This window comes from Balaenoptera physalus, assembly GCF_965194825.1.
Source record: "Balaenoptera physalus genome assembly, chromosome: 6".
Classification (NCBI taxonomy): domain Eukaryota; kingdom Metazoa; phylum Chordata; class Mammalia; order Artiodactyla; family Balaenopteridae; genus Balaenoptera; species Balaenoptera physalus.
Window position 1 is genome coordinate 105,617,082 of NC_138885.1, and position 72,089 is coordinate 105,689,170.

The 72,089-nt window shown below is 38.7% G+C and overlaps 2 long non-coding RNA genes across 2 annotated transcripts; both read right to left on the minus strand.

The window, feature by feature from the left end:
• Window positions 1-11,421: 11,421 nt before the first annotated feature.
• On the minus strand, window positions 11,422-16,925 carry LOC309663511. Its single transcript, XR_014265331.1, has 2 exons — window positions 12,713-16,925; window positions 11,422-12,506 (listed from the first exon to the last, which is right to left on the minus strand). It is a non-coding gene; the product is annotated as an uncharacterized lncRNA (long non-coding RNA).
• A 7,991-nt stretch (window positions 16,926-24,916) lies between these two features.
• On the minus strand, window positions 24,917-42,150 carry LOC309663510. Its single transcript, XR_014265330.1, has 2 exons — window positions 26,009-42,150; window positions 24,917-25,530 (listed from the first exon to the last, which is right to left on the minus strand). It is a non-coding gene; the product is annotated as an uncharacterized lncRNA (long non-coding RNA).
• Window positions 42,151-72,089: the final 29,939 nt, after the last annotated feature.

The window sequence follows — 72,089 nt, forward strand, 5'->3', positions numbered from 1 at the left end:
GAGCTGGATTATTCAAGGAAAAAATCTCTAAGCCAATTTTTAAAAAGTAGACAGTAACTGAGGAGATTGATTTCTGGTTAATAATGTCAGAGGTTGTTCTCAAAGTTTCTGTGGATCAACTGAATAGTATCTTTAAAAACACTTAAGCGTGAGACTGGCACAGCAGGCATTTTGATGACCAACACTAAATTTGTTCTTTTGCTGAGAGAACAGATACTGTAATTGTTGTATCCTTGGCATAGCTAAAGTGGTCTCTGGTCTCTTTCAATTTAGTATGGTGACCTTATTTTAAAAGTTACCTGAATTGCTTCAATCATCAAGCCCAACCTCAGAAATAGACTCAATTGGTAATTAGCAATGTCACGTAATTCTAGGATTGTCCAAAAGGATTCCAGTTTGCCACTGCTTCTTACTGCCCAATTCCTGATGCCTGAAATTCCATCATCTAAGCTTCATCCTGTTGGCTTAAAACTTTGATCTTTGTCAACATTCAAATAACCATTGAAAGACTAACACAAATCTGTCATCAAACGCATATACTGCTGTTTCTCAAACAGAGGTCCCTTGACCCATAGGAATTCTCATGTATATTCTTCACATACTGCATTTGTACTTCCAAAATCATATAATAGTTTTACTAGTTATAAAGTCAAAACTCTTTTGCTCTGGTAACTGGCATTTCTTTGGAAGTGACAATTGTTTTCTTTTAAAGAGGTTTTATGTTTTTATGTTTATAAAGTTTAGAAACACAGAGTTGTGTGCCAGTATTCATGGATGGTCTGATGGCAGGTTTTGTTAGAAGGGAGAGGAAAGTCCCAGGGAGAAAAACAGTGGTGCAAGGATGAGAAGATAGTGTAAGGCAAATGTCCTTTCTTTAGTGCTGCACGCAGGCTGGCCTTGTGAAGGAGAGCTAGGTTCTCTAACAGCTGCAGGCAGTGAGCTGGCAGCAAATGGAAAGCTGAGCTAAGAGTGAAATCAAGAATAAATGCAGGACACAGGGTGGGGATTAAAGCCAGGAGTGGAGCCATCATCGAAGGCTTGGAAGCAGATCCTTGGCATTGTCTTTCCTTTAAGAAAATGATCCATGCTGTCTCTCAGCAAAATGTTTATCTTGGGACCTCTGCACAGCCAGCTGAATGGAAAGCAGGGCCAAGAAAAGGAAAAGCTGAATCGCCAAGAGTCAGGTCACTTGCCCAGGATCACACAAGAAGTTTCGGTAACGGCAGAGTCGATAGGCCACAGGGTTGTCCCGGCTTCCTACTCACCGCTTCGGTCCTCAAAGGATTCTTTGTCTTTGCTTCCATCTCAGACATGCACTCCATGACCCAGGATTATCCGATCTGACCTCAAAGGAAAGGTTTCACACTTTTAAGTGGTCTTCCGATTCTTCCTCCCCATCACTTCCTTGGGAATTTAGGTTCTTAATGTTTTTACTTATTTCTCTTTTTCTTCCCCTTAAGGGTGGAAGTATTGTATAAATCACCTTTGTCTTCAAACTTTAAATGAGATTATAACTGAATATGGGGGTGGTCGGACCCTCCATTTTTTTCCTTCTGACACATAGGAAGGATGGCCTTCAGGAAAGACTTATTGCCCCTGTGACTCTACCTCTGCCTCCATTGGTTCTTTTTTTAAAAATTAATTTATTTAATTTATTTATTTTTTGGCTGTGTTGGGTCTTTGTTGCTTCATGTGGGCTTTCTCTAGTTGCGGTGAGCGGGGGCTGCTCTTAGTTGTGGTGCGCGGGCTTCTCATTGCAGTGGCTTCTCTTGTTGCGGAGCATGGGCTCTAGGCACGCGGACTTCAGTAGTTGCAACACATGGGCTCAGTAGTTGTGGCTCGCGGGCTTAGTTGCTCCGCGGCATGTGGGATCTTCCCGGACCAGGGATCGAACCGTGTCCCCTGCATTGGCAGGTGGATTCTTAACCACTCTGCCACCAGGGAAGCCCATGCCTCCACTGGTTCTTAACCTCTTCTGTGCCACTGACACCTTGGACCTTCTGATGGAGCCTGTGGACTCCTTCTCTGGATAATGTTTTGAAACACTTAAAATAAAAGACCTAGAGTTACAAAGAATCACAAAAGAAACCAATCACACTGAAGTACAGCTTTCAACACATTAAAACACCAAGAAAGAAAAAAATCCCACTAAAACACCAAATTTTTGATGTAGCAATATATGTGTTTCTTTATTAATTCTTAAATAACAAGACGGAGCGGCAAGTTTAACAACTTTCGTAATTTCAAAATGGTGATGGGAGTAAGTGGCTTGTAAAGATATCTACAACTACTGCACTGTGATAGAAAAGTATCTGTGATTTCTATTACTAATGAATCATAGTAACAGTCACTGTGACTTGTTGCTTACCTTCATAATTGAAGGAAATCATAAATTTCAATTTGAGGTTAGTAAAAATAAAGATGTCTTTTTTTAAAGTCCAAGTTCACAGACTCTCTGAATTCTATCCAAGGAGCCTAGATTGAGAACCCCTGCTCTAGATGATTTGATGGATTATTGGATCTGATAAATTTTCTTGTTGACTAATTATGAGGACAGGTTTTGGCATGGAAGATGCAACTGAACTTCCAAATCCTTCCTCCCAGATTTTCCCCCCAAATTAACTTTTTTATATGCAAAGGTAGACCCAAGCAAGCTTTGATAGAATGCCAGGAAACTGGCAAGGTCGATGCCAGTTATAATCTTGTTTCCCTCCATTCTCTTGATGTGTTAAACATCAGAGAGGCTGGAATTAGCACTGCTGCCTCAGCCAAGGTAACTGAATGGCCTCTGTCTTCGGGGCTTGATTCCCTACTTCTTCTGGCGACTCCTTAAACAAGGGAGTGTATGTACCATGCCGTTCCCACAGGTTTATATGGTTTGTCTTCAAAGGACTTCTTCAAACAGATGTTGCCTTTCCATGAGCGAGGCCTCTGGATGCTGTTCCACAGAGAGCAGATCATGCTGTTTCTGATACTGCATTTGGGGGGAACAAAATCCAATTTTTCTTTTTTTTTTTTTTTTTTTTTTTTTTAAAGTTTTTTTTTTTTTTTTTAATTTTTTTTTTTTTTTTAAATTTTTTAATTTTTTATTTTTTTTTAATGCTATTCTTCTCTGCTTACATTCTTTTTATTTATGTAAGTATGTATGTATGGCTTTGTTGGGTCTTCGTTTCTGTGCGAGGGCTTTCTCTAGTTGTGGCAAGCGGGGGCCACTCTTCATCGTGGTGCGGGGGCCACTCTTCATCGCGGTGCGCGGGCCTCTCACTATCGCGGCCTCTTGTTGCCGAGCACAGGCTCCAGACGCGCAGGCTCAGTAATTGTGGCTCACGGGCCGAGTTGCTCCGCGGCATGTGGGATCTTCCCAGACCAGGGCTCGAACCCGCGTCCCCTGCATTGGCAGGCAGACTCTCCACCACTGCGCCACCAGGGAAGCCCAAAATCCAATTTTTCTGATGTTGGTTTGTCCACTGGAATTTTGGCCACAGTGTACATAGGCATATACCCACCTAATTCCATTTTCAGTCTTCCCAAGAGTCTATTTTGAATATACTTACTTTACATTTCTTTTCTAACCATTCCTATTAATCTGAAGTTGTTTCACTTATTCACTCATGGTTTATAAGGACAGTTCTCTTGTTTGCTAGATATCATCCTTGATGCCTGCTGTTGCGAGTCAGAGACGAAGGAAAATACAGGCAAATGAATTCGTGAATTTTATGACTATGTACAGTTGTTCCTAAGGGATCAAGGAATGGTTACTGTAATTGTATACCAAGAAGCAGACCAGTCTATCAAAATATATACCTTTTTATGGCTGAGTAGTATTCCACTGTATATGTGTGCCACATCTTCTTTATCCATTAATCTGTCGATGGACACTTAGGTTGCTTCCATGTCCTGGCTATTGTAAGCAGTGCTGCAGTGAACATTGTGGTACATGACTCTTCTTGAATTACGGTTTTCTCAGGGTATATGCCCAGTAGTGGGATTGCTGTGTTGTATGGTAGTTCTATTTTTAGTTTTTTAAAGAACCTCCATACTGTTCTCCATAGTGGCTGTATCAATTTACATTCCCACAAAACTGAGTTATTTGTAGTGAGGTGGATGGACCTAGAGTCTGTCATACAGAGTGAAGTAAGTCAGAAAGAGGAAAACAAATACTGTATGCTAACACATATATATGAAATCTAAAAAAAAAAAAAAAAAAATGGTCCTGACGAACCTAGGGGCAGGACAGGAATAAAGATGCAGGCATAGAGAATGGACTTGAGGATGTGGGGAGGGGGAAGGGTAAGCTGGGATGAAGTGAGAGAGTAGCATCGACATATATACACTACCAAATGTAAAATACATAGCTAGTGGGAAGCAGCTGCATCGCACAGGGAGATCAGCTCAGTGCTTTGTGACCACCTAGAGGGGTGGGATAGGGAGAGTGGGAGGGAGATGCTAGAGGGAGGGGATATGAGGATATATGTAAACATATAGCTGATTGTTATACAGCAGAAACTAATACAGCATTGTAAAGCAATTATACTCCAATAAAGATATTAAGAAAATATATATATATACCTGTGTGTAAATTGGATGTTGTTATTGTTCAATTTAAAGTACTAGCACATTTTCTTTTAACTTTGACTCTAAGTCAGTGTTGTTCTTCACTGTGGACCTGGGTGTTGCTTCACATAGTGTGTATAATTACAGCTCCCATCTTGGCGTCTTTGTGCCAAGACTTGCATGCTGTTGACATTCAGAGATATGTCCTCTTGCACTGTGCTGCTTTAGCTGCCCAGCACTGAGAGACTTGCCAGGGGTGTGCTGGTAAATGCTTAACAACTGGCTCTCCAGGGGAAATAAAGTCCAGGTTTGTAGCATTTGCCAGTTTTCCTGGTGTAAACCCTCCCACCATGAATGATTTCAGGCTACTCAAATGACTCCACTGAGCACAGAGTTGGAAAAAGATGAGCATATATGGCTCTTGTCAGCCAGCAGCTCACTCTAGACTCACTATTCCCAGTGGCTGGGAGCTGTAATTGTCTATATCTGGGTTGTTTTTTGCTCTTTTTGTTCATACTTAATTATACAGCAGTATCAGCTATAGAGACAGAGAGAGAGAGAGAGAGAGAGAGCAGCACACACGTCCAGATAAAAACTGTTCCTCTGACACTCTTCCTCTTCAAGCTGATCCCTGGGACTTCAGTTTTGGTAACAGTCAGCATTATATGGCCTCATTATAGGCAAATTTATGTTCTGTTTTAATGCTGTTCATTACTACTGAAGTCACCTATTAAATGACTCCAGAAGCTAAATGTAACATCTGTTAGAGATTCAAGTCTTACACCTACCACAATCCAAGTCTCACACCAGCTCTTTGCAGGCCACACATATTCCAGTTAACTAGGGAAGCCATAAAAAATTTCTTCTGATGAAGCAGGATCTATATTCAAGTAAGTATTATCTAGAATGAGATATTCTTGAAGCAGAAACATTTCATCTTTAAAATACTTTTAGTATACCAGAATCCTCTTAGTTGAAATCAGGGTGCATTAGGTCTACAGAACTTCCCCAACCTACCAAGACTGTCAAAAGGGAAATGGTGTTGATATAGCATGGAGTTACATTAGGTCTTAATGCTCACCACGTCCTTTCCTAAATGTTTGTAAACTCTCTGCTCTGGAAGTTATAAAAAGGATGCTGACCAGTGGCTTCTAGAATCAAACTCTTTTTACTTCTTCTTTGATAATTGGGACAGTTAGGGGCTACATGGTTAAGTTGTTCAATCTTTCCTCTGTTTTTCATCATTGACAAAACTCTGCCCCAGACTCTAAGAGAGTAATTGTATATTGTATATTGAGATATAATTTATATACCATACAATTCACCTATTTAAAGTGTGCAATTCAGTGTTTTTTAATATATTCACAGAGTTGTACAACCATCAGCACCATCAATTTTAGAACATTTTTATCACAGAAAAGAAACCCTGTATTTATTAATAGTAATTTCCCATTCTCCCCACCCCATGGGCCAAGGTAACCACTAATCTACTTCTGTCTCTGTAATTTGGCTATACTAGATGTTTCATAGAAATGGAATAATACAATGCATCGTCTTTTGTGACTGGCTTCTTTCACTTAGCATAACATTTTCAAAGTTCACCTAAGTAGTACCATGTATCAGTACTTCATTCCTTTTTGCAGTATGATTTGTAAAAATTTTCTTCCATGCTGTAGCTTGTTTTACCTCTTCCTTGATGGTGTCCTTTGCAGAACAAATGTTTTTAATTTTAATGAAGTCCAATTTATAAAAAGTATTTTCTTTTTTGCTTATGCTTTTGTGTCACTTCTAAGAATCCATTACCTAATCCAAGGTCATGAAGACTTATGCCTATGTTTTCTTCTAATAGTTTTATAGATTTAGCTCTTACATTTAGGTCTCTGATTCATTTTGTATTAATTTTTTTTATATGGTGTGAGTGTGGTCCAACTTCATTCTTTTGTGTATAAATATCCAGTTGTCTCAGCACTATTTGTTGAAAAGTCTATTCTTTCCCCATTGAATTACCTTGGCACTCTTGCTGGAAATCAATTTAACACTGAGCCAATCTTGATTTAACTAGGTGGAAGACTTAAGAAACTCTAGGTCTACACTTAGGTGACTAATAGAAATTCAACTTGATTGTCAGTGCTCCAAATATCCTTAGGTTAATTTGAATCCACATACCACAAGTGAGGAACTGTGTGTCCATGTCAGCCAGAGACAAAGCTCTAATGAAGTGCCCCGGATATTGCTCTTGACTTTGTTCTGTTTAGCATTTTACTGATGATTTGAAGGGGAAACATGTTTACTAAGCTTTCAGAGAACTCAAAGCTTAAAAGAGAGTTATTTAATACTACATGTAATAGAATCAAAATTCAAAATACTCTTCATAGGTCAGAAAACTAGATTAAAATGAACAAAAAGAAGGCAACCTGAGATAAATAGGAACGCTTAATTTCAAAAACTAATTACATAAGTATTGGGTATTAGAGGCTTGCCTGAAGGCTTTAGTTAATAGGATTATAGTTCCTAGATTTGGGGATTGATAGTCCCATGGTACTCTGCATTAGTTCCACCATATGTTCAAGTAGACCTTTATGCAGGCCCTGGAATCCACTTGATACCGTGTAATAACTTGCCAAGAAGCTTATGTAGCTCATAGGTTTTTGACTATTATTTCTGGGCAAGGTACACTAAGGTCTAAGTGCTCCTAATAAGAAACAAGATACACACACACACACATTTCTGTAGACACACAATACACACACACATAAACACACACATACATGTACACTATACACACATATGCACATTTATGTACACATATACTTATGCAGATAGATGGATAGATGGGTTATACAGTTTCTGAAGACACTTTGTTCAACGTTTTCTTTTTGTTCAATAATTATATGTCTAGGATTTCCCTGGTGGTGCAGTGGTTAAGAATCCGCCTGCCAATGCAGGGGACATGAGTTCGATCCCTGGTCCGGGAAGATCCCACATGCCGCAGAACAACTAAGCCCATGCGCCACAACTACTGAGCCTGTGCTCTGGAGCCCGTGAGCCACAACTACTGAGCCCACATGCCACAACTACTGAAGCCCGCACGCCTAGAGCCTATGCTCTGCAACAAGAAAAGCCACTGCAGTGAGAAGCCCATGCACCACAACGAAGAGTAGCTCCCACTCGCCGCAACTAGAGAAAGCCCGTATGCAACAATGAAGACCCAAAATAAATAAATAAATTGCAGACAAAAATAAATAAATAAATTTATTAATTTATTTAAAAAAATTACATGTCTAAAAGTTTTTGGCAAATAGTAGTCCCTCTCTATATATTTCATTTGCTTACTCTTTCTATATATGTACGTGTACAGATTAGGGACAAATATTTTAACCCATATAAAGTTGAAAAAAAGATAAAATAAAAGGCTGTAATTAGAAGTTACTATGAGCCTTAAATTTGTACTCTAAATAAGATTCTGAAAGTAACCAGAGTGTTCTTTCTACCTCTTTCTAATACCACCATTATCCTAATCCTAGGGTAGTTGCTTGGTGGTCCTTTAAGAGTCCTGGAATGAGACCTTGGGCATCCCCTCTGTCGTGTGTCCGTGCCAGTAGCCTCAGCGATCTAAAACTTGGAATAGTTGAAGACCCTACAACTTTAGACAAAGGGTCCAGATTTAGTGTGGTTAAATCTAGCTTTATGTCCCTAATAGGATGTGAAGGGAAAATGCCACCCTGAGCAGCCCTGCTTCTTGTATACTTTGACTTAACTGGAATTCAAGGCTCAATTCTTAGTGTGAAAACATCAGAATAATACTAACAAACTAGAGAACGTTTGCAGAACAGCAAAAGGGTCTGTGAGAGATATGGAAGCATGTCAGATGGGGAACATTTGAAAAAAAAATGAAATGGTCTAGCCTGGAGAAGAAAAGATTAAAGAAGATATGATAGGTATATTCAAACATTAAAGCAGCTTCATGTTTCATAGAGGAATATGTAATTTTTAAAACTTTCTGTTTCTGGACATCAGTACTGGGCACAATGGCTATATTATATTTTTACTCAGACTAATAAAGAACTTTCTAACAACTGCAACCGTATGGCCAAAGAAAGGTCTGCTTGTGAGGGATGAATACAATCTCTGTGTCCTCTAAAGCAAAAATCGGAAGTTAACCTATTGGGGATACTCTGAAAGAGATGGGGAAAAATGATAAGGTAAGATCCCTTTCAAATAGTAATGTTTATGATTCTCGCCATCCATTATTGCCATAAAGCTGTAGGCACTTGACTCTAAACATAGATTTTCTTCTTCGAAATAACTCAAGGGACACAATGATAGCATTACATTCTGCTCTGCCCTAGGATATAGAGATGAGCATTCCTTTTCTCATTCAGCCACAGCCCGTACATATATGGCTTCTCTCCACAATGATATCAAAGCTTATTCATCTTCCCCCAACCCATTTTTTAAAATCAGTTGAACATCTGGTCTTAGTTTTGCATTACGTTCATTGAAGAAAGCACATTCCATTTCATAAAAAATTGAGCAGCCTGGATTAGGTTCACATTTAGTGAAACTTTGTCCTTTTTTTTCCCTTCCATTTATAAGGTGCCTTCTGGTGACCACTTCTTGGAAGCCCGGTGGTCAGTCTACAAACACTGAGTCATGGTGTTAAGTTCTCCACCTCTGCTCCCCCTTCAAAGGAACAAATCAAGCCTATACTTGGGAATATGGGGCCCAAGAGGCTGATGGTAGAAATTGTGTGAGCCAAATACCTGCTTCTTCTTGAAATGTGTTACTGGATGAGAGCAAAATGCCACGGTAGAACATCTATTTTTGAATTATGCCTCAACTGATCTAGACCAACAATGCCATATCTAGTAGTAATGCTTACATCAAAACATTCATATTCTGATATGACCTGTCTCATGTATATCCTGATGGTGAACAGAGTATAAAGAAGAATACATCCATTCTTTCTGGTTCCTAGGCTTATTTCCATTTTAAATAATGAAATCTGTGATTCTAGAGTAATCGAGTACAAATGGTAGTCTACAGGCACACACACACACACACACACACACACACACACACACACCCCTAGCAATTCAGTAAGAGTGTGGCTTTTTTGTTATTATTTTTTAAAATTTGAGATGTCAGGCAGCATGTATCAATAAATTTTAAAATAACTCTTCTAATGTTTTCCTTTCTTTCGTGTACCCTAAACCCTTCTCTCTTAAACATGCTACACAAAATACTAGTTACAAATTAACAGTGGGAAAGCAGAAAATCTACCTATTTTCCAGTGCTGTCATCATGAAAATATAATGAACTGTGTTGTATTGGAGGAACCAATATTGGCACATGCCCTTCAAATGATTTGGTTGAAAGGGGAATGGCCATTTGTCACCCGTCTCCCTCCTTCTACTATCACAAACAAAGCATTGAGTAAGAGACATTTCTACATCTTTCAGTGGATGAAAGGAGGAAAGTTGGCTTGTTCTAGGCAATTAATCGCAAAAATAAGTAAAAGTTTAGATAAAAGGCCCAAATGATTTCCTCTTTCAATCTGAAAACAACCTCTACAGAAATAAGTATTTCCGTAATCCCTAAGGCATGAACCAGAAAGGAGATAATGCTTTGAAATATGGGAGTGTAAATACGCATCATCAGTTTAATGGTTTCTCTTAAAAAAGAAAAATTTTTGAAAATTCTTGGTGAAGTGCAAAGAGACTTGAATTCTCAGCCCAGCACTGGTGATTCCTAGCTCTGTGATATAGAACAGGTTACTTAACCTCACAGAATCTTAGTTTTTTCACCTGTAAAATAGACATTCTAAATGTCACAGCATCGGAATATTGAAAAGGTTCAATAAAATTAACATGTATAAAGTGTTGAGCATAATATTGGACTCTGTAGGTATTTGCCTATCTTCAGCATAGAAATAAGTCTGATAATTTTTTAAAAAGTAAATTGGAATTAATCTCTTATTTTTAAAACATTTTTATGATTGAATTTATCATTTTAAAGGTAGTGTATGCACTTGTGATTCAAAGCAAAAATAATATTGTGTGGTTTTGTGAGTGTATGTATTTATGGGCATATTCACATATTCATACGCACACACATAATTCATTTAATAAGCAGAAAAATAGTGGCACTCAATAATTATTGAAGACCTTCCCTTGAATGTCTTTTAATTTCCTCAAATTATCACATCACAAACTCGACGAGTTGGGACTGTGAAGTGTAAAATTTCATTCCATAAGCTCTCCAGTCTCACTGGAGGCACAGAAAACTCGCATCCTGCTCCTTATGGTGGAGAGCCTTTCCAGGCACCTCCCTCGATAGGATGCATTGGCACTGCTGCAAAGTGGCCATTAGGAAGCTTTCACTTTGCTGACAGGGAGCACATCTGAGTGAGTTTCAGTTTTAATTGATCTCAAACTAGTACATACAATCTAGAAAGCTGGTGAGCTTTCAGCAGGTAACTAGGTGTAGCTTTGTAGAAAGAATGTTGGAATTGGACAGAGCTGGTTTGGGAGACTGGGGGTCTTACTAGTTGTTCAATATTGAAGGTATTGCTTACTTTCTCTGAATTTCCATTCTCTTATCTATCAACAAATGCCAGCCCATTTACCTAAAATAAAAACAATAACTTATCTTTGAACACTTCTCTCCTTGCTGTTTCTGCTTCAACTCCACTGGTCTTCTTTAAGCTCTTTAAATATACTGAGCTCATTTTCCACCTCAGGACCTTTGCACAAGCTTCCCATCAAGTTAAGGACTTCTTGTTTTGGATCAGCTTCAATTTTACCTCTTCATAGAGGCCTTCCCTGACCTTCTCTATGATTTTCTGTCTCATACCACTTGTCATCATTTACAAGTGTTTCATTTATTTGGTTTAGTTGTAATTTGCTCAGCTGCTTTACTGAAATATAGATTCATTGAGGGATCTGTCTTGCTCACCACCATATTCTGAGGGTCCAGTAAAGTGCCTGATAGGGTTCAGCAAAAGGTGTTGCACGAATAAATTAGCATTTGCAGAGTTGTTGAACAAATTAAATAATTTATAACATAGTCTACCTTCTCAATAAAGTAAATCTTTAAAAAAAATAATCTTCAGAGGCACAGTTGGCACAAGATGCATCTAGTTCAAATGTTAAAGTAGCTTTACTTGGGCTGTAAAAGCAAAGTACGCCAGGGCCACTGTCTGTGTGGAGTCCAAGTCTTTGCTGACCCCCTGAAGGGCCAACTTCTAGAGGAAAATCCCCCTTACACAGACATGATGTCTCCCACTAAAGATATTCCTAGCTTTAGAAGCATCAGCAGCAATTTTCAAAGCTTTCATTTCCTAGATACCAGTAAAAACTTGAGCATTTACTCAAAGATAACATTTTCTTCACCCCACTTAGAGCACGGCAAAGTTGTCATTACAAATCTGGTCATGCATTCCTTACACAAGTTCGAAATACGCGGGCTTTTCTTTTCACTTTCTTCTTAGAGCAAAAGAAATCCATTTCAATGAGCCTTGTCTGTATTTTAAATAAAAAAAAATGACTGTAATTTAAAACCCATTGGAAAACGTTAGCTAAGCTATTGAAGGATGCTTCTACTCTATTTTTCCAATTGATGACTTCAGTCCAGGTGTCTTTAAATGAATCCAAGCTGATTATTGGAGAAAGGAGGGTTTCCTTCTTAAAATCGGAAAAAAAAGCCAGTGAAAACTAATGATCTAACAACAAACAACTGCCAATTCTGTGTCACTGAGTCCTCTTCTGTTGGGAAGTGTTTGGATTTCATTAAGCTTCTAAGTACCACAGGCTGATTTATTATTTTCATTTTTATTTTCTTAGTGGGTTGTCATGAAACTTCACATCATTAATATGAAGAATAAAGTGCCAAATAAGCCATAATTTCCTAGATGAGTATAGTAATGATGATAATAATAATCACTGAAGGCTCTCACATTTATTTATACCAACAGAACTCCAAGATGGTACAAAAATCATCCTTCAGAATATTTAATCACCTCCTTCCTACTTCATCTTCCCATCTTTGCTCGTCTGATCTCTTGCAGCTTTTTTTTTTTTTTTTCTCGTGATACCCAACCCACATCTAATATCTAGGCTTGGCCTTCTTTCTAACATTGTTCACATCCTTACATTACTTTCCATTTTTTTTGATGGGAGTTTTCTGTGCAGTATTTATTATGCCATCTCTAAGGATACCATCATAAAAATCACAAATAACTTCTGAGAGGGCATTAAATAAAGTTACACAGAGAAAATAAAATAAATTTCCTTATTTCAGGATGCTGGTCAAAATGGAAAGTTTTAAATAGTACTTGAGTTTTTGTATGTTTTCTCTAATTAAGAAAGTTATTCCCTCCTATGTGTCTTCAATTAATATGTGCTACTAGTTCTTCAAATGTCCATACCCTGATGTTAGTATATGCCTACTTTCTTAGTGATGAAAGATGTTAAATTAAATTATTACATGGTTTGGGGGAAATCCTGTGTAAAGTCGTTTTACCCAATGAATAAAGACCCCAAGGGAAATGTGCTGTGCCCAGTAATCTGAACAGCCTAGCTAATTAGAACCTCAAGTCTCAGGAGTTGAAACACTTAGATTATGTTTTTGGGGTTCTGTTTTAGGTATGCAACAAGATTACAAATATTAGATAGACTACTGCAGAGAATATTGAAACATAAATTCACGGAGTTTTCAATCCTTCATCAGGAAGGGCTATCTGATTCAGGTGAATGTCTAAGCAAGTATTTTTCTAAATTTTTTTGAAACTATGGCCCAAAGTAAGAAATCGATATTATATAGACCCCAATATACACAAGCACATACATCATGGCTAAAACTAAGTTTTCATGAAATAATACCCTCATTGTATATGAGAGGTGAGTGTGCTTGTCGTGTTCAAGGTGTAATAAAGGGTCAATGTTGTTGAAGCAGAGTGAAGGAAGGGGGTAGAAGATGAGCTCAGTGGTCACAGAAGGTAGGCCATTCTAAGCGTGTGATGGGAAGCTTCTGAGGGATTTCGGTGGAGGAGGGACATAGTATGACTTAGTTTCAACAGGATCATCCTGACTGCTGGGTTATGAATAGATTGTAAGGGACCAAGTATGGAAGCTGAAGACCAGCTACGAGGCTATTCTGATAATGCAGGTGAAGAACGATGGAGGTGGGACCAGGGCAGTAGTGATGAAATAGGTAAAAACAAAACTGAACAAAACAGTTCATTTCTGGATATACTGTGAAGGTAGAGGTGCCTTGTGAAACTGGATATGTGATGTGAGAGAAAAGCATAACAATGAGGATGACTCCCAAGTTTAACCTGAGCAACTTGAAAGGTGGGGGTGCTATTTACAGAGGTTGGAAAGATAAAAGATGAGCATATTGAGAGGAAGAACACATTTGAGGTTAAGTTCGAGCTTCTTACTGGATATCCAAGTAAAGACATCTGATTGGAGGCTGGAAATAGCAGTCCCAGATTCATGAGATAGGACCTGGCTGGGTGTATATTTTCGGGGGTTGTCAAAGTATGTTGATATTTATAGAACTGGGACTAAGAATCCCCAGTAGCCAAAGGAGTAAACATTGACTAAAAAAAAAAAGAGATCTTAGTTTGAGTTCTCCTGAAAGCAACCCTAAGACAAGGACTGTAATGAATACAATTTACCTGGGAGGTCAGAGCCCAGAAAGCACAGGCAAGGAGGTGGGGAAAGTGAAACAAAGAAAGGAGAAAAACCAATTAAAGGAACAAAGGGAGTGTTTATAAGGTGGAGTTCAATTCCACAGGGGATCCTCTGAGGGACACATTTCAGAATTGTCCTACCAAGAAATGGGAATCTGTAATATTTATCTCTCAATTCCTGTCTTCATTAGTTGAGGACTGCTTCTGAGGGTGTTGAGTCCTTGGCTCTTTGAGGCCCAAGGAGCTGGAGAAAGTCCTTAGGCAAAGAAGCAGAGAGATGGACCCAAGGACATGGGAATGGTACCAAGCACTGGTTATTAGATTTTGCATCATAGAATTTGAGAACCCTTTCATTGCAGTAGGCCAGGATGGAAGCTTAATAGAATTAGGTTCAAGAGGAAGAGAAAAGTTGGAAGCAACTAATTTGGAGAAGTGTTGCTCTAAAGAGGGGCAAGGGAGAAGGAGGCTGGAGAGGTACCAGGATGTTCTTACTGTGAAATTCATAATAGGGTGGAATGAAAAGGTGATATCTGATAGATGTGTTTGAGATTACTGGCATCATTCAGAGGAAGGACCCATTGGTTTGGCAGTGTCAAAGTTGAGTGAGTCTACATTTAGGGTCTATGGCTATTGGCCTTGCATGAGTCCCATTGATGACCTTGTCTCTCCCTAAACCTAGAGGATGAATAGGTTCAGAATCATATTTAAAACTACTCTTAAAGGGACTTCCCTGGGGGGCCAGTAGTTAAGACTTTGCCTTCCAATGCAGGGGGTGTGGGTTCGATCCCTGGTTGGGGAGCTAAGATCCCACATGCCTTGCAGCCAAAAAACCAAAACATAAAATAGAAGCAGTATTGTAACAAATTCAATAAGGACTTTAAAAATGGTCCACATCAAAAAGATCTTTAAAAATAAATACAAAAAACTACTCTTAAAGATTTTATTTTCCAAAAAATGTCATGTTAAGGTGTAGTAACTCAAGAGTTTGAATAACAGTGGTTGTGTTTATAAACTAACTTAGCAAAGATTTTTCAGGATATATTAAAAAGAACACAGAGCATTTCATATGAACTTAAAAATAAAACCACTGTGGTATGTGTACATGTGTACATATGTGTGTGCATGTCTGTGTGTGAAAGCACAATTTCAAATAGAGTTAAATAAATTCTGAAAGGCATTTAGTATGATTAACCTTTGTATTCCCCCATCATCTCTGTTTTCCATGTCTGTTAATTGACTTTACAGGTTAACTGTCTCTGTTGACTCTGAAGTTCCTTGACAACAATTTGAGATACCAGAAATAAATTCTGCTCACCAGCCCTTGATGAGAAGGCGGCATTGACACGTGGTTGTTTATGTTGTAGAACAAATGGGAAGTGGTGGCATTACAAATCTTATAGATTGGAACAGAATTGTTATGAGCTGGTGCAAAACGTAAAAGGAGAAAAAATGGTTCAGAAGAAAAGCAAAGCCAAGACACTCTTCATTTAAAACCTATGCTCCATGTAGTTTTCCCTTTTATACTGTATTTGAATGAGGAACTGTTATAATAAGTTTGTTTCATAAACACCTAGGTGTTTATGAAAGACAATAGCTATGTCCTACTTTCAAATGCCATTTACAGAGAATTTTCAGATATACATACAGATAGTGTTTAACACCAAGCATAGTCTAACAAGGTGATTCGAGTTCTCCTTTGGAACATAATCACAAAGATGCGTCGATTCGCTGTTTAGTTTGAGATCTAATGGAACTAGTTATGCAGAAAAAATACAACAACAAAATCGAAGCTATGGGCACGCCACAAATGAGTGCCTTCCCGTATAATGTTTATATTAAAACTTAAACATTAGCCAGATCCAGATGTTAGACACCAGCCTCTGTGTACGTCTGTGTAAAACGAGTTGGAATGGCGTAAGAAAAATAGCAGCCATTTTCAGAAATCAAATCACTGTGAGGGGTTATAAGAAACAGTGTATTCATTTAAAAGCCAATTCCGTTTTCCTTTAAAAATATTTTGGTAGTACAGAAGCTAATTGTTCCCTCTGGGTGGTTGAAGGGTCCCCTTTTAAAAGTCTAACTTGCATTTACCATCTTGTCTAGTTGTACCTGCTCCAAGGACCATGCAGGTGATGCGCATGCGTGAGGTCAGCTGGCGGGAGCGCACACGCTGAGCTTATATAAGTCTGGGGACACGCTGAGCTTATATAAGTCTGGGGACAGGCGGCTCCCCTTTCCTCTGCTGGTGTCAAGAGGGCAGCCACTACCCAGCTCCAGGTGATTTCTTCCAAGAGGGGATACACAATTTCTCATTTTTTAAAGAGACACTCCTCTCCCCCTGTTCATATTTGGATTTTCATGTGAAATACCTTCATTTTAAATATGGTTCAATTCTTAAAAGACATTTTGCAGTCCACACAAACCAAGTTTGAAGAGCAGATTTCAGCCACAGGCAGCCAGCCAGTTTGCAAACTGCACTATGCGGGCAACATAGAGGCAACACAACAAGCTCTGGGCAGGATTTCTGTGAACTGCAATAGATTTTTTTTTTTTTTTTGGCAGCACCCCACCACATGTAGGGTCTTAGTTCCCCGCCCAGGGATTGAATCCGCGCCCGCTGCAGTGGAAGCGCGGAGTCTTAACCACTGGACTGCCAGGGAAGTCCCTGCCATAGATTCTTAAATGTTCAGAAGGCATTCTTTGTCAGCAGGGTTAGGAAAAAATAATTAGAGGTTAATTAAAAATCGCACATGTAAAGGCCTGGGGAAGAACACAAGGGAATCTTCTGGGGGTGCTGGTAATATTCCGGATCTTGGTGATCTGGGCAGGGACATGAGTGTATCCATCAAGCTACACATTTAAGATTCATGCACTTCATACATGACTGTATATATAGATGTGTGTGCGTGTGTGTATATATATCTCAACCAACAAACTACTAAATTTAGAAATTTAAAATAATGAAATGGATTATTATTTATTTACTCTGTGTAGGAGTAGACAGGGCAATGACCTCTTCCTTGGGGTGTGCAGCTGAGACAAAGCAAGTTAAAGCCCACTGTGTTATATTTAGTGGAAAAAAGACTTCATAAAACAAAAAGGTGAAAACTAGTCCTATCTACTCCCCACCTCCATCCCCACCAGTATCTTTCCATCCCAGGCTAGTAGGCTTCTCCTAAGTAGAGGCTCATTTGGGACAGGCTTCATTAAATTTTTCTCATGAGTCACAGTGGACCGGCGATATGATTGAGTGAAAGGTCCACTCAGGCAAAGGCTACAGATTCCTTTAATGAAGGTAAAATGTACATCTGATTCCACACACTTGTCTGCAAGAACTGAGGGGGGTAAGCTTCCCAAGCCTGAGTGTCCTTATGAAACTGGTATAGATGCTTCAGCCCCATCAAATAAGCATCCCATCTGGTCCATTAAGACACTTCTTTGTCGTCCTCTTTCAGAGTGGAGGTGGACTGTGGAATCAGTAGATGCTCTGACCACATGCTTGTCTTTTCATCAGGTGCAAGCACCTGGTGTCAGCCCCAGCACATTCCCAAGGGCATATCTCAAGACTAGGAGGAAATTTTGCTAGGTCCCATTTCCAGGCATCTCATTGCCCTACCTGGCTCAAGCTTCAGGTCCACTGGGGTCTATGATTGCAACTTTAGCTCAGCCAACATTCATGAGTCCCTGTGGGGCACACAAACACGAGGGAACCATAATCCTCGCTGTATTAGTTGCTTAGGGCTGTCATAACAAAGTGCCACAAACCAGATGGTAGCTTAGAACAACAGGAATTTATTGCCTCACAGTTCTGGAGGCCAGAAGTCTGAAATCAAGGTTTCTGTAGGCCCATGCTCCCTCTGAAGATGCTAGGGGAAACAATCTCTTCCAGGTTTCTCTCCCAGCTTCTGGTAGTTCATTGGCTTGTGGTAGCATAACTCCAGTCTACACATGGCATCCTTGCTGAATGCATGTCTATATTCAAATTTCTCCCTTTTTTTTAAGAACACCTGTCATATCGGATTAAAGGCCCACCCTAACCCAGAATGACCTCATCTGAACTAGTTACATCTGCAATGACCGTATTTTCAAATAAGGTCACATTCTGAGGGGTTAGGACTTCAATATGAATATGAATTTGGGTTGGGTGATGCAATTCAACCTATAACACTTGCCCTCCAAGGGTTTATGGTCCAGTTATGGAGAGAGGCATATACGTTACTAGTTACTAGGATGAAATCATACTGGAATTTGTTCCCATAGCAAGGATTTTTCTACTGATATCTACCTATCAACTGTTTCACAATTTGTCAGCATGGTAATAAAGTTGGTTTATAGACATGTCAGTATTGTACACATATTTCAACCATGACAAAAAGGTGAATAACAATACTACTCTAGAGAAATATTATGTGATTTTAGTACGAGGCAAAAAGTCAAAAGGCTCAATAATGGATTCCATTAAAGTAAGGCAGAGGGAAATAAAAGTGATATTGATGAAGGCATTGCATTTCATTTTATCACAGCCAAGAGAGCAGAACATTTAACCACTTAAACTGTGTCTACATGACAGGGCAGAATGGGACTTTGGTGATTATCTGGTTAATCTAATCAGCTTGGACATCCATTTGGATAATTCAAGCTCCAAGTGAACAGGGCAGGCAGAAAGAATTATGTAGAACATTAATCTAAAAATGGGGTTCAAAGAAGGGGGCTTAGAAAGTAGAGGTCAGTAAAGATGGTTTTGAGACTTTTCTCCTGGATTTTTCAAGCTGATAATGATCATCACAGACATGTAAACATCAAAAAAAGATTTAGATAAAGTTCAAAAGGTAAAATAGAGAATTCCAGCTACGGTGGAGGAGCCTTACCAGGGCCATTGCAGTGAATCCTGCATCTGCAGCTGTGAACGTTGGGCACATTATTTAACTTGCTCCATTACTGACGGCTTTCTACTAAGATGGAATCAAGTAGTGCCTCATCCAAATGCTACTTTGTGTTCTATAGACATATTTCCTCCGGTATATTTTGTTGTACACTTTCTTGCCACTTGTGCTCAAATAATAAAATATCATGAAATTTGTACCTGGTGAGGGGGGTGTCACCTCAGGTTTTTTTATCTCATACAAAAGTATCAAAGCAAAGTTGTTTTTCAAACACTTTTTCCTTCCATACTGTTATTTTCTCTTATATGTACTACTTTAAAACACATACCAGTCTGATGATGTCAGTCCTTTGCTGAAAAAGCTTTCATGGCTTCCCATTGCCCTTGGAGCCAAGTCCAAACTCTGAAACACAATCTGCAAAGTCCCGTAGGATCTGACCCCAGTTCACTTGTCTAGTCATCAGGAATGTTTTGTTTTTATTCTTTCAGGTCCCCAAATATCTAAAGCTCTTTTTTAACTCTGAGCATTTGTCCCCGCTGTTCCCTCTACTTCTGTATTTCCTCATCGCTGTCTGGTTAGCCCTTACTCATCCGGCAGTCTCAGTATAGATGTCACTTGTTCCAGGAGACAGCTCCAATCCCCAAGTCCACATGCCTCTCCCTTTCTTCTTGGCATCTGGCACGTCCTCATTTTGTAGCATTTACCACACTGTGACGTAATTGCCTGCTAACGTGTGTGTATTCACCCATACGCTATAATTTTTCCTAAGGACAGCCACTGATTTTTTCTTGTTCAATATTGTATTCTCAATGCCTTGTAGACTAAGTTGGTACTAGATAGTGTTTTGAACAAATGAATAAACAAATGAAGGAAAAAACAAATATACTGTCTCTAATATCTCTGGAAGATGAGTAACTACTAACAATTATGTTAAATACTCTTTCTGTTCAAAAACAAGTAAAAATTATTGATAGTAATGAAGGTCAGAAGAGTGGTTACCTTTGGGAGCACTAACTGGGAAGAGGCACAAGAGGAAGTCCAGAGGAACAGAAAATTTTCCCTATCTTGATCTTGATATTAGTTTCATGGGCTTCTGCATATGTACAAATTCACTGAGCTGTGCACTTAGGATCTACACACTTCGTTGCATAAGTTAATAAAAAGAAAAAAATTTTTTTAACTATTTTTATCTCACTCTAATGCCAAGGATATATTTTAACTTATATTAGCTCAAGAAAGTCTGGGTTCTGGTTCCAAAGGTAGTCTTGTAATTCTGTTTAAGACTGCAACTGTTTGATAAGATTGCCCCAAACTTCTGAACACAGGTAGGGTGGGCCAATGAAGATTTTTACTTCTACCTCTGGAGCCCAGAGCAATTTCAAACCAGCTAAGGGGCTAGGGTTGGTCTTGTCTAAGCATCATTTGGGAATCAGCTCTCTTCCAGGCCTTCCAATCACATGAAATCCACTCTATCCTGGTTCTCACCCCATAAGCACCAACCTTATTGCACTTCCAAAACCTCTTTTCAAATGGTTCTCAGCAAATGCAGAAATCGTTCTTGTCATTAGTCACCCCAAACTGAAGCCACCTCCAACAGTAATGGAAGATCCCCTCTGACCCATCATGGAATTCCCCAGTTCTCAAACTGACTTCCTCAAGGGGACTTCCAATGAACTCAGCAGAATTCTTGCATAATTAAGCCATCATTCCAGCATATCATCATTCAAGAAATTATTCCATACTTTGAGGGGAATGGAATTAATTTTCCTCTTTTAAACTGATTTAAATTTGTATGCATGTTCATAGAATTCTCGAATTACCTTCATTTATGGTTACATTTGCTCCACATATAACCATTAAAATTTTTGCAGATATACTCTTTATTCATTCTGGTGCCATGTTTGAGACCAATTATAACATTTCTAAATCAACTATATTCTAACCTTTCTCCCTCATCAAACTAATCTTTATTTTCTGTACTTCAACCTTGCAGTGCTTAAAATCCTGTCTGTGTCTTCAGCCTTTTGGAGGGTTAAATAGGCTATGCAAATTGAGTGCAAATTGCCTTTGCATATTGGTCTACATCGTTTTTCTGGCTTTGTTGCATCCAGCAGTTATTCAGTCTGGAATAATGGTCAGAATCAAGTGCAAACTTGTAGTTGTCTTTGACTGAGGAATATTTATTATTGTTATTAGATGATGTACAAGCTATTGGTGCACTATTTATGGAGTCAGGAGCCCACTTCTCTCTGAAGATTTTATCTTTTAAAGGGCACATACAATTTTTAGACTTGCATTTCAGCCTCATAAATACACATATAGTTGCATACAGTTAACACAGATCATCCATCTTGAGTTTCTTTTGGTTCAAGAAGCCATGGAACTAAATCCCATACAACCTACATAAGCCTGTGTATTTAAATCAACTTTAATGGGGGAAAAAATGTTCAACTACTTACTAATTTAGGACAAGAAAATATTGTAACTTGAATTTAAAAATATTTTCAACAAAGTTATATACCCTCAGAAAAGTGAGCTAGCTGTAGCCTTTTTCAGCTCTACGTGTATTAAATATATTAAACATTTTTCAGAAGTTTCTAAAGTCTAATTTGAAGCCATGTCAATGAAGATTTTTAATTCTAACGTTTGCAAACCAGGACATAAAAGAATACTTACTGCAAGCTCTCTATTTACAGAAATATGAACATAACATACATTCACAATATAAGATCAGCATTGGACAATGTAGGTACATAAGAAACTACTCCAGAATTTAATAACGTTTTTGCTGTAGTAATGATTTTCTCTCTCTCTTTTTTTTTTTTTTTCCATTGCTCTGTCCCCCCTTCACTATTCAAGCACATAGCCCAGTTCTGTATTCATAAGGCCAGGGAAAAGCAAGACTGGGTGGGAAATAGAAACAGCCTAAAAATCTCTAGCTTTTATGTTTTCAACTGGTTGAATCCTTTAAGGAGCTCCTGCCACATGTTTGGGACACAAACATCACTTAAAGAGGGATTCCCTCTGAGGGAAAAACATCAAGATTATGTGAAAAAGGAATCCTTCCCCCAGATATCAGTCAGCGTCCTGTGAGGAACACCTAAATCTCACCGGCATTTCAACAGAGTGGGTTTAATTTCGGAAGTTGACTCTCCAAGTGCCAAAGGGCTAAGAGACCAAGAGGGAGCCTCTGAGGTAAGGCTCTGGAGGCAATAACAATATGGAACGGGGACCACTGGGCTGCTTTAGGGGAGGGCCTCCCTGAGGAGGGGCTCAGACCTGGGAAGATGGGGCACCGCCCAGCTACTGTTGGCTATCATGAGGGGCCCGAGGGGCAGGTTCTGGAAGTGCTGACAGAGGCTGGGGCTGAGGCCTGAGCCAACTGCCGCTGGTGGGACACAACCCCTGTCCTGGGCAGCATTGACAGGACCGGCCGTGCACAGGGATGAAGCCACTTCTCCTTTCCCGCCCCCTGCCTTCTCCTCTGCTGCTGCCAACTGGCAGGATGAGCAGAAGGGCTGCTGCCAAAGGAGTCTGGGAAATACAGTGTCCAGAATCCCAGTCCCAGCATCTCAGAGCAGGGTGTAAACACGGTGAATATGGAGCTGAGAGGCAATAGGTAAATGACCAGCATATTCCTGGACCTGAAAAAAAAGGTACCACTGGATTTAAAAGAGAAGAAATTGGGAGTTGATAAGAGCTAGAATTTGGTGGGTCTTGGGATGGTGTTTCCTAGGCAGAAGCATAGAAACTGAAGAGGAAGAAAGCTAACAGGGACAAGAAATGTCTTAGCAGAGACATACGTAGATGATTACTTGATGATCACTTGCCCTCTCGCATACCCGATGCAGCGTCACCCTTAACCCCTGTCAAATTAGATACACCCCCAGAAAGAGGAGGTGTGCTCGAGTGGATCAAGCTGAAATTTTGCTTCCCAGGCAGAGCAGGACTTGATATAGAAATTAATTTGAGCCTTAGAAAAATGAAGAAAGTGAGTATTTTAAGTATGTCTGAATTTGTGGACTAATAGTTATACCCTCTATAATATATTTTCAATTGTGTAAAAACCGCAGACACGGGAAAAATGTTGGAAGGTTAACACCAATTATTTTTGCAATTATTGTTTGCAGTTATTATTTTTCGAGTCTAGCATTACAGCTGTTTTTTTTTTTCTTCTTTATATCTCATTATTTTCCTAATTGCTTTCCACAATAAACTTGTATCACTTTTCCAATACAAACTATTTTTTAAAAGCTTGTTGATATAAATGTTATATTGTGACATTATATCATGCCTCAACTACATTTCTGAATTGTCCTGATAAAAAGTCTAAATTTCCCTTTTATTCTCACATTTTGTGTTAGGAAGATTAGAAACTAGCAGATTTTGTGAGTTCCATTCCTTGATGTGTCCTTCTAAACCTCATGCATCTTCTGAATAAAAAGAGGAGTGTAGTCTTCATTTTCTATTTCATTTTGACAAGAAAATATTAATTCCAATCATTTTCTGGTTTGAAATTTTTATAGACCCTTTCTTCTGCCTGTTGGCACCGAAGTCTGGCTCTATTACAGTAGCATATGATTGATCTTGAAGATATGGCAGAAATGACTTGCCGAAAATTTTGGAGAACGCTTCCAAAAGTTCAGACAGAGTTCTGTTTTTGTCAGTAAAACGTGGGCAATGGAACAAGCTCTGGGAGATAAATATGATTAAAGGAAAGAAAGGTCAGGCACTTTATTGTCTACAAAAGCCCTTTTCACCATAATACTTACAATATGAAAAACTCTTTTCCATTGAAAAGAGAAGAAGGGAGAGAAAGACAGAGATTCTTTAACTTTTGGAGAGGCTTGACTCCCAGGACAAACAATGACCTGGGAATTTAAAATTTGCATCTGCCTTTAGGCATTGTGCCTTGAAATCTGTTGTAAATTCCCTGTGTTATTAGTTCAGGAGATTTCCACCAAGGGGAAGATTCTTGAGTTTCCGAAGAAAGAAAATACACTTGTTTAGAGATGCATTCCAGTCAGCATCTGTAAACAAGCCAGCACCTGAAAGTGTATTTTAGGAGAAAATAAAAACAGGTAAAGAAGGATGAATGCACATGTGTGATTATCATTAGAATCAGATATCAATATTGTCAATTCCAGGAAAAATTTATCTTTCTCCACTGCAGCCCTTGTTGGACGGCTCTATCTTACCTGCTCTGGGGTTAGGCTTGGCCAGGTGACATGCACTGGCTAAGGAAATGTGAATGGAACTGGTCTGTGTCACTTCTGGCTTCTAAGAAGATTGTGACCCAATACATAACCCCCCAGTTCTCTCCTCCTAGCCCGTAATTGGCATCAGTCTGGGTTCTAAGCAGACCCCCAATGAACAAAGTAGCCCTGTGGATCCTTGATGGACATATAGAATGAGAAAAAAAAAAAAGGAACTTTGTTGTTTTAAGTCACTAAGACCTAAGACTTTGAGGTTGTTTGTTTTTACATCATAAACTGAACCATCGAATGTTACAATATTCATCCTCAAAAGCATTTTAAAGAATCTCTGTTTTTATTTCCCATTGAGTGGGAAAGCGTTGCTGTGGGTTATCATTTCAGTGATTCGGAGCAGGGATTTAGATATTTTATAACTTTCCCTTTTTAAAATATATAACATTATATTATGCCTCCATTTAGTATAGACACTTTACTTCTGCCATGCCTTTTGAAAAACACCTTTAAATCTTGTGTTCTCGTATGTTCCTTTACTCCTATAGTTATTTCTTAAAATCCTTTTTTTAAAAAAATTAATTAATTAATTTATTTTTGGCTGTGTTGGGTCTTCGTTTCTGTGCGAGGGCTTTCTCTAGTTGCGGCAAGCAGGGGCCACTCTTCATCGCAGTGCGCGGGCCTCTCATTGTCGCCGCCTCTCTTGTTGGGGAGCACAAACCCCAGACGCGCAGTCTCAGTAGTTGTGGCTCACGGGCCTAGTTGCTCCGCGGCATGTGGGATCTTCCCAGACCAGGGCTCGAACCCGTGTCCCCTGCATTAGCAGGCAGATTCTCAACCACTGCGCCACCAGGGAAGCCCCTTAAAATCCTTTTGATGAACGTCTAATGTATATTGCCATGAATAATGAATAGATGTCTGCTTCTTCAACTATTACATTTTAAAACATAGGTGTCTGTGTCTATGTAATAAATCTAAACAAATTTTTCATTTTGATGTTTAGGTACTTTATCTGGCAACCATATAATAAGTAGAAGATTATATTCTTCTTCCCTTTAATAAATCTCACAAGAAACAGAGCTAGTAACAGGAAATTAGTGTTTGAAAAATCAGTCATTGCATGGCTGTGAAAAAAAAGCTCTCTAAGGATAAGATTATTATGGCTATGAATTAATGAAAAAATATTCACCTATTTTCTTTTTTTTTTTTTTAATGTCTGAAACATTTATATTAACATATTTCCATACATATTTCCATACAAATACAAATATAAGATTTTTAGAAATTTCATGTAATGTCTGAAACATTTATATTAACATATTTCCATACAAATAACCCAATGAAAGTTTAGTATTAGTTGTTTTGTTTGCTTTTTTATACTGCACGTTCTTATTAGGCATCAATTTTATACACATCAGTGTATACATGTCAATCCCAATCGCCCAATTCAGCACCCCACCATCCCCACCTCACCACAGTTTTCCCCCCTTGGTGTCCATATGGCAATTTACATCCCACCCATCAGCGTAGCCAGGCTCCCGTTTCCCCATGGCCTGTCCTGCATTTCTGGTTTTGACACATTATTCAGCATGGCCCCTTTGACCGATGGGAAGCGAGACTTCTTTGTAGCGCTGATTTGCTTTTCCAGGTGCTTGGTTGGCCATCACCTATTTTCTTTAAGTCAATCTTTCCTCAAAATCTTGTGAGGCATTCTTCTGGGCTACTAATGGTCTCCTTTATTTAAACTTGATATTGGGCTCTTTTTTTTAATCATTCCGTTTTTTCAGGTGCTCTCATCAGTAGGGTGAATTTGAAATTATTTATGCTGGGTGTGGATCTTTTTGAGAGAACATGGTGAGACAGGCACCTTTGAAGCTGCTGTTTTTTTCATCAGCTGGGGGCAGGAACCTAATCCCTGCATTGTGACCAGATCTGACATAAGTGAACGCAGCTTGCCTCTAGGATCAGATTGGAGGGAAGAGCTAGGCTGCAGGTCCCCAGCTGACAAAAGGGGAAGGCGGGGAAAGATAAGAACTGTGGTTTCAGATATCCTTAATGGGAATTCTCTACAGTCATTTGTCATCAGGGCTGGGTGCTGTCAGAGCTTTGATTACTGCCTCCTCTTCCCTGGGAACCCTTTTATTTGGTCCCTCTAGTGTTTGGACTTGGGCCAGAACTTTTTTGTGTGTTTTCTAGGTAACTCTGGGTCTGTCTCAGTACCACCCTGGAGTGATTCATACATCTGTAACCGATAGACCATGATCTGACTTTTAGCAGTCCACGTTTTCCTCACATATCCACGCCCTGAAAGGTGATGGTGAGATTTTGTTCTTTTCTTTTGTTTTCCTGCCTATTATCTTGTTGGCTCAGAAAGCCTAAAATGTGTGCAAGCCATGGAACTGGGCATTTTTTTTCTCATTTGACATTTATTTATTTTTTATAATTTATTTTTTTATTGAAGTTTAGTTGATTTACAATCCTGTGTTAATTTCTGCTGCACAGCAAAGTGACTCAGTTATACACATATATGCATTCTTTTCTATATTCTTTTCCATTAAGGTTTATCCCAGGATATTGAATATAGTTCCATGTGCTATACAGTAGGACCTTGTTGTTTATCTGTTCTATATGTAATTGTTTGCAATATCAGTATTTTTATGGATTTGGATTTTTTAGGTTATGCATGCTGAAACTCAATCAACACGTTAAAAAAAGAGTAGGCAATCAGCAGAGGAATGAGAACTGCTAGTGGTTTCCGATGAATGAGTCTCAAGGACCTGTCACGTGGAGCCTGGAATGACTTCAATTAGCTGCAAGACTGAAGTGCCCTGTAGGCGTGTCCCATTAAAGCCCTGCCATCCTACCCTCTGCGGCTGGCTGGCGCCAGGAGCCGTGAAAAGATGCGCTGAGTCCGGCTGCGAAGACAAGCCATGGCGCTCACTTTTGCCTGCACCTCCACACGGCTAATAAAAGGTAGTTCACCTGGACACATTTTCCAATTCTTGGTTTGTAAAAGCAGCTGTGAATATTAATGAAGCCCCAGTCAATTTTGGCCTGTTCCTAACGCAGCACCGGAAAGGGAGAAATAGGAGAAAAAGAACCAGTTTTTTCTGTCAACAATGAAGGGGATTCCTTGAGGAATTTCAAGTCGTGTGCAAGCAGACTTGTCCTGGCCAGGCCTCAGACCCACTCAGGGCCTGCAACCCCTTTATGGGGATGGAGCCTAACATGTTGTGCAATGGGACTGAGAGCTCATGGTCAAAAGAAGTCCAGAACTTTCAGGGATGCTCATGACCCAGTCTGTACGGGGGGCCACGAGCTGAGTGCATTGTCTATAGCTCCATTTCTTCTGTGACATAGTGATCTTCTCCGTTATGAGTCTCAGGAGTGACCTTATGCTGTCACCAAAAAGCTCAAACAATGCAGGGTGTTGTCAGGAAGGCTACTGAAAACCTAAGAGAAGCAGGCTTATGTATGTATTGGGTTGGCCAAAAGTTTCATTTGTTTTTTTCCATAAGATGGCTCTAGTAGCACTTAGTTGTCTTTAACTTCATTCAAAACAATTTTGTTAGATTGTACGTGACAGCTGTCATATCGGCGTGCATTTAGAAAAGACATCAAAATTGGTGAATTTTTGTGTAGCCATTTTAATATTGAAGATGGAAGAAAAAAAGCAACATTTTCGGCATATTATGCTTTATTATTTCAAGAAAGGTAAAAATGCAACTGAAATGCAAAAAAAGATTTGTGCAGTGTATGGAGAAGGTGCTGTGACTGATCGAACTTGTCAAAAGTGGTTTGCGAAGCTCCGTGCTGGAGATTTCTCGCTGGTTGAGGCTCCACGGTCGGGTAGACCAGTTGAAGTTGATAGCGATCAAATCGAGATATTGATTGAGAACCATCAACGTTATACCACGCGGGAGATAGCCGACATACTCAAAATATCCAAATCAAGCGCTGAAAATCATTTGCACCAGCTTGGTTATGTGAATTGCTTTGATGTTTGGGTTCCACATAAGTTAAGAGAAAAAAACCTTGTTGACCATATTTCCACATGAGATTCTCTACTGAAACAAATTGTCCTGTTTTTAAAACAAATTGTGACGGGCGATGAAAAGTGGATACTGTACAACAATGTGGAATGGAGGAGATGGTGGGGCAAGGGAAATGAACCACCACCAACCACACCAAAGGCCGGTCTTTATCCAAAGGAGGTGATGTTGTGTATATGGTGGGATTGGAAGGGAGTCCTCTATTATGAGCTTCTTCCAGAAAACCAAACAATTAATTCCAACAACTACTGCTCCCAAATAGACCAACTGAAAGCTGCACTCAACGAAAAGTGTCCAGAATTAGTCAACAGAAAACACATAATCTTCCATCAGGATAACGCAAGACCGCATGTTTCTTTGATGACCAGGCAAAAACTGTTAGAGCTTGGCTGGGAAATTCTGATTCATCCGCCATATTCACCAGACATTGCACCTTCGTATTTCCATTTATTTTGGTCTTTACAAAATTCTCTTAATGGAAAAAATATCAATTCCCTGGAAGACTGTAAAAGGCACCTGGAACAGTTCTTTGCTCAAAAAGATAAAAAGTTTTGGGAAGATGGAATTATGAAGTTGTCTGAAAAATGGCAGAAGGTAGTGGAACAAAAGGGTGAGTATGTTGTTCAATAAAGTTCTTGGCGAAAATGAAAAATGTGTCCTTTATTTTTACTTAAAAACCAAAGGCACTTTTTGGCCAACCCAATATGTATGTATGTATCTCTTTTTTAAAATTAAAAAAATTTTTTTATACAATTTTTAAAGGTTACTTTCCATTTAAAGATATTACCAAATTATTGGCTATATTCCTCGTGTTGTGTAATACATCCTTGAGCCTATCTTACACCCAATAGTTTGTACCTCTCACTCCCGTATCCCTATATTGCCCCTCTGCACCTCCCCACTGGTAACCACTAGTTTGTTCTCTATGTCTGTGAGTCAAAGCAGACTTATTCTTATTCCAACCCTGGGAGTACCGTGGGTTGCTCCAAGTGCCAAGATCCAGGTGCCCTTCTGGGCAAGGGCGCCTTCAGGAATGGGGGTGGGATGGGAGATGGCTTGTGAAAGCAAATCAGGAAAAGACCACAGCTTTTCAATCTGAGGAGGCAAAAGCTGAGAAAAGACATGCTGGATGTCCCTAAAACAACACAGTCTAGCACAAATAAGAGAAAATCGTGTCTTTCTGTTAGAGATGGCCTGGGAATTTTGCCGGCTGTACCTCCCACTCCTTTGCAACTCAAAAACTCCCCTCAAGTCAAGAAAGTTTGCTTACTGTTTCACAAACATGGCCTGACCTCTCCTGTGGCCACGTTCACACCCTCACTCATGTCATTCCCCCCACATAGACGTCCCTGTTCTCTGCTGCTAAGTTTAAATCTGACTGTGTATACAAAAGACACGCTGTATGGTTTGCAGGAATTAGATGGCTTCACACAGCAAAAATCTTAGGAAAACAGTTTAACAAGATAACTTTCTCTCTTAAGTAATAGAAGTTTCAAGATAGGGAGAGAGTCTGCGGTCATAAAAAATAGACACCTTCTCTCTTTCTGTTCCACCATCCTGCTCCATGGCTTCTGTCCTGAAGGTTACTTAATGAGGCAAGATGGCTGCCCAAGTTTCAGTCATCTTGTCTGCAGTCAAAGCTCAGGAACTGAAAGAGAAGAGGAATAAGAGAGTCCTCCCAGCTAAGTCAGCAACCTCTTAAGATGCCTTCTCAGTAGTCCCTCAGGACCCTTTCCTTGTATCTCATTGGCCAATTCATTGCCACTTGTCTACCCTTGGCAATAAGAAAACAGTCTTAGCTTGGGTCATTGCCACCATGTATAAAATACTGGTTTTGATACAAAGGAAGAAAGGAAGACTAGATATTGGGTGTCAGCTAGCAGTCCCTGCCACATGATCTGACAGATAATTTTGCATCCAGGACTCATGTAAGTACTTAGGCTATCAAAAAAATTGGAAATTCTAGGACAATTTTAAATGAGTTATAGAGAGGAAATGAACTGGTGGTTTACAGACCAAATTTTGCCTGAAGATACATTTTCTTCAGCCAATATAATGTTTAAAATTTTGTTGACCCAATATTTAAAATTGGGAGAATAGACATAATTTCCAATGCAGAAGGAATAGAATAAAGAGCTCTTCAAAGGGACCCTAGTTATTCCTCAAAATTCCCCAAAAGGCTCCCATGTGTGCTCACAAACTGACACATCAATTGCACTTGCGGCCACCGAGTCCCCACAGTGTTCCAATCCCACGTGTGCACAGACCACAAAGGCTCCTCACAGCTGCCTCTCCAAGAATCCACCTGGAAATCACCAATGCTGCCAAGGCTGCGCCCAAGGAAGCCAGTCCTCAAGGTGCTGGGAAGGTTCTCTGAGGTATTGCTCAAGTTCTGCAGCTCCAAGTTCTGCCTGTGATTCTAACTTCCACCCCACCACAATTCCCAAGTATCTAATTAAACAGGTGCATCCGCTTTTGGTCCCCAGACACCTTAACTGCCAAGGTATCGACTCAGTATACGATGCCCAGAAGAGAGCAGCTGTTCTGCCCTCCTCCCCGTCCTCTACTTCCTCTCTCCTCTGAGACTGTGCCTCCAAGCCAACCTTTCCCTCCTTCTCTTGTAAATAAACCCAACCCAGCCCATCAGTGGATGGAAACAGATAACTGCTGTGGTCTTGAGGAGGCTGCACGAAGCCATATCAGAGCTTTCTCTCAGCAAGTTCAAATGTCCTGTTACTCAATGAACGGTCACCAAATCTTTAGGAAGCCTGGGCAGGAAGAGTCCACTTGAATAATGAAGAAACTGAATCAGAGATTACAGTGTTTATTAGGGAGTCAGAAAGCCAAAGACAGAGAGGTAGAAAAGCAGAGAGAGCTCTTTAATTGCTTGTTCAGTGTGGTCTCCACTGAACCATTCTCCCCTAACCATGAGCAAGATACATTCCGCAAAAGCTCAGAAAAAATCAGACATGGAGAACATCCATCACAACCATGGGACCGAGTGTGGGACAAAAATTTTATTGTTCCCCAACGGCTCATGAAAACCCAGAGGGGTGTTTAATTTGATAATGCAAAGGAGACATGATAACTTTTGCTTTCTCTGCTTCTTCCAGGCATCTGATAAGCCAGGATTAATGTTTATGTTTAGCTATGTGAGACCACAGCAACTTCTCATGGTTACCATGGGATACCTTCTAAATATGCGCCTGATATGATTTCCTCAAGTTATTATGCAATGAAAATGTCATAGACGCTAAGTATGGAGTTTTCTCAATTGCATACCCAGAGAAATGTGATATTTCCCCCTAGGGTTGTATTATATCAGGCTTGGCTATGTGTTAGTAGATCTCAGTGTTGCAGGAAGGAGGACCCTTTCCAGGGCCCGAGAGTGGGCTCTTGTCTAACACTTGGAAAAGAACTGTCCGAGGAGACACACATGCTGACAAAGCAAGAGACCTTATTGGGAAGGGTGCCCGGGCAGAGAGCAGCAGGATTACGGAACCCAGGAGGACGGCTCTGCCACGTGGCTCACAGCCTCTGGTTTTATGGTGATGGGGTTAGTTTCAGGGTTGTCTCTGGCCAATCATTCTGACTCAGGGTCCTTCCTAGTGGTGAGCCACTCAGCCAAGATGGATTCCAGCAAGGAGGATTCTGGGAGGTTGATAGGACATATGGACTGGCGTCTTCTCGCCTTTTGACCTTTCCCGAATTCTTCCGGTTGGCGGTAGCTTGTTAGTTCTGCATTCCTTACCAGGACCTCCTGTTTAAGATAACTCATGCAAGTAGTCACTATTGTGCCTGGCCAGGGTGGGCGGTTTCAGTCAGTGGTCCCCCTAACATCAGTACTGACTGGAGAATTAAAGCTTTTCTAGCTACAGGACACCAACAACTAGGGACTGATTAATTTGGGGTTAATAATTTGAATGACACCAACATGTTTTTTTTTTAACACGGGAAATTTCCTTTCTAACAGAAAATGTAAGAAATGTTCTCTCCCTTGGAGACATTTATTTGTGCCAGATGTGCTCATCATACCTTGTACAGCCTTTGACTATGGAACTTTCATACAGTGATTATTTGTTTAGTTGTCTCTCTTCTCTACTAAACATGAGCTCCTTGAGGCCATGGACTGTGTTGTTTGTTTTTATATCCCCAACATCTGATGCATTAGAGATGTCCCATAAATGGTGGTTAGTGAATTAGTGAGTGATGCAATGCAGTGGTCTGCATATATTAGCGGTACTTAGTGGAAAAGAGGCCTTGGAGGAAGGACACCAACCAGGAATAAAATTTGTGGCAAATAAAAGTCTTTGCCACACCCACAGTTTTTGCTACAGGATGAGAGTAACAGAGATTTAACTGGTACTTCATTTCCCCACAAATATATACAAACCCAGAAAACAGACTTAGGACTGAGAGCGGTGAGACAAAATCCTAAGAGTCTACTGAATCAGTCTGGCCATCTTGTCATCCTGAAGGTAATTTTATTTGCAGTTGAGAAGGGATGATGCATCACTTTGTGTTCGCCTGTTCCTCTGTGCTTCCACCATTTTCTCTGCTTCCTTCTGCCACCCCCTTGAATCATACAGTTTCTTTCCAATGAGAGTGATTATTGTGGGGTTGCTAATAGGAAAGAGATGGTAATTTTTAAAACAAGATATTCAGCGCTGTCTATGTAAAATTTTAGGTTGATACTTTAAAAAAGTATTAGTCATTTCTCATCTCCCTTTTCCATGTTGGGTGTGTTTCCTTTGAACTCTCCTTTGTTTAAATATGGTATGAATGTCCTTGCACACAGATTCCTCTTCCTTTCCTCTCTTCCTTACCTTCCTAGTCATCCTCAAAGACTCTTTCCTGTCCGGTGGGAAGCACAGACCCTCAAAGCTTATTGGTTTGCAGCAGCTGCCACAGAGAAAGCTTGTATGAAGTTCAAGTTTGCTTATTTATTGAAGGGGGAGGAGTGAGGAAGTTCTGCCCCACCAGTAGTTGCTAGGTAGGGGACTCCTACCGATTCTTCACTGCTTTCTTTGAAATTTCTTGGGTCCTACCTGGGCCTTGTCTTCCAGGCTGTGGTTGCCATGTCTTTAAAGGTTTTTGCAAATTCAGCTCTCAGAAAGTTGTTTTCTCCATAATGCTTGCCTGTGATTATGGCCTGCAGCCATAACCAAGGTTCTCTGCTTACCTGATTGCAGCCAAAAAGACTTAGCACAATATAGGTAAGGAACAACCTCATGGGCTCTACACAACCAGACAGCACTGGGCTCAAATACTGGCCGTAACTCTGTGACTGACTTTGAACAAGTTACTTACTCTCTTAGCCCTTTTGTTTTCCTATCTGTAAAATGGGAACAATAATATCTGCTTTGCTAAATTGTCATGGAGTTAAGTAAGATGATGCATGCAAAGTGCCGGGGAAGGAGCAGGTGCTTGATAGACAGTGAAAATTAAATCCACTTTGGGTTACTTCCTTCCTCTCCCCCAGTAACAGGAGCTGAAAGATGGAGGAGAAGATGGGAGCAGTGCCTTTGTTGGAACATCATTTTCACTCATTCTGGCCCACTTCTTCTATGTTCTCTTGATATAGGAGTTCTGAAGGCCTCAGACAGGATGCGTGAGGGAAAAAGAAAGTGAAAACATGGTAAGTGACAACTTTTAAGAGTTGCAACAATACTTGGCCTAGAAAATTCCCTTCCACCCACATTTAAAAATTACAAATAACCACTGTATATTCTTATCCTTAATATTAGAATGATGTCCAAAAAAGTCCTAGATAAAACAGCTAATTCCAAACTTTGGAAACGTGTTTCTGTGGCCATGTATATTTAAAGAAAACAAGTGGGTAGGGGAGGAGCAAGGGAAGCGATTTCTCCGAATCCAAAGGTTAGGTCAGTTTTAATCCTCAAGTTGATAACACCTGCTTGTCTGGTCACAGCATTTTCTCTGTCTCACCAGCAAGGTCTCTGAGTTCATGGCATTACATGCAGAGTGTCAGGATCTACAGAGCAGTTTAGACATGAGCCTCTACCTTCAAATATCTTTAGTGAAAGACACAAGAGAAACACAGGTGAAGTCAATAGAAATGCCTCTCAATTAACCTATTTCCAAAATTGTGTGGGGCTGGAGCCATGTGTTAGGGCCTCCGGTTCTGCATTACTTAAGAGGGTAAAATGTGCGGAGGAAATATCTTTGGCCACGGAGTCAGACATTTGCTAGATCCAGCTGTAGTTCCTAAACGCTGAACATATTGTTCCGGCTGTTGATATTCTTGGCATCCAGCACCGCTGTGCATTCCCAAGCGCCAAGAGCACGCAACGCAGCAGTAGCTTTCCCTAAAAGGCCTGTAAAGCCATGACTAGTTTATTCTCCCAAAGATCCAACGTACTTGTTAAAGCACAAGATCTGTTTCAACTGACACGGCTCTGAGTTCAGAGTGTCGCTACACATTCTCAGGGAGACAGAGCTCCTTTGACTAACAGTCTCCGTATTTGTCAAAACTACTGTTGGCCAGAGGTTAGCAGCAGCGTCTGGCAGCACAAAACCAAACCTAAAAAGCTAAAATAAGAGCTGGGCCAGTGAGCCCAGTTCCTGCTGCAGCTTCCTCTCCCTGCTACTCAAAAGTCTGGGTCCACACTGCTGCAGAGTAGGAGTTTATAGGCAACATTTGATGTGCACAAACAAAGAAGAAACCTCAGTGATTCTTTCACTTCCAGAGAGGGCTGCACAAGCCTGCTTTGTCACAGCTCTTGGGGATGTTATAATATCTCCCAAAACATCTGTTTCTATTGGCTGTATCTTTAAAATACAAAAAATAAGATTTTTAAGTAGTTCAGTTTAAGACATTCAAAATCTCAGAGAGAGGCAGAAACATTAAAAAAAAACTACATGCTAAGATTGAATGTCATGGGAACACAATGAAGGGACATTAACCCAGCTTGAGAAAGGATGGAAAGCAATGTTGAGACAAAGGGGCCACGACTGGTCCCCCAAGGGACCCTGAATCACTCTACAATCTAAGTAACTGGAGAAACATACACCATCCAGATTGCATGCACCGTCACTGAACACCTTCACCTTGAGCCATCACTGACACAGGAGAATAAATAGGCAGGTTTCCTAGAGGACATGAGGCCTTAATTAAGGTTTTGAATGCAAACTGAAACAAAAGAGAGGGTATCACTCTAGTAAAGTCTAGGATGAAGCTCTCATCTGAGGCTGAATACTTCTGACATTTCAGATCTATGTATTTTACTAATTATCGAACATGATACATCAAAACGCACTGTGTCCTACCTCTGACCCTGACCTAAAGAGGGAATGAAATGCTGCATAAGCATGGAAGATCAAGAAAAAAGAGGATTTGTCACAGCAAAAGTCTTTAACGTTTTTTAAAAGTCTTGGTACCTTTAGATATACAATTTTAACTTAAAGCAATTTATTCTGAGTAAATATTTAGAGAATATTTAGTTACAAGAATATCCATCACTGTTTCTTTGGTGGTATAGGAATGAAAAGCTGGAAGCCATCTAAATATTTGTCCAACAATAATACATTGTATGGTACATTTATTATAATGGAATAATTTGTAACTTTTAAAAAGCGATGTTATGAAAGAATAATATAGCAAAAAGTTAATGATGTATTGTTGAATGAAAAAAAAGGCAGATTAAAGGAGTATATACTACAAAAGACACTGTTAAGAGGGTAAAAGGACAAAATATTTGCAAATCATACATTGGATAAAGGACCTGTATGCAAAACATACCCAAAACTCATAAAACTAAACAATAAGGAAACAATCCGATTAAAGACAACAAGCATTGGTGAGGCAATGGAGAAATTGGAACCCTTGCAAACTGTTGGCAGGAATGCAAAATGGTGTAGCTGCTATGGAAAACGGTATGGAGGTTCCTGAAAAATTGAAAATACAACTACCATGTGATCCAGCAATCCTACTTCTGGGTATTTTTCCAAAAGAATTGAAGTCAGGGGCTCCAAGAGATATTAGCACTACCATATTCATTACAGCACTATTGACAGTAGCCAAGATGTGGAAACAATCTGAAAGTCCATTGACAAATAAATAGATAAAGACAATGTGATACATTCATTCAAAGGAATACTATTCAGGCTTAAAAAAGAAGGAAACTGTGCAATATCCAATAACATGGATGAACCTTGAGGACATAGGTGAAAGTCACAGAAAGACAAACACTGCCTGATTCTACTTATATGAAGTATCAAAACTAGTAAAATTCATAAAATCAAAGAGTGGATTCGTGGTTTCCAGGGGCTGGTGGGGGAGTTTCCAGGGGGAAATGGGGAGTTACTAATCAATGGGCATAAAGTTTCAGTTAAGCAAATGAGTAAGTTCTAGGGGTCTGCTGTATATCTTTGTACTTATAGTCAACCATACAGTATGGTGCACTTAAAATTTTGTTGAGAGAGTAGATCTCGTGCTGTTATTACAGTAAAATTATAAAAAAAATTTTAAAAATGAGCAAAGATCTGAATAGTTACAACCCAAAAGAAGAGATACAGATGGAAATAAGCATATGAAAGGATGCTCAACATTATTTGCCATTAGGGAAATGCAAATTAAAACAACAAGATGCCCCTACATATTTGTTAGAATAGCTTAAATCCAAAAACCTAACAGTACCAATAATTGCTGGCAAGGATGCTGAGCAGGAGGAACTCTCATTCGTTGCTGGTGGGAATACAAAATGGTGCACTTTGAAAGACATCGCATCAATTTCTCTCAAAGCCAAACATAGTCTTACATATGATCCAACAGTCAGGTTCCTAGGTGTTTACTCCCTTGACTTGAAAATATGTGTTCACACAAACCCCACATGCAAATATTTATTACAGCTTTATTCGTAATTTTCCAAAACTGGAAGTCATCAATATATCTTTCGATAGGTGAATGGATAAATAAACTGTGCAACATCCATACAATGGAATACTATTTAGTGATAAAAAGAATGAGCTATCAAGCCATGAAAAAACATGGATAAATCTTAAACATGATAAGTGAAATAAGCCTGTCTGAAAAGTCTGCATATTGTGTGTCTCTATTTATATGATGCTATGGAAAAAACAAAACTATAGAGACATCAAACAGATCAGTGGTTGCCAGAGGTTTGGACGAGGGGAGTATTGAATAAATGAAGCACAGGGAGGTTTTTTTGAAACTATCCTGTATGATACTGCGATGGGATACAGCACTATGCGTTTGTCAAAACCTATAGAACTTTACGACGAAAAGAGTGAAGCAACGTACACAAATTAAAAAATTATTTACGAGATCAGGGAATCCCAGAATGGATTGCAGACTATGACAAAGGAATCTGTCTATATTACAAATGTGTGAAATGACCTAACTGAAGGGGATGGGGATAAAAGTGCTGACCTAAATAACTTTGGAAATGAGTGACAACTAAATTGAAAGGCAAAAAGAAATGTGTATAAGCACTGAATCATAGTTGGTAAAGTTGTGTCCCATGAGGGCAGGCGTTAACAGTTCTGAAACCACTCTATATGTATACTAGAATTGAACAATTAAGTAAATGGATAACAAATGGCAGAAATCAGGATTCTCACTCTTGGAGAGGGAGTTTACAGGCAAGCAAAAGAAGTTTGGAATGAGCCATGTGGTACGGGATTAGGGCTGAAGACATCAGTATGAACTTATGTTTTATTTAATATAGATGCAGATAAATATATGGGAATAAATAATTACAATATGTGTGTATATACCAGTTAATATACATATATATATATATATATTTCCTTGCTCTGTCAGTTAAGAAAGCCTACAAGCAACAGTATCCAAATAGCAGTGAGCACACTTAGTGCCCAGATCTTGTTTCGAATACCATTCTCCAGTAAAAAGGAACCAGGGCTCCTTGGAGTAATGACTGATTCCAGGTCTAGAGCAGGGTAAATACAAGATGATTCTAGAGCATCTTGTAGGGCCACAAAGTAAGGGAGTGCTCAAGAAAACCCACAATAATGGGGGTGTGTCAAAGGGTCATATGAAGAGTTTCCAGTGGTCAAGGCTGGAACAATTTGAGCAACAAAGTAAATAACATAATATTGGATTAAAATCCAAAGTATAAAACAAACATACATGAGCCCATACTCATATAAATAAATGATTAAATAAATAAATAACAGAGAACAGATTGTCCATGCAGAAGAATTTCTAATAATTTATGTAGGGTTCCCTGGTGGTACAGTGGTTAAGAATCTGCCTGCCAGTGCAGGGGACATGGGTTCGAGCCCTGGTCCAGGAAGATCCCACATGCCGCGGAGCAGCTAAGCCTGTGTGCCACAACTAATGAGCCTGTGCTCTAGAGCCCACAAGTCACAACTACTGAGCCCACGTGCCACAACTACTGAAGCCCGCACGCCTAGAACCCATGCACCACAACAAGAGAAGCCACTGCAATGAGAAGCCCGTGCACCACAATGAAGAGTAGCCTCCGCTCGCCACAACTAGAGAAAGCCCGTGTGCAGCAACAAAGACCCAACGCAGCCAAAAATAAATAAATAAATAATTTATTTTTTTTAAAAAAATAATAATTTAGGTAGGTCCTCCCCCCTCCAATGAGTGACATATAACTCCCTACCCCTTTAGTGTGGACTCCACATAGTGACTTCCTTCCAAAGGGCACAGTATGGAAGGAAGGGCAGAAGGACACAAAAAGAGTAAATTTACTCTGAAGAAAACTGAAAAACATGACATCAGCTAGATGACCGCATCAGCAGTGCAAAATCATGTTGATAGTATGTATCCTTGATATGATGTGATAAGAATGGCACTTTGCTTCTGTGGTTCCCTTCCCACAAATCCATGACCCTAATATTATCATGAGGAAAATCATCAGACAAATCCAAGTGAAAGACACTCTACAAAACACCTGAGCAATACTCCTCAAAATTGTCAAGGTCACCAAAAAAGGGGAAGTCTGAAAAAATGTTCTAGTCTGAGGAGTCTAAGGAGACATGACGACTACATGTAATGTGATATCCTGGATGGGATCACCAGAAGAAGAATATTAGGTAAAAACTAAAGAAATCTGAATAAAGCATAGATTTCAGTTAGTAATAGTGTATCAATATTGGCATTGATGATAACAATGAATTGATATTGGTTCATAGATGTGACATTAGTACAATGCTAATGTAAGATATTAACAATAGGGGAAGTTGGGTGTGGGCTATATGGGAACTCTGCACTGTCTTCACAAATTTTCTGTGCATCTACCAACTATTATTTATAATTTATAAAACTATTATAAATTAAGCAAAGAGTGTATGGTATAATTTTCCTAACTTTGTAGATAGATGGATGATAGATAGATAGGTAGGCAGATAAATGATAGACAGACAGATAGATAGATAGATGATAGATATAGACATATGTATGCATAGAAAAAAGATGAAAGGTTATATATATCGAAACATTAACATTAGTTGTTGCTGGTGATAAAATTAGAGAGTAGTATTTTCTTATTTTGCTCATCTGTACATATAATTTTATAATACAATAAGAAAAAAGAAAATTGTAAGCCTTCATTTGGACCAGACTATTTCCCTGACTTAAGTACCAAAAAAAGAATTATATCTAATATTTTAAATTTCTTAAAAGGCATACAGTATGGAACAATTCTGTCAGGAAGGAAATGTAAAAATTACTTTTTGATTCAATACTTTCTTCCCAGTATGTTCTTTGATAGTACCTGAGGATAAAGGTGAAGAGGAATGATTATATCTGAACTAAGAGTTTGATAAAACATAGTCAAGAAAGAGTCTTAAATTAACCTTCAAGGGGAATTCCAGCTCCTCATTTTAATCCATTCATTTCCCTCATTCTAATTTCTTATGTAATTTAAGATGTTTAAAACCTCTAGAGAGGCTGGTATGAGGCTGTCAGAAGATGCTGATAGATGTCCCTTGAGTTCCATTCCAAGCACACCTGCTAACAGCCTCTCACACTGGAGAGTAGAAGATGGTGGTCGTGATAATATCAGTGTGCTGGTGATATTACTTCCTCCTCTAGTGACAAGCAATTAGCTACTTTAAATAGAAATATATTCTTCATTCCCATGATGGCTTGGCTTATTCTGCTTTAAATTATTAGATCCCTCTTTGCTACCTACCTTTTTTTTTCATGGATCATTTCATTGACTTATTTTTTCATTATATCAATACTTATTCAGGGCTTTACCATTTGTCAGTTACTGTGTTAATAATTGAAGAATATGAAAGCATGAATAATAATAAATAAATAATAAATAATAATTTTAAGGAGATTCTAGGAAAGAGGAGAGGTCACAGTGAAATAGATCAATTACAGGATAGAATAAATGCTATAAAGAAAAGTTCAGATAAGGTGAAAGTAGCATTCACAGCAAGGAGAGATCCTCTATGCCTTCTTCTATGTAGAAGGGCATAGGGAAGGATGGGCAAAAAAGGTGACTGAGGATTGGTCCTGCTTAATACTTGGAAGGTGAAAGGGTGAGGAAGATATTTATTCTCCTTTCTACATTTCCCCATGTAGAGGAACTTCAGCTGCAGTAACATCCTTGGCCTCTCTTCCCACTCATTACTCCTCCCACAGAAGGTTAAGTAGTGAGTTTGAGAGCAGAAACTGAACATTCTCTGCTTAGCTCCATCTGGTTTCTCTTTAGTTGGAACCTGTCTGCATGACCCCTGTGTTGTGGTCTATTTTCTGACATGCAGTGAGAGATCCTTAAAGCCTCTTTCTTCCAGTACTTTATCAATAATAAAGGTGACCATTTAATCTCTGCCTGACTCCTGAGTCCATCACAGAGGAAGAAGAAGGGTGTTATTAGCTCATAAGAATTCTAATAATAGACTTTGGACATGTTAAGATAGAAGTGAGGGGACAAGAGGTACAGATACAAAGTTTAAAGAACATTATGCCAAATTGACAGGAATTGAGCATGAATAAAGGGGAGAAGTGAAAAATGAAGTAAAAAGGGAGGTTGATGCTATAAACTGGATATTTGTGTTTCCCCAAAATGCACGTATTGAAACTGTACTCTCCAATGTGATGGTATTTGGCAATGGGGTCTTTGGGAGGTAATAAGGTCATAAGGGTAGAGCCCTCATGATGGAACTAGTGCCCTTATAATGAGAGACAGGAGAGAGCTTGCTTCTCCACCCCCTCCACCCCCAGTGTGAGAAAACAGCTGCCTACAAGTCAGGAAGCAGGGTCTCAGCAGAACCCGACCATGCTGGCACACTGATCTTGGACTTCTAGGCTCCAGAACTGTGAGAAATAAATATTTGTCATTTAAACCTCGCAGTTTATGGTATATTTGTTATGGCAGCGTGAGCTAACTAAGACAGTTGGAGACTATTCATAAAGGATCTTAAAAGCCAGATATGGGGTTTAGAATTCTTTCATGGTCAATAGAGAAATTCTGGTTTCATGTAATTGCAGAGTATCTTATATTGGACTGACACTCCCAAAGAAAACAATTATAAACTGTGACCAAAAAATTAAAAACAACTGAAGACACTGGAGAGTAATCAAAAGTAGGCAGAAACTGGAGGAGATATGATCCTTGAAAAAAAAGAATTGATGCTGAGTAAGATCCACCCATGGCTTTCCCACTGGAGGCAGTCCCCTCCCCCATTGAACTGGAAGTAAAGCCATACTCTTATTATAGGAGTCAGAAGATAAGAGAGTCTGGGATTGACAGAATGGCTGGAAATTGAGGAGTGAAATCTCCTCAATTGAGGAGTGAAGGGAGTCATAGAGAGGGAACCCCAAAGTCTGCATATGAACTTCTTTTAATCCTTGGTTGACTGCTGAACTATGCATGTGAGAGGTGAGACTCCAAGGAACTCAAAAGGAAAACAAACAAACAAACACCTAGAATGCTAAAAGAGCTAAGAACATATTTTAGCAGCTACCCAGTGCAGGAGAGGCAGTTTGAAATTAGAGGGGCTTAGTAAAAATGTCAAGCTCTCAATAAACCCCAAAAGAGCCATGGCTTAGGAGTAAAGACTATATTCCTAGGATTGAGGAATTCACCCTAGGACTGAGGAGCAAACCAACACCTGTTCAAGATGATATGCCAGTAATTTAATTCCTGGCTGGGATAAAACTCAACACTTTCCAGAAAAAAGATGACAGAATTCGTATCTCTACAATATTTAAACCATACTGTTCAGTATACAATAAAAAAATTACTAGTCATGTAAATAAACAAGAAAATGTGATATAGAGTCAAGAGAAAAATTAGTCAAAATAAACAGACTCATAGATGATGCAGATTTTAAAATTAGATGACAAGGATTTGAAATTAACTGTGAAAAATATACAAAGGGACCTACCTACATGAAAAAAATGATTATAATGGGTGAAAAGATGGGAATTTCTGGAGATGTGAAAACCATCAAAAAGGTCAAAATGAAAAGCCTAGAACTGAAAAAAATCTTGAATAAAAAAAATGTGTCAGATGTGATTGACAGTAGAGTGGACACAACAGAAGCAGAGTCACTGAAATTGAAACAAGTCAATAAAATCATTCAAACTGAAGTACAGAGAGGAAAAATTGCAATAATGAGCAAAGCTTCAGCAACCTGTGGGTTAGTATCAAGTGGTCTATAATTATGTATTTGGTGTACAAGAAAGAAATAAAGTTGGGGGACAGACAGAAATAGAGCAAAACAATATGAAGAAATATGGGACAAATTTTTTCCAAATTTGATCTAAAACAGCAACCCATAGATCCAGGAAGCTCACTATAGCAGGATATACAACTAAGAACAATAAAGTTAAAGAAAAAATCTTAAAAGAAGTGAGGGAGAGAGAGAGAGAGGAAGACATGACATACAACGGGACAAAGATAAGAATATTAGCTGACTTTTCATCAGAAAACAACAGAGACCAGAAGACAGTGTAAAGTTACTTTTAAAGTCTATTATCAGTGAAATATCTCTCAGAAATTCAAGTTAAATAAAGACATTTTCAGATGAACAAAAACTGAGACCATTTTTCACAAGCAAACCAATACTATAAGAAATGCTAAAGGAAAATATTCAGATTGAAGGAGGATGATACTAGGTAGAAATTTGGATCTACAGAAAGGAATGAAGACACAGAAAATAGGTAAACATATAGGTATATATGAAAGAATATTTTTCTTTTTAAGATTAAATTCGTCAAAAGTCAATTAAATGTTTAAAGAAAAATGACAATATATTTTGAGGTTTGTAATATTTGTAGAAGTAAAATATATGTCAACAACAGGATGTAAGGATAATGAGGGAGTGTAAATGGACTCATAGTCAATGGTGAGCGTTGCAAGTTTTGAACAGGGCAGTGGACAGAGAATTGACATAATTTAAACTGTGCCTTTAGAAGAATCCATCCAGCAGCAGGACACAGCGCGGATGAGAAGACGCAGCATAATAGATGTATCAAGGAAGAACCAATAGGACTTGGAAATTGATTGGAAGTGGTTCAAGGAAGATAATAGTGATGTTAAATAGCACTTCCATTTTTGGAAGTTCAGTGATAAAGAAATTGTTGGTATCATTAGCGAAGCAAAGAACCTTGTGTGAAGAACTACCATGGGAAGAAAATAATGAAGTTACTTATAACCTTACCAAGTCTGAGGTGTAGGTGAGATCATACAGGTGGAGATGGTTGACAAGCAATTCAAAATTCTCCTATTATAAAAATTTCCGAAATGCCAGTCCTAAAAAATGTATGGTCTTTATTGACTTGTTTTCACTCTATGCTACATGATTTATTGTAAACGTTTTAATATATCCAAGCTCTGAGCAAGAGAAACAAATGTGAAACCATGGCAGAGTGGGGAATTTGTAGGATAGTTTGTCAAGAGGTCTTTTGGTCCAGCCTCCCCTCTCTTAGAAAAGATCCAAGGCCAAAAGCCAACAGACCCTGAGCTTTCGGCCAGAGGTATACTTGCTTTGCTCTGTAGACTGGCATGCAGGTTTCTGATTACTCCTTAGCTCCTGCCCACATTTCCACTTGCCCTTCCTTCTCTACATACTTCCATTTTTTGATGCTCTAATCCAGCACTGTGAATCTAGAAAAATAAGATTAATAACAAAAACCAAGAAGCCAACCTTGTTTTGTTACCCATCCCCTTCTCCCTTTACCCCTCCCCTAGCAGTTATCCTGATGAGGGACCATTTATGCACTTAGCTGTGACAGATATCACTGGAATGGTCTGCCTTATGCCTACCTCATAGTCAAGTTCTCATTCATTAATCCTTCTAAGTGTCCTGGAATCAGTCCTACTCTAAACCAAATTGTGAAGTAGATAGATATTTGTCTCTCCCATGCCCCATTCTGCAATACTTTCCCACATTTGGTACCTATATATTACCAAAGGTGACCAGTGCCATCTTACTGCCCTCTGACTGCCCAATGTCCTGCTCTGATGCCCTGCCCACCCTTCCCTCTCCATTGTTTTCTCCCCCTTTTATATACTCTAACTTTTGAAAACTTCAGACTCCTTAGTATTACTGACTTCTGTAAAGAGTTAGAAGAAAAACAGGCCGATTGACCTAATTCAAATAATGGTGTTATTACTGGAATCTAAGCCTGATCTAGAGCACTTGTTTTTTTCCCCCTTTTTAAAGAAAGCTCTTACATACTTAAGTGACTCTCTAGACCATGTGACAAAGGGGTGAGAAAAATTCCCTCTTTATTTTATTCTGTAATTTTATAATACTTAAAAAATTAGTGCTAACCTACACTATTCATTTGAGTATATTCTGTTTCATAAAATCATGTTTAACATTCCAGGGTAAAACCCAAACATAAAACATAAAACAATGAAATAGTGGTATCCTTCTACATATGGAAAAACTACTAGACAGGGCTGCTTCCCTTCCTCATCCTCTGATGTCCTTACCTTCTCTTCTTTGGTGCAGCATTACTGATAAACGTGTGGAAATCCACATTTTCTCCATCTACTTCACATACTCATGTTATTTTAATGACTTGGCTGCCTTACTCCATTTTCTATTTATTCAGGGATGTTTTCATCCTATTTTCACTCTCTTGACCACTCATAGGAAACAAATAACTACAAGTCAAAAGGACCTACGCTTTCTCCCCTATTCTGGTCCAGTTTAAGACTTAAATCTATATAATTCTGCAAGAGTTAAACGAAAGTTGAGAGTGGAATGACTGGGTTATTTCCTTACCCTGAGAGTAAACTCTTCACCATGTAGATTGTTTCTGACCAGTGGAATGTCTCTGCCCTCCTCCCTGTTTACTAAAATCTCTTCCATCCTGCAAAGCCTATCTCCATCCTCATTTACTCTTCCAGGAAGCCAACACCAAAATCCTCACCTCGTCTTTCATAGAACTTCTTCTTGCCAATATCACACACTTAATACTCTACATTTCAGCATTCTCAGCTTACTCCACTGGTGTAAATACTGCTTCTCCAATGAGACCAGTAATTCTCAGAGATAAGAGCATTGCCCTATGAATCTTGATACATCATGTGGTTCAAGGTGTGTAGTAAAAACTCAGTGACCTGAAGTGTTGAATTCTTTACATTAACAGAGACCCAATGCTTAGAGTAACTTAGAGGTTTGTCTCTTTGCCTGCAATTTTCCAACTGGTTTTCTAAAATGAAAATCCCCAAATATCCATGGAGTATAAAGCATGACAGAATCAATGAACATATTTAAAGTATCAAACCCCAAATCTAATCAGTGAAGGAATTCTACATTCATTCAGCTGATGTTTGCCAAACATTTCCTGTGTTCAGGTACATGATTGCTAGGGGAGAGAGTTGGAAGAAGACACAGTTCCTGGGCTCCAAGAATGCAAATAAGACACTAACAAATGTAGAATAAAGAAGTGACTAGATTTGAGTGTTTTCAGGAATGAAGAGAATAGTAAATAAAAGGAAAATTTAGAGACGGCTAACGAGGATTTACCCATTTCATCTTAATCATTATCTTTAGTTCATACTTAATTTTGTGGCCAAACTATGCAAAAACATTGAGTTTACCACAGTGAGTTAAAGTGTACATAACAGAACCCCCAAAACATGTACCTTTGTGTGTTAAAATAAGAAAAAAATCAGAATTTAGTTTATTATGTACTGAATAACTGGGTGGCACTGATGGGTAGGGAAATAAAGGGTGCCTATTCATGATATCATTTAAACATTGGTACAACACATTGAGAGAAAAAGTAATTGCATATAGCCAAGACATGGCTGAAGAACACATTCTATTGTCTTTATCTTTAAGCTGATATGCTTTACATGTTTCTCTAAAATAGAATCATAACAGGCCAGTGGAAACAAAATAGAATAGAGCATGTTATTCTGCATTTTGTTCCTTTGGGAATAAGCTCAGTTCTGAATACATTGATGAAAGCCGTCTGGCCCTATTGCTGAGAATCAACCTGAATGTGCTGATGGAGTCTGCAGTCTGTGACCATGGGCTGAAATCAGATGGAAAGTAGGCAACCATGATCCCAAAATTCTAGGTGGGGAACAAAATGCCAGAAATACTAATTATTCACTATTCCACTAACTTTTAATATGTTCATTTTATTAAAACCTTGGAGGAGAGCAGTAAAACGTGAAACCCATTGAGTGTTCAAGTCCACATTATAAGAACACACACATGAGCTGCTTGTAAATTTTGGAGATTAATCCTTTGTCAGTTGCTTCATTTGTAAATATTTTCTCCCATTCTGAGGGTTGTCTTTTGGTCTTGTTTATGGTTTCCTTTGCTGTGCAAAAACTTTTAAGTTTCATTAGGTCCCATTTGTTTATTTTTGTTTTTCTTTCCATTTCTCTAGGAGCTGGGTCAAAAAGGATCTTGCTGTGATTTATGTCATAGAGTGTTCTGCCTATGTTTTCCTCTAGACCTACTAGAGAACGGACTTGAGGATATGGGGAGGGGGAAGGGTAAGATGTGACAAAGTGAGAGAGTGGCATGGACATACATACACTACCAAACGTAAAATAGATAGCTAGTGGGAAGCAACCGCATAGCACAGGGAGATCAGCTCTGTGCTTTGTGACCACCTAGAGGGGTGGGATAGGGAGGGTGGGAGGGAGGGAGATACAAGAGGGAAGAGATATGGGAACATATGTATATGTATAACTGATTCACTTTGTTATAAAGCAGAAACTAACACACCATTGTAAAGCAATTATACTCCAATAAAGATGTTAAAAAAAAAAAAACACACACACACACACACACAGCTCTAAACTGCTTCATCCACCTGGAAGGGTCTTCCTTGACCTATTTAATAGAAAGACCACTCACTTTGATCAAAGGTCGCCTCTTCAGAAAGGACCCCTAGACCACACTATCTGCGGTTTCAGCACTCTGCACCTATCACTCCTTGACTCCTCAGTATGCTTCCAGTCAGGGTAATCTATGTTATGGCATCATAACAACCAACCCCTCAAACATCAGTGGCTTAAAAGAAAATGTTATCACTTAAGAAAAACCTACTGCCAGTCTGGGCAACCCTCCCAGGCAGTCCTCCCCCACAAGTCCTTATCAATTTGAACCAACACACTAGCCACAGAGAGGTGAAAATGAAGAGGAGAGTCAAGGCCAGCAAATAAATGCTTCCACCCAGAGGTGACATAGATCACTTCCACTCAGAGTTCATTGGACAAACCAACTAAAGTGCAAGTGGGCAAAAAGTATCATCCTGTGTCCAAGTGGATATAGTAATGTCTGAGGCACCATGCTTTATTTATCTTTATAACGCTTTTCCCCAACATCATACATTCTATTTGTAATTATCTATCTCTCCTCACTAGAATATAAGCACAGTGATGGCATGGACCAAATCTGTTTGCTCAGTGCAGTAACTTCAAGTCTTGGAACAATGATTCTCAATAAATATTTGTTGGAGATGAACAAATAAGAATGCAAGAAATCATAGCTTTACACCATAAAGTACAATCCCAAATGCCTAAAAGAATCTGACTTTTAATATGAAGAGGGAGGCAAACAAGGTTGGAACTGTGGTTAAGTGGAGAACTTTGGCCACTGCCTAGAACTTGCCAGTTATTGACTTGATGAACTATAGACCTAGGGTAGCCAGATTCTCTAATTTTTCATGAGAAGTTGAAAATCAGGATTTTTAGATGAAATTCCTGATTTTTTCATTATATGATTCAAAAGTTTTCAAAACCGTATGCAGGTCATACCCAGCAAACACGATGTCAGTCTCTGCCTTTCACTTTAAGTGGAAAGACTAAAAGTGTGTGTTTTGCAATTGACCGAGGTTGAGTTAAATGGAGAAAGAAAGAGAAGAGAGAGGAAGAACAGAATCTCCACATTCATTTCTCCATCACTTAAACTGCAGTTTGGAGGGATCTCTGCCCTAGGTCTTCACCTCTCACGCCTGCCCCTCTTTACCCAGGAATTTAGAAAACTACCTCTTTATATTTATAGCACCAGTTCCTTTATGTATTGTTCAATCCTCCTGTGAAAGATAAGAAGGGATCAATCCAGCCTTCACCGATGCTATTGTGTGTCTTACATAACAATATCTAAATAAATAAGAAGCCCTGGGGAAATGTCTTCCAAGGTTAAAATATTTAGACTAAAGAACTGCTGTGATTAAAATGGCACAGGCAGAATAAAAGATCTAATATCTACTTCATATAATAGATGAAGTGTAAACCAGGAACTCTTCCCAGTAACCAATAATTTGACCTGATTACATAACGAGGGTTTCTTTTTCTTTGCCCTAAATTTGAACTTTGTATATAGAGGGACTGCCAAACACATTTTCACTGTGAAGAAATGTTGTTTTCCAATTGTATCACCCAAGAGGCTTAAATGCAGATGAAAATGTTCAAAAATCAAATTTCTGTATCTTTTTGGAGCTAGTTTGGGATGGTTTAGCAAGCAGTATCTACTTTTCTTTTCTAGAGGGAATTATCACTGAGCAAGGTCAGTCAAACTTTAAATATAATTGTTCATTTCAGTGGCCCTAAGCCCATTCTTGGGAGTTTTCCAGCTGTGGAATCAATGAAAAATGCCCTGGACTCTCCAATCAGGGACATAGTACATACTGGATTCCAGGCAATCTGCTTTTCTAAGGAAGCAATTGAATGAAAACAGGCCTGCCCCCCGCCCCCCGCCCCCCCCCGCCCGGCTCCCTTGCAGAGAATTCTACCATCATATGTCCAAATACCACTACATGTTATTCTCCCTGCATAGAGCTGCCATTTCAGATTTCTGTTGGTATGTCTGTCAGCTATTGGCTTTAATTCTAGGATAATTGGGAAAATCAATATTCAATACCTCTTTCCCTGCCCAGTCCCATTCTCCAGTTAAAATCCTCACAAGAAATAGACTTCTGGTGGACTTTTTTTTTTTTTTTTAATTGGAGTATAGTTGATTTACAATGTTGTGTTAGCTTCAGGTGTATAGCAAAGTGTGTTAGTGTGTTAAGGTAAGTTATACATATATATATACATATACATATACATATATATATACACATATACATATACATATATATATATATATATATATACACATATACATATACATATATATATATATATATATATATATATATACACATATACATATAGACTTCTGGTGGACTTTTGATGTACTTGTAACTAATCTTCTCACTAGGCTACACTGTTCATCACTGGATACCATAACTTTGAGTATTGCCTTGAAATAAATAAGGTCACCAGTCCCTGGTTTTTAAAACAAAATTACCAAGACTGAAATTGAAAATCTTGTTCTTGCAGTGGTAAATGAAAATATGAAATATCTGGAGATAGTCCATGAGCCAAATATAATTACTTTCATAGAATTCTAGAAAGCGTCCATTTTAGAAATTCGAATATTGACTTGATTTTGAAAATAATAACACCATGACCTCTCCAAAAGAATTTTCTTCAACGTGGCCACTTATTATGCACACAAAAACACAATTTCAGTCAATATGGCAAGTTAAGATTATGCTTTGATATTTACTTTTGCACACACACTAATATAGCCTAACAAATAGGCAAGGCATGCCTCTGGGTTGGTGACTGAATCTTCAGTATCCCCTAAACTGGTTCTGGACTAAAAGGTCCTAGAAGACCATGTGAAAACAGGTACAAAACTCCTAAACAGGAAGAGGATAGTAGGGGTGGAATGAGGCAAGAAAGAACTTGTAATATGAGAAAAGCTTGTAAACCAAAGTGCTCAAATACACAAAGAAATAAAATGCTGAGAAAGACGCCAACAAAATCAACTATTGACAGATTAGTTCAATACAGAAAAGATTAAAATATTAAAATCGTGGAGAAAAGAGAAAAAGATCTGAAAATGAGTGTGCTTAGATTCTTCAAAGTGGTAAAATATGGGAAAAATTCAAAAATAATAAGAAATAATGAAGCAAAACAGGCAGAAATAAGACTGCAATAGGTGGATGAGAAAAAGAACCAATTAGAAATCTTGAAAATGAAAAACATAGTTATTAAGATTTAAAACAATTACATATATAAGACAAATAGGTTTATACATCGGTGCACAGTTTGTGGGTTGGAAGGCTGTCCTGAGGAGTTCACCAGGAATGAAGCATAAATGAACAAGCAGATCAGAATTATGAAATAAAAGTTAAAGACAGGGAATATAGATTGAGTGGCTCCATCATATTTCTAACAGAAGCTCTATAGGAAGTGAGTATAGGAAATAGCAGAGAGCCCTACTAGAAGAGATGAGATGAGAATACACCAAAATTTAATTATAAGTCCTCAGATCCAAAATGCGTGTTATACACCAAGCAGGATGAGTAATATTGAATCTATATCTAGACAGAAAAGTTACACTTAAAAGTATTAAGAGGAATTCCCTGGTGGCACAGTGGTTAAGAATCCACCTGCCAATGCAGGGGACATGGGTTCGAGCCCTGGTCGGGGAAGATCCCACATGCCGTGGAGCAACTAAGCCCGTGCGCTACAGCTACTGAGCCTGCACTCTAGAGCTCGCGAGCCACAACTACTGAGCCCATGTGCGGCAACTACTGAAGCCCACGCGCTTAGAGCCTATGCTCCGCAACAAGAGAAGCCACTGCAATGAGAAGCCCATGCACCGCAACGAAGAGTAGTCCCAGCTCGCCACAACAAGAGAAAGCTCGCGTGCAGCAACGAAGACCCAACGCAGCCAAAAAAAAAAAAAAAAAAGTATTAAGAATAAAAAAATCTTAAAAACTGTCAGGAAGAAAAAGAGAGATTATCTACAAAGGAAAACCAATCTGACTGGCAGACAGCAGGCTTCTGGATAGCAAGAATAAAGCCCAAAATTATAGATGTTAAAAATAAAAGAGTAACAACTCATATGAACCTTGAAATATACACCATAGCTTCCAAACCAGCAGATTAAAAAAGAAAAATTAAGAAAAGAATTTGTTGACAATCCAGCAGGAGAGAGAAAAGCAAAAAATATATATATTAAAAAGAATAAATTGCATTTCCATATGTCAGCAATGAACAAATCAGAAACTGAAGTTTTAAAACAATCCTATTTATATTAGTATCAAAAATTTTTTTTAAATACTTAGGATAACCCAAAAAACGATGTGCAGAACTATACACTGAAAACTAAAACACATTGCTGAGAGAAATTAAAGAAGACCTAAATGAATGGAGACCATGACCATGGGTTAAAAGGGTCATTTATTTAAGATATCGGTTCTCTCCAAATTGATGTGTAGATTCAACACAATTCCATTCAAAATTCCAGCAGGGCAGCATTTCACCAAATTTTAACAGATACTTCACCAGATTTAATATACGGATGACAAATAACCACATGACGAGATGTTCAGCATCAGGGTCATTAGGGAAATACACATTAAAACCACGATGAAGTATTGCTACATGCCCATTAGGAGAGCTAAAATTAAAAAGGCTGGCCATACCAAGTGTTAGCAAGGGTGGGGGTATAAATGATGTAACCTCTTTAGAAAACAGTTTGACAGTTTCTTAAAAATTTAAAAATGCATTTAGCATATGATCCTGGCATCCAATCCTAAGTATTTATCTAAGAGAAATAAAAGGATATGTCCACAAAAGACTTGTAATCACTATACACTTATTAGAGTGGCCAAAATCTGAAACACTGATGATGTGGAACAACAGGAACTCTCATTCATTGCTGATGGGAAGGCAAAATGTACAGTCACCTTGAAAGAGAGTTGAGTGGTTTCTTACAAAACTAACCACACTATACAATCCAGTGATTGTGCTCCTTGGTATTTATGAATACCCAAATGAATTGGAAACTTATGTCTACACAGAAACCTGCACAAGAATGTTTATAGCAGCCTTATTTATAATTGCCAAAACTTGGAAGCAACCGAGATGACCTTCAGTAAGTAAATGGATAAATAAACTCTGGTATATCCAGACAATGGAATATTATTCAGTACTAAAAAGAAATGAGCTATCAAGCCATGAAGAGACATGAAGGAACCTTAAATGCATATTGCTAAGTGAAAGAAGCCAATCTAAATAGGCTACATACTGTAAGATTCCAGCCATATGACATCTTGGAAAAGGCAAAACTATGGAGATAGTAGAAAGATCAGTGGTTGCCAGGCATTGGGGAGGGAGCGATGAATAGGTGGGGCACAGAGGACTTTTAGGGCAGTGAAACTATTCTGTGTGATACTATAATGGTGGATATATGTTATTATACATTTGTCAAAACTCATAGAATGTACAGCACCAAGAGTTAACCCTCATAAGCTGTGGACGTAGAGTGATAATGCGTCAATGTAGGTTCATCAATTGTAACAAATGTACCACTCTGGGGTGGATGTTAACTGCCGGGGAGGCTGTGCCTGTGAGCTGCAGAAGTATATGGCAACTCTGTCTGTACTTGTTGTTCAATTTTGCTCTGAATCTAAAACCCCTTTAAAAAATAAAGACTGTTAAAAAAAGAAGACTTATACACAAATATTCTTACCAGAAGTATTTATAACAGACAAACATGAGAAACAACCCTAACGTCCATCAACAAAATGAATAAACAAATTGTGGTATATCTGGGCGACGGACTACGATTCCACAATAAAAAGAATTATTGATACATAAAGAGCATGATGAGCCTCAAAACAACTATGCCGATGGAAATATGCTAGGCAAAAACAGAGTACATATTGTAAGATTCCATTTATAGAATATCCGCATATGAAAGCAAATCAGTGGCTGCCTGGGATGGTGGGTTAGGGTGGGGCACTAGGGAAGGATTACAAAGAATAATTAGGTAACTTTGGGAATAGATTTGCTATCTCAATTGCAGTGATGGTTTCAAAGCACACATTGGATAAACAGATGATTGATGATAGATAGATGGATAGATAGATAGATAGGTGATAGAGGTCAGAACTTATCAAACTGTGCATTTTAAATGTGTGCAGTTTATCATATGTCAGTTATACCACAATAAAGCTGCTTTTAGTTTTTTTTCTTAATTGAAAGAAATACTAAAGGAAATCAAGAATGCCTAAAGGTGATTCTTGGAGAAAACAAATTAACTAAATACATTTCTGGCAAGATCAAACAAGGAAAACAAAAGAAAAAATATATAAATTCTAATATTTAAATTAGAGATTTAAAAAATTACAATATTATGCCAATAATATGAAATTTTGGTGAAAAGAACCAATTTCTAGAAGAGTATAAATTATTAAATTGAATCAAGAGGGAGTAGAAAATAAGAATAAAGCAGTAACTATTTGCTATGGGTTGAATTATTTCCCCCCCCAAAAAGATTATATGAAGTCTTCACCCCCAGTACTCAGAATGTAACCTTATTTGGAAGTAGGGTCTTTGTAGAGATAATCAAGTTAAAATGAGATTATTAGGGTGGATCCTAATATTATGACTAGTATCCTTTTTTTTAAATTTTATTTAATTTATTATTTTATACAGCAGGTTCTTATTAGTTATCCATTTTATACATATTAGTGCATACATGTCAATCCCAATCTCCCAATTCATCCCACCACCACCACCACCGCCCCCCCCCCCCCCGCCGCCGCTTTCCCCCATTGGTGTCCACACGTTTGTTCTTTACATCTGTGTCTCAATTTCTCTATTTAAAATGAGGATATTTGAACACAGAGACAGACACGCACAGAGGAAAGATGATGTGAAGACATACAGGAAGAAGCATGTGAATAGAGTGTGATTCCATCTACATACCAAAGAATGCCCAGGATTGCCAGCAAGCACTAGATGCTTGAAGAACAAAGAAGTATTCTCACTTTGTGTCTTCAGAGAGAGCATGGCCTTGCTGACACCTAGATTCCAGATTTCTGACCTCCAGAATTATGAGACAAGCAAGGGATAGATGACATATGATAGAGAGTTAAGAGAGAGAGAGAAAGTGATAGATAGATAGATAGATAGATGATAGACAGACTAGATAGATAGATATAGATAGATGATAGATAGACTAGATAGATAGAAAGATAGATAGATATATAGGTAGATAGATAGATAGATAGATAGATAGATAGATAGATAGATAGATAGACTAGATAGGTAGATAGATGATAGGTAGATAGATAGATAGATAGATAGATGATAGATAGATAGATAGGAAGTAAAATCTTTTTAAAATTATGAGTATAAAAAGCTGCATGTAGAATAGTGCTCTTGGCACCATATCCTCTGTATAAAGTTCAAAAGCACACAGAACAAAACTTTATATTGTTTATAGATACAAATAACTATATATGTAGTGAAAGTGCAAACACAGGAGAGGAAAGATATTCAGCTTCCAAATAGCACTGTCTCTGGGAGGAAGGAAGAGGAATGGGGATAGGAAGGGTGATAAAAGGGGTTTCAACTGTATCTGCCATATTTTGATTAAAAAAAGATAATCTGAGTGATGGGTACTTTGGTGTTCATTGTATTAGTCCCTGAACTTTCCCCAGTGTTTGAAATAGTTCATATTTTGTTACTAAAAGAAACAGCTTAGAAACTCCTTCTCCCAAGGTATATTTTACAAACCTATGAATAATTGTCTGATCTCTCCCATCACCATGAGTGCTCTAAGATTTTTACAAATATACGTGAATGTACCCGGTTTGCTTTAGTGAATACTCAGATTATCAGAATATTTGTTGAGGTAGCATGTTATTAAATATTTAGCTTTATTCTTCATGACGAATATAGTGGTTTTAATTTTGCCTTCATGATAATTTTCTTTCTGGGTCATTATGTCTTATTAACTAGGAAACGTCATCTCTACTAAACCATTCCTTCAAAAGAAAAATACTAAGATGACCACTTAGGAGGTCTGGTGTCCACCTGCGGACACACAGTGAGCAATGAATTTCTTTGAACACCTCAGTTTCTCTACTTTCTTTAAATCTGGTCCACCTGGAAACCAAATGAATCATTAACTATTTACACAGAACTGAGAGTATCTTTTTAGACCTTTGCTGATGAGTAGAACTGCAAGAAATATGAATCTTTGTCTCTCACTACACTCGTCTTCCCTTACCTCGTTGACTCAATGAGCACTTACTGATTAGTAGTGAAAACTGCCATTCTACCAACCAAATGGTGGAGTTTTTGTTGTTAACCTTTCTAATGACTTATACGTCATTGCTTCTCCAAGACTCATGGCACCCAGGATATCTAAACGCTTGGAAAGGCAAGGCAAGGCAATGCAAGGCAAGGCAAGGAAAGGAAAGGGAAGGAAAGCTAAAATCATCCCTAATTTAAACCTCTGTCCTTTCCTCATCAGAGAGGAACCCATCAGAGATGGAACCCATCCTTGGTACCAGCTTGTTTACAGAAGTGACTTCTTCCTCCTTCTCTTCTTTGGTCTCAAGATTTGCCAACCTTGAATTTCTGTCTCAGTGCTGCTTTATCTTTCCAGCTGGGAAAACATAATCTCAAGTTCTCATTAAATGTTACCAGCTTCCCCTGCTTTGTCTTCTTTCCCATACTCTGTTCTTTAGCAAAAGGTGACAAGTAAGAAGATCATCGTGGGTTGCATTGATTTCCTCACACCATTCCCTGAGTTTGCTTTTCCTTGTCACAAAGACCAAGTCTTCTACAGTATCATCACCCTACCAGTGTTTCTCTGCCATATCCTTTTTGGTTCAACTGTCTCTTTAGCAACCTGATTAATTTCTTGGGCATCCTGGCCACTTGCTAGAAGGGGCATGCCATCACAAGTCAGCATCAAATCCCTTTTGTATTTCACTTCGGAAACATAAAAACTCCTTTTCTGAACCGAGTACCCTGCCCAGCCCTCACTTTGCACTCCCAGATCATAGACTCAGCAGGCTGGGACCTCTCTTGTGAAGATCAGCAAATGGATAAGGACTTTCTCTGAGTCTCTCTCGTAGTAGAATTTAGTTTTCTGTTATAGTGCCAAAGCATAACGATTGGAAATCTTACGTCAGTACTTATGAATATTTTCTTTACATGTAAGTAGGAAGTGCAAAAGATGTATGTTGTTACCAAAGAAACTAATTTATAACCTGAAATGGTATTCACAAGTGACTGAGGCCTCATGTATTTACAATATAAAAAGATAATAAGGCAGTATTAAACAGTATGTAAGCATGAGACGAGGAAAGTGACTCTGCATATTGTGCTAATATGCAAGACGCGAGGGCAGGGTTCATGTCAGTTCTCCTTAAATGCTCTGATACGCCTTCTCTGCTATTTAAACTTCTCCATCTGAACAGTCATTCAAGCTGGCCTAGGCAGTGGGTGAGAAATGCCAAATTCATGCCTCATGTGATCTATCTGTTATGTTATCTGGTAAGTTACTTGGAAACAGCAAGCATTTCATTTTTTAACAAGGGAATTGAACTGATCTATCCTGAGTTATTTCAGTGTAAGCTTCATTTGACGATCCATGAAGATGATGCAACCCAAAGTAGCTCAGTCATCTCGAGTCTTAAATTCCAAGTCACAGCAAATCACATTTAGATGAGTTTCTATTGAAAAAAGCTAGAGAATAATTTTTTGCGGTGTACAGAACATTTTATTATTAGTTTAGAGTTTGTTGCGATAAGCTATAGAAAACTCACCTTAAAAAAACTAATTTCTTGAGCTCTTAATTACTCTGAGATGCAACACAGCTAGGTTTCAAACTTAGTAAAAAGAATTGTAATCTCCTTTAATGCGTAGGTCAGGCTCCTAGTAAGGAAAGGTATTTGTATATAGTACTATGTTCAAGCAAATTAAAAGTCTATTTCTTAAAACTTGACACCAGTGCTGTTCACAGAACTTTCTGCAATGATGGAAATGTTCTAATATCTATGCTGTCCAAGATGGTAGCTACTAACATTGGAAATGAAACTAGTGAGACTGAGGAACTGAGTTTTTTATATTAGTTTTAATTTATTCTGATTTTAATAGCTACGTTGGCTGGTGGCTACCATATTGGACAGAGCACACTAAGTGAAATAAATTAGGTTTAAGTCATTAATTTATTATTAATAGTAGTACTATAACTGAGAATGAAAATATCACAACAGCTTTTACAGAAAATTTCACTGTATTTTCCACTGACTTCCCCAGGTAACACTCTGAGGTCAAGGGCATAACTATTATCATCATCCCCATGGCATGTGAGGAAACCGATGCTCTCAGATATACGTCATGATTTCAGTGAACTGTAGCTCAAACTACTCATTCTTTCCACCAAACTGCATGAGAAACCATGGAAGAATATGGGGACCTGCATGGAGCTTACCAGTAGGCTTCTCTGAAATAAACCTTGAGAAACTTGGGAGGGGAGAGAAAGAGAGAGAGATAGAGAGAATATAAAACTATACAGGCCAACACTGGATATTGTTGCAAGTAAAGATTTAGGTCAAATTTTGCACAAGCATGTTCCATTGATGCCAAAGTTCATCTTCTTGAGTTTCCAACATGGGTGGGGCCCCAAAATAAGACACACACATTGTTGCTCTGTCAGCGCTCTGCAACCCATTAATTTTGTTGTTTCTGCTTTCTCTGTCTGTCTGTCTCTCTTTTCCATTGTTTGTGCCATTTTTTTCTCTCTGCGTCATGTGACTTCAGGTCAGAAACTTTCTATATTAAAATGGTAATTCTTATATAACAATCTAATAAAGCATTGGTAACAATAACAGATTTTCTTTGTGTTTAGAAAATGTGATGGAACTCATAAGGAGAAAAATCCATCTTCTTTTTAAAATTAGCATAATGAAATATATTAAATTGAGTATGTATGGTGGGTAGTAGCTCAGAGAAAAATGAATTGCATATTCTAGTGTCTAGTCAGTTTGCAGACATATTAATGAAGACCCTATAATCTGTTTTTGTGATAAGCCTGTGTGCAGCAGGTACTCTGCTAGAGAAATGGGACCCACGTCACTGAGAAAGACTCTGATACTGCTGAACAGCTTATGTTTTATACATTTACATTGGGAAGGCAAACTTTTAAATTGGCCCATCTAAAACCTAAGACTGTGGTTTCGTGGATTCTTGATAATTGAAAACAGTGCTTCGGTGCACTAAATCCACCTCTTCTGGGCTCTTTGCCATAACACATTCCAATCTGAAAACACTTGTTTTAAAAGAAACCTCTTATACAAAGGCAGTAGAAAAGGGAGACAGAGAGGAAGAAAAATAATTATCAATATATTATAGAAACATACCTGTCACTTGCTAAAATACAATTGGCTCAGGTTGCCCCTCTGCTAATACCATTACAGATCTCCAAATAATACTTAAGCTTCCGAAACCACCCCATCCTGCTTTTGCAAACAGTAAAGGAAGAAAGCCACCTGAGCCGGCAGGACTGGGGCCACTAACTGTCCATTTCCACCAGTGAACACAAGTTTATAAACCCAGGGAGCCTGGCCAGGGGCACTTTCTGCAGCAGTCACAACGCCAGCAAGCATTGCTTTTTGTTTTTTGTTTTTGTTTTTATTTTTATGGAAGTATAGTTGATTTACAATGCAGTGTTAATTTCTACTGTACAGCAAAGTGACTCAGTTACACACACACATATATATGTACATTCTTTTTCATATTCTTTTCCACTATGGTTTATCACTGGGTATTGAATATAGTCCCCTATGCTATACAGTAGGACCTTGTTGTTTATCCATTCTATATATAATAGTTTACATCTGCTAACCCCAACCTCCTGTTCCATCCCTCTCCCAACCCCCTCCCCCTTGGTAACCACAAGTCTGTTCTCTATGTCCCTGAGTCTGTTTCTGTTTCATAGATACATTCATTTGTGCCATATTTTAGATTCCACGTATAAGTGATATCATATGGTATGTGTCTTTCTTTTTCCAACTTACTTCACTTAGTATGATAATCTCTAGTTGCATCCATGTTGCTGCAAATGGCATTGTTTCATTCTTTTTTGTGGCTGAGTAATATTCCATTGTATATATGCACCACATCTTCTTTTCCATTCAGCTGTTGATGGACATTTAGGTTGTTTCCATGTCTTGGATATTGTGAATAGCATCAAGCATTTTTTTTTTTTTTTTTAGCTGTTACATTCTGTGCAAATGGATTGCAATTTGAAGTCCACAGTTCCTATGGTAAGAATTTTGGTAGGAACTTTATAAATTTATTTATTTATTTATTTTTGCTGTGTTGGGTCTTCGTTTCTGTGTGAGGGCTTTCTCTAGTTGCGGCGAGCAGGGGCCACTCTTCATCACGGTGCGCGGGCCTCTCACTATCACGGCCTCTCTTGTTGTGGAGAACAGGCTCCAGACACGCAGGCTCAGTAGTTGTGGCTCACGGGTCCAGTTGCTCCACGGCATGTGGGATCTTCCCAGACCAGGGCTCGAACCCGTGTCCCCTGCATTGGCAGGCAGATTCTCAACCACTGCGCCACCAGGGAAGCCCGCAAGCATTGTTTTTAACTCAGATGGCTGGCATGCACTGCCACCATGATAAAGATTGTTAAATACTGAGAAAAATAGTACAAATTTTCCAGGCAGAAAGATTTTTAAAAGAATACTTAGGAAGAATTTACAGTTTTGATTGGAAATACTGGCAAAACAGAACCACATGGACTATATAAATATTATGCATGCTGCTTTGGAGGTGGAGATAGAAATCAATTGCCAAATGGATTAAATCTCTCTTCTCTGTTATTTATTTTATTTATTTTTATTGATTTCATTTAATGAAAAATATAGGAAATTTAATATTTTGGAAAGTTAGAATCTTTTTAATAAAAGAGAGAGAACCACTAACACAATTGTGGTTTCAGTTGGAATTTTTTCTATACCCTTCCCCAAACCCTTTTCCCTCCCTTCCTGAAAAATATAATTATTTTCATGAAATGGATATTCTTCATTTGATACTTGAATTTTTTTCACTAAATATGTACATAGCCATAAATACTATTGTGGTCTTTTAAACCCGACATCATTCTGTAACTATCCTTCTGCAACTAGATTTTTATTGTTCCATTTTATGTTTGCGGAATGGATCCACCTTGATAATACAATGCTAGTTCATTCATTTTAATTGCTGGATAGTGTTCCGTTGTAAGAGGACACTATAATTTATCCATTCACTCTTCTGCTGATGGGCTATTTTGATTTTTTGTCACTGCCAACAATGTCACAGTGAACATGCCTGCAGGTCTCTCCTTGTGTACATTAAGAGGGTTTCTCTCCTAGTGCTTAGAATTGCTGGGTTCCAGGGATGGCACATCTTCAGCGTTACTAGATCTAGATATTGCCAAATGCTCTCCAAAATGGTTATTCGTTTTTTTCCATATTTGCCTTATATTCTGTTCTCAACACAGTAGCCAGAGTGACTCTATTAAAACATGTCACATAATGTCACCTTCTACTCAAAACCTGCATTGTCTCCCCATTACGCTCCAAATGGCCTATAAGACCCTAACTGATCTCCTCCCACCCCTGTCAGGCCCCTCCCCCACGTAGGGTCTTTGTTCTAGCTGTTTGCTCTGCCTAACAGCTCTTCTCCCAGACTCTGCAGAATTCTTCACCTTCTTCAAGACTTTGTTAAACTTTACCCTAACAATGAAGCTTACTGTGACTACCTTCTCACATACCCAATCTCTGTTTTCTTGCTTGTTTTTTTTCTTTCATAGTACCAATACCCTTATAATGCATTGTATAATTTGCTAGAATAAATTAACCAGTGTCTCATCCTCCTCATAGGATGTCAGCCCCAGGAGGGCAGGGATCTTTGTTGTATTCACTGATGTACCCTAAGCACCTACAACAGAGTCTGATACATGGTAGACATTCAGTTAATATCTAGGAAATGTGACTTGTATACTTTTATGATTCTACATTACGCTTTGCAGGGTGTTATCTGAAAAGGACTTATGATAATTTTATTGGTAATATATGGGGACTTTGAGTTGAGAAAGAATTAAAATTCAGTCCTTACTCAGAATATGAGCTTCTTATGGACAGGGACCAGGTCTGTCTTTTTACCACTGTATCCTTAACGCCAAGATCAATGCCTGGCACATAGCAGGTACTCAATAAATGCTTGCCAAATGAATGAACAAATGAACAGAGATTGATTGAGAAGCTGATCCCACAACTTGGAAGCTGATTATATTAGAAGTTAACAGATATGTGATTCAGACATGCCCATCAGACAAAACAAGCAGCTGACACTTCCAACTTCTAAATGTATCCATTGGGCCATAAATTGCCCTTCTTGGAAATATTTTCCTCTTAAAAGCTCCTCTGTAAAATCTGATTGAGGAAGTGAAAGATGGAAATTTGCTAAGTTGAACATATCTTAGTAGAATATTTCTCATATTTGACTGATGATAAGAATCTCTCAAGGGTGTCTGCTAAAAATACAGATTCCTGGACCTAATCTCTAAATCAGAATCTCCAGGGTGGAATCCTGAGAACAACCCCCATGAATTTTTATGACCAGGTGAGTCAGGGAAACAAAACCTTAGTAAAGGGGATCCATTTGCAGGGCAAAGAACAATATAGTGCCTGAAACATCAACAGGAGACAGTGCCTGCTGAAAACTGTGTTCAAAATAATAGTTGAACGGCTAGTAGACGGCAGAACCACCTCCTATATTCGAATTGACTCTCAGAGTCACTCCTCTGTGTCTACCTAACATGGTCATCAAGGTCTCAGGGAATGTGGGGTGACTCATAGCCCTGTGTTGATGAATTAATCATAGGGAGCAGGGGCGGCCGCCTGCTGGCTCTCAGAAGACCTGTTCCCAGCTGTTCCCGATGACCCTTCTCCATTCTGCTTACATCGACCGTGTCACAGGTCAATGAAGAAGATAAGATGAAAAATAAAGTTCTGGGTCACTAAGCAAAAGGGAAAAGTAACATTGTGAAACACAAGGAGAAAACATGGGACTATCTGGGTTTGTGAAGAAATGTGGTCCAGGACTATTTTATCATTCTCCCAACACAGAAGCCTTACTTTATATGGAGGTCACCCGGTACATATTTAACACATTCTACCAGATAGTGACATAGCTATCAAGATTCCAGATAGCTTAAACTATAGTTCCTGTTCAAGGGGAAGAGGAGTTTACTGTCTCTATGGTGTGCTTGTATTCTGTTGAAGTTGCTGGTAAAATTAGTCAATGAATGTAATTTTTGTACTTCAGCTTTCAAACATTTGTATTCTGAATCATCTTTCCAGAATCTTTGCAGTAGAAGACATTTTACTAAAACTTACAGAAGGGAATTTGGTGGAAAGAGACCTATAATTTAATCAAATGAAAACCCTCTCCATTTTTAAATATGGCATATATTTTAGGTACTCATGTGTTTGGGGTCAATTTTAGTTATTTCATCTTTTTCCCTCTATTTTGGCAACCAAGTTGAATTTGGCTGATGGGATGAGAGGGGGGAAGGTACATTAGAGACCCTGTGGGATTTCACAACTCTTTGCTGAAATCAGCACATGTTTCTTAAGGGGTGGGCATGAGGCTTCCCATCTGCTAGTTTCCTCTAAGTGCTGACAGGAACATTCCAATTTCCAGCTTGAATATATATTTTTAAATTTCTTTCTCCATCTACTCTGACCAGAGAGAGGGCAATCTTAGTGTTCAAAGACAGACAAAAGATAATGCTTTCATTTTTAAATTCGGTATTGTAAGTAATGGAACCACCCACAATTTCAGGCTTACAGATATATTTGCCAGCTTGCAAAATATGTATGAGACTTACCCAAGCTACCTACTCCTAGAATTGACCTTGATTTTTTTTGTTGCTCCTCATATCCCTGTTGCAGGAAAAACCGAGACCCTGCCACAGACAGATACCCCTGAGTTCTCCAGTAAAGGTAGTGGACAAAGGAGAACTCTGGATCTGTTGCCAGCTTCCTTGCACATGGAAAATTCTCAACTTCACTTTCTGGGAATAATAGGGAGGGCCAGTGAGTGATTTCACTTTGCTTCATTTCAGGGCACATTAATTAACCTAATTTATGTCCTCTCATTCCAGCTCTGCTCCCCTCCCTTCCCAATCCATTTCTATCGTACCTTTGCTGATGCCAGCCTGTCTAGCACGTCTCAGGAAGTCTCCTCAAACCTTTTAGAGGAGGCTGAGCCTTCCTCTTATATACTCTCGTGAGAGCCTATAATTCTCTTTCATAGAGTTTTGCATGGCTTCTAATTGTTTAATTTCTCCTGCAATTACTTGTTTAATATCTGTTGTAGTCAGAGGTCTAAGATGGCCCCAGGATTTCCACTTCCAGGTGTACAAGCCTTGTATAATCTCCTTCCCTTGAGTGTGGGTAAGATGTGTGAATACGGTGGTATAGCACACCTGTGATTATGCACCATTATATGGCAAAGGTGAGGAAATTTTGCAAATATAATTAAGGTCCCTAATCAGTTGACTTTAAGTTAATCAAAGGAATGGGATCCTGGGTGGGCTAGCCCTTTAGAAGAAGGCCAATGTGGACCCTGAAGTCAGAGACACTCACTTACTGGCCTTGAAAAACCAAGCTGACATGAGTTTCACGGCTGCAAGGAATTGATTGCTGCCAACTTGGGAGAGGATTCAAAGCCTCCAGTGAGACAGCAGTCTTTGCCAATGCCTTGACTGTGGCCTCATAAGACTCTGAGTGGAGGACCCAACTGAGACCCACCTAGACTTCTGATCTACAGAATTGTGAGATAACAAATGGTACTGGTTTGGCCACTAAGTTAGTGGTAATTTGTTATGTAGCAACAGAAAACTAATACAGTATCTCAGAGTCAGTGTCTCTGATTCACTCTGTGCCCAATGCCCCCCAAAGCATCTGACCCTGGAAAGCTTGCTAAGTATTTACCAAAAGACAGGCTGACCTGAGTTAACAGACAGGTTTATCAGATTGCAAGTGCCAAGTGCACATCCAACTTTAAAGAGAACTTTCATGAGGATAAAATATAAATCAGCCAGCTTGAACAGCCAGCTTAGTCACCTGCTAAGTCACTCCTCTACCTGATGAATGGGATCAAGTGGGAAGAGAGATGAAGAGCCTTTAATAAATCTCCCTCACATTTGTATCTGTTCTTAGATCAGTCTGCTGAATTTTAAACTTCTCCCAAAGCTCCCTGCATTGACTGGAACTTTTGAAAAGTGACTTACTTCTTCCTGCCACCCCATCACCGCCAGGAGACCACCTGCTCTGCCACATTGGACTCAGCTACAGGTCTGGACCATGGATCCTGGGCAAGTTCCCCAAGTAAAGCCCAGCCAAGCTCCAGGACGGGCTCGTGACTCAATGAGAAGCAGTGTTTCTCACTGAGTCTCATGTGGTCGAGCCTGGCCACATCTGAAGGAAGGCAAGGCTGTGAGCTCAGTCACAGTCTGGCTGTGTGTGGACACAGATCCTGCAACGTCTCAGATGAGACGACACGTCTGCTGATTCAGTTGCACCTGGGGTTTCCTGGCTGGACATCTGGAAAGGGCTTCTTTTGCTAGCTCAAGTTTTATTTATCTAACGCGATCTTTAAAAAGTCATTTTAGATTTCTTTAAAGCATCTGGATATGGTGTGGAATGTGGTTTATTTTTGTCCACATTGCAGCAGACTCTGATGTTGTAACTTGCTGAAATTTTGGGTCTGCCATCAGGATACAGGCTAACACAAAGTATTACTGAGTCACAATACAGAGCTGTTGAGGAAAACGGGAGAAATAAAAGGGTCACTGCACACCGCTGTGCCAGGTAAAGCTCCAGCTCAGGTAGCCTGAATATACTTCTCTGGGACCACACAAGCTGATATGTTATAAGGGTTGATTACTAGAGATCAGAGAACACATTCAAGTGGAGGGTTGAAACTAGAGTTGTTAGAGATGATAAGAAACAAAATTTACCTGCTGTGTTTAACAGTTTACAAAGTTTCACATGCAGGAGGTCATATATCCTCATAACACACAATGAGGTAAGAAGGACATGTAGTCTTAGCCCCTTTTTATACATGATGGATGAGAGAAGCACGGGGATTCAGTGGAAATAGAACTGGACCCAAGTTTCAGTCTCAGCTCTGCCATGTGTTGGGAAAATTAGACTTACTGAGCTTCCAACTATTCACCTGTAAAATGCAGTTAACAATTCCTTCCCAGCAAGGTTATGGCTAGGATAATAAGAGTGTGTATGTGAAAGCACCTAGACTCTGACTCATAATAAAATGTTCACTTAATTTTCTTTAATTTAAGGCTCAGACATGTTTAAGAATTTGTCAAGGGTCCCTAGATTATAAGGGAAGGAGCTGGGAATCAGGTTTTTGCTTCTCAAATATTTTACTGGCCTCTAGAACTTGACTCATTAAATGCTTTGAAAAAATAAGATCCACCCCTGGCATTCATATTCCCACTGGTCTCTAAAACGTCTTTGTTTTGCTGTTTGTTAACTGGCTTCCTTCTTTCTAGTCCCTTCCATTCAGCTGATCTTAAATCCCTCTTTCCCAGAAATCTCTTTCCAGATGTTCAGGATATACTGTTAAATAAAAAAAGCAAGTTCAAAAAGCACATTTAATAAAAACCATACCATTCTTATGAAGGAAAAATGAGGTATTTACATATTTTAAAAGATATAAGATAAATATCAACACATTAATAGTGGATGTCTTTGAGTTGTGGGATTAGAAGCAATTTTTATTCTAATTTTTGCCTTTCTAGAGTTTCCAGGCTTTCTACAATAAATATGCATTCCTTCAGTAATGCGGTGGGTGGCAGGGGGAATTCCCCATTCTCTTTAAATATCTCTAAAATCTCCCTTGAACAGACTTAGATCTTTTGTCTCTAGGTTGTAAGTCACCAACTGCTATATCCTTGACCTCTACATTCTCCATATCTCCTCTATCTCAGCCCCATAAAATATGCTTCAGTTTCATTCTTCTGCATTAATCCACAGGCTCTAAGAGCCTAAAGCTTTTTTTTTTTTTAAATAGATCTTTACTGGAGTATAATTGCTTCACAATACTGTGTTAGTTTCTGTTGCACAACAAAGCGAATCAGCCACATGTCCCCATATCCCCTCCCTCTTTAGCCTCCCTCCCATCCTCCCTATCTCACCCCTCTAGGTCATTGCAAAGCACTGAGCAGATCTCCCTGTGCTATGCTGCTGCTTCCCACTAGCTATTTTACATTTGGGAGTATATATATGTCGATGCTACTCTCACTTTGCCCCAGCTTCAACCTCCCGCCCCATGTCCTCAAGTCCGTTTTCTATGTCTACCTCTTTATTCCTGCCCTGCAACTAGGTTCATCAGTACCTTTTTTTTTTTTTTTTTAAGATTCCATATATATGTGTTATCATACGGTATTCGTTTTTCTTTCTGACTTACTTCACTCTGTATGACAGACTCTAGGTCCATCCACCTCACTACAAATAACTCAGTTTCGTTTCCTTTTATGGCTGAGTAATATTCCATTGTATATATGTGCCACATCTTCTTTATCCATTCATTTGTCGATGGACGCTTAGGTTGCTTCCATGTCCTGGCTATTGTAAATAGAGCTGCACTGAACATTGTGGTACATGCCTCTTTTTGAATTATGGTTTTCTCAGGGTATATGCCCAGTAGTGGGATTGCTGGGTCATATGGTAGTTCTATTTTTAGTTTTTTTAAGGAAACTCCATACTGTTTTCCATGGTGGTTGTATCAATTTATATTCCCACCAACAGTGCGGAGGGTTCCCTTTTCACCACACCCTCTCCAGCATTTATTGTTTGTAGATTTTTTGATAATGGCCATTCTGACCGGCGTGAGGTGATACCTCATTGTAGTTTTGATTTGCATTTCTCTAATAATTACTGATGTTGAGCATCTTTTCATGTGTCTCTTGGCCATCTGTATGTCTTCCTTGGTGAAATGTCTATTTAGGTCTTCCACCCATTTTTTAACTGGATTGTTTGTTTTATTGATATTGAGCTCCATGAGATGTTTATATTTTGGAGATTAATCCTTTGTCTGTTGTTTCATTTGCAAATATTTTCTCCCATTCTGCGGGTTGTCTTTTTGTCTAGTTTATGGTTTCCTTTGCTGTGCAAAAGCTTTTAAGTTTAATTAAGTCCCGTTTGTTTATTTTTGTTTTTATTTCCATTACTCTAGGAGGTGGATCAAAAAGGTCTTGCTGTAGTTTATGTCAAACAGTGTTTTTCCTATGTTTTCCTCTATGAATTTTATAGTGTCTAGTCTTACATTTAAGTCTTTAATCCACTTGGAGTTTATTTTTGTGTATGGTGTTTGTTAGGTAGTGTTCTAATTTCATTCTTTTACATGTAGCTATCCAGTTTCCCTAGCACCACTTATTGGAGAGGATGTCTTTTCTTCATTGTATGTTATTGCCTCCTCTGTCGTAAATTAGGTGCCCATATGGGCGTGGGGATATCTCTGGGCATTCTATCCTGTACCATTGATCTATATTTCTGTTTTTGTGCCAGTACCATACTGTCTTGATTACTGTAGCTTTGTGGTATAGTTTGAAGTCAGGGAGCCTGATTCCTCCAACTCCGTTTTTCTTTCTCAAGATTGCTTTGGCTATTTGGGGTCTTCTGTGTTTCCGTACGAATTGTAAACTTTTTGTTCTAATTCTGTGAAGAATGCCATTTGTAGTTTGATAGGGATTGCATTGAATCTATAGATTGCTTTGGGTAGGATAGTTATTTTCACAATGTTGATTCTTCTAATCCAAGTACATGGTATATTTCTCCATCTGTTTATGTCATCTTTGATTTCTTTCATCAGTGTTTTATAGTTTTCTGAGTACAAGTCTTTCACCTCCTGAGGCAGGTTTATTCCTAGGTATTTTATTCTTTTTGTTGCAATGGTAAATGGAGTGTTTCCTTAATTTCTCTTTCTGATCTTTTGTTGTTGGTGTATAGGAATGCCAGAGATTTCTGTGCATTAGTTTTGTATCCTGCAACCTTACCAAATTCATTGATTAGTTCTAGTAGTTTTCTGGTGGCATCCTTAGGATTTTCTATGTATAGTATCATGTCATCAGCAAGCAGTGACAGTTTTACTCCTTCTTTTCCAATTTGTATTCCTTTTATTTCTTTTTCGTCTCTGATTGCTATGGCTAGGATTTCCAAAACTATGTTGAATAAGAGTGGCAAGAGTGGACATCCTTGTCTTGTTCCTGATCTTATTGGAAATGTTTTCAGTTTTTCACCATTGGGAATGATGCTTGCTGGGGGTTTGTCATATATGGCATTTATTATGTTGAGGTAGGTTCCCTCAATGCCCATTCTCTGGAGGGTTTTTATCATAAATGGGTGTTGAATTTTGTCAAAAGCTTTTTCTGCATCTATTGAGATGATCATATGGTTTTTCTTCCTTAACTTGTTAATGTGGTGTATCACATTGATTGATTTGCGTATATTGAAGAATCCTTGCATCCCTGGGATAAATCCCACTTGATCATGTTGTATGGTCCTTTTAATATGCTGTTGGATTCTGTTTGCTAGTATTTTGTTGAGGATTTTTGCATCTATTTCATCAGTGATATTGGTCTATAATTTTCTTTTTCTTTGTGATATCTCTTTCTGGTTTTGGTATCAGGGTGATGGTGGCTTCATAGAATGAATTTGGGAGTGTTTCTCCCTCTGAAATTTTTTGGAAGAGCTTGAGAAGGATCGGTGTTAGCTCTTCTCTAAATATTTGATAGAATTCACCTGTGAAGCCATCTGGTCCTGGACTTTTCTTTGTTGGAAGATTTTAAATTATGGTTGCAATTTCATTACTTGTGATAGGTCTGTTTGTATTTTCTAATTCTTCCTAGTTCAGTCTTGGAAAATTGTACCTTTCCAAGAACTTGTCCATTTTTTGTTGTTGTCCATTTTATTGGCATATAGTTGTTTGTAGTAGTCTCTTATAATCCTTTGTATTTCTGCAGTGTCAGTTGAGATTTCTCCTTTTTCATTTCTAATTTTATTCATTTTCGTCCTCTCCCTTTTTTCTTGATGAGTCTGGCTAGTGGTTTATCAATTTTGTTTATCTTCTCAAAGAACCAGCTTTTACTTTTATTGATCTTTGCTATTGTTTTCTTCATTTCTATTTCATTTATTTCTGCTCTGATCTTTATGATTTCTTTCCTTCTACTGACTTTGGGTTTTCTTTGTTCTTTCTCTAGTTGTTTTAAGTTTAGGGTTAGATTGTTTATTTGAGATTTTTCTTGTTTCTTGAGGTGAGATTGTATTGCTATAAACGTCCCTCTTAGAACTTCTTTTGCTGTGTCTCATAGGTTTTGGGTCATCGTGTTTTCATTGTCATTTGTCTCTAGGTATTTTTTGATTTCCTCTTTGATTTCTTCAGTGATCCCTTGGTTATTTAGTAGAGCACTCTTTAGCCTCCATGTATTTGTGTTTTTTACAGTTTTTTCCTGTAATTGATGTCCAATCTCATAGCACTGTGGTCAGAAAAGATGCTTGACACGATTTCAATTTTCTTAAATTTTCCAAGGCTTCATTTGTGATCCAAGATGTGATCTATGCTGGAGAATGTTCCATATGCACTTGAGAAGAAAGTGTATTCTGCCACTTTTAGGTGGAATGTTCTATAAACATCAATTAGATCTATCAGGTCTATTGTGTCATTTAAAGCTTGTATTCTCTTATTTATTTTCTGTTTGGCTGATCTGTCCATTGCTGTAAGTGGGATGTTAAAGTCCCTTACAATTATTGTGTTACTGTCGATTTCTTCTTTCATGGTTGTTAGCATTTGCCTTATGTATTGAGGTGCTCCTATGTTGGGTGCATAAACATTTATAATTGTTATATCTTCTTCTTGGATTGATCCTTTGATCATTATGTAGTGTCCCTCCTTATCTCTTGTAACAGTCTTTATCTTAACGTCTATTTTATCTGATAAGAATATCGGTACTCCAGCTTTCTTTTGATTTCCATTAGCATGGAATATCTTTTTCTATCCCTTCACTTTCAGTCTGTATGTGTCCCTAGATCTGAAGTGGGTCTCTTGTAGACAGCATATATATGGGTCTTGTTTTTGTGTCCATTCAGCCAGTCTGTGTCTTTTGGTTGGGGCATTTAATCCATTTACATTCACAGTTAATATTGATATGTATCATCTTATTACAATTTTCTTAATTGTTTTGGGTTTGTTTTTCTGGGTCTTTTTCTATTTTTTTTAATATAAAATTCAGTATTATTTTATTATTGGTTTGTAACCTTTCCTTTTTTTGTAACATCTTTATTGGTGTAAAATTGTTTTACAGTGGTGTGTTAGTTTCTGCTTTATAACAGAGTGAATCAGCTATATGTATACATATATCCCCATATCCCCTCCCTCTTGCGCCTCCCTCCCACCCTCCCTATCCCACCCCTCTAGGTGGTCACAGAGCACCTAGCTGATCTCCCTGTGCTATGTGGCTGCTTCCCACTAGCTATCTATTTTATATTTGGTAGTTTATATATGTCCATGCCAGTCTCTCACTTCGTCCCAGATTACCCTTCCCCCTCCCCATGTCCTGAAATCCATTTTCTGCGTCTGCGTCTTTTTTCCTGTCCTGCCCCTAGGTTCTTCAGAACCTTTTTTTTTTTTTAAGATTCCATATATATGTGTTAGCATACGGTATTTGTTTTTCTCTTTCTGACTAACTTCACTCTGTACGACAGACTCTAGGTCCATCCACCTCACTGCAAATAACTCGATTTTGTTTCTTTTATGACTGAGTAACTTTCCCTTGTATATATGTGCCACATCTTCTTTATCCATTCTTCTGTCAATGGACACTTAGGTTGCTTCCATGTCCTGGCTATTGTAAATAGAGCTGAAATGAATATTGTGGTACAAGACTCTTTTTGAATTATGGTTTTCTCAGGGTATATGCCTAGTAGTGGGATTGCTGGATCGTATGGTAGTTCTATTTTTAGTTTTTTAAAGAACCTCCATATTGTTCTCCATAGTGGCTGTATCAATTTACATTCCCACCAACAGTGCAAGATGGTTCCCTTTTCTCCACACCCTCTCCAGGATTTATTGCTTGCAGGTTTTTTGATGATGGCCTTCCTGACCGGTGTGAGGTGATACCTCATTGTAGTTTTGATTTGCATTTCTCTAACGATTAGTGATGTTGAGCATCCTTTCATGTGTTTCTTGACAATCTGTATATCTTCTTTGGAGAAATATCTATTTAGGTCTTCTTACCATTTTTGGATTGGGTTGTTTGTTTTCTTGATATT